General features: G+C 36.5%; 1 protein-coding gene across 1 annotated transcript; it reads left to right on the forward strand.

Moving 5' to 3' along the window:
* Positions 1-30,894: 30,894 nt before the first annotated feature.
* LOC131604305 (uncharacterized) lies at positions 30,895-32,052 on the forward strand. Its single transcript, XM_058876752.1, has one exon. It carries the CDS (start codon positions 30,895-30,897, stop codon positions 32,050-32,052), a length of 1,158 nt encoding a protein of 385 aa, XP_058732735.1.
* The last annotated feature ends 40,037 nt before the right edge of the window (positions 32,053-72,089 follow it).

Here is a 72,089-nt window from a genome sequence, read left to right on the forward strand (position 1 = left end):
GTAAGGATGTAAGAAAGTCAGCTTCGTCGTCGGGAAAGAGATCTGTTGGAAGGGACCCCGATTAGAATCTGATAAAAACCTGTAAATGCAATATGCTATGAGTGCATGGGTGCATGTGTGCATGTTTTATTATTTTCAAGACTTTTTAGCTTTGTCTCAAACCAACAACACAAGATAACGGAGAAGATAGTGAAGCAAAACCAAGATAAGCACAACCGAGATAAGCAAACAGGATAAGGAAACATAATCGATTAATTCCACAACCAAGTTTTTGAAGTACAAAATATTCTGCTCCCATGAGCCAATAAATACAGAAATAGAAATAAGAACCCCATCCAACAAAACTGGTGGTGATTCTACAGCAAAAGTCAAAACTAAGCAGGATCTCCCATGTCCAAATGACGAAGAGGGCTATCTCCAATGTTCTTATCACTCCAAGTCTTCATTTCTTCAAAGAGCTTCTTGGTCTCAGCACGGGTGGGCCTCTTAATGATCTCTTGAATCAGCAGGTCTTTTCTGAAATGCATTGTCTCCATGTTGCGATTCTTCACCTCCCAATACCTAGCTTCCTCTTGAACTTGGACATTACTCTGGTCTTTTTCTCTTATCTGGCCCTTCAGATTTCGGATCTCTTCATAACACTTCTCTATGGTATTCTGGCGATCCAACAAGAGTTTGTCTGCTTTCTTGCGACGAGATTTCTCTGAATTGGCATTTTCAGTCTGAATCTGGAGTCTTTTAGTCAATTCTGCCAACTGAGCCTCGTAATGTTCCTTTATCTTCTTCTCTTGGGTTTCAGTAGTTTTAGAATTCACAGTCATTCTTGGCCTCTTCTGAGAAGTACTTCCTCTAGCATACAATTCTTCAAGCTCTATTTCTCTCATTTTCAACTTATGAAGAGCAGAAAGCTTCTCTTGCCTATCAGTATTCATCTTAACTTGCATTGTTTCCATTTGTTCAGTCAATTTTCGATTCTCTTCCACAGTTTGGTTGTAACGGGGCATGGAAACAATGTTGGGTTGTTTACCAGCAGGAGGGTACAAAGGGTCCTTAGGAGGGAAAGGCATCCCTTGAACAGCAACCACAGACTCGATCCACTTAGTATAATCCTCATAAGTAGCACAGTCTCGCTGACCAAAATGTTTCTTATCTCTCCAACAAATACTCTTCTAGGCTTGTACAGCTTCTGCCATCTGCCCATTATCGGTGGCCACATGATAGAAAATGTTCTCAGCTATCTCTGTTTGCTGAGGTGGACTGATAAAAGCATATCCAAATGTTCTTCTGGCCAAGACGGGGTTATAGTTGATTCCGCCCCTAAGACCCATGAGAGGTACGTTTTTGAACTTTCCGCAACTCATAATAACTTCCCTGTCATCTAAAGCGCTATTATACCAGACAATATCTTTAGCCCTCAGCCCCATAATCCTCTCAGCCCACTTAGATGTGTGCCTATTATCAACGAAAGCGCCACGCTCAGGCAGATGTGACCTGAACCATCGGTATAACAACGGAGCACAGAATCTAACTAGACCTCCCTTACCTCCCTTCTGAATACCCTTGTGATGAATGGAGTGATAAACATCCCCCAAAAGTGTGGGAACCGGATTCTGCAAGATGAATATATGAATTGCATTCATGTCAACAAAATTAGGAACGTCTGAGAACAACACGATGCCATATATACTTAGAGCCAAGAGAGCCCTAAATGTGTCCCATTCTTTTGCTTCAGCAGCCTCACAACCCCTTTTGACCAGAAACTCCATGCAAAAACCAAAACCTCCTCCCTTCTTGGTGAGATTTGCTTCCACGACCGACTTGCTCAAATAAAGAGCCTTAGCAATTTCGATGGAATCGGGGGCCTTCATGGTGCTATAGTATGGCACTTCCTTCTTTATAGGGATGCCAAGAAATAGGGAATACTCTTCCAATGTAGGAACCAAGAGGTAGTCGGTGAACGTGAAGCAGCGGAGGGAAGGATTATAGAACTGAAGCAAAGTATGAACTCCCTCTTGCTCGTACTTGGTGAACGGCATCTTGAGAAGACTCAGAATGTACCCATATTCCTTTCTGAAGTTGGTTGTCTCATCTGGCGTAATCTTCTTTGCTAAACACCCAAGGGAATCCAGATTCGGATTCAGGAAAGAATAAGAGGGGTTGCGTCTAACAGTCTTCACTGGTGTGGCCATGTGTTGGTCGGAGACAAAGCCAAAAGTTCCTGAAAATAAATGAACATGCATGTTAAATGATATGGCGGAATGCATTTCATTGGGAGAATCCTAAAGTCTTTTCATTATTTCTTTTCTTTTTCCTTTTTCTTTTTCTTCCCTTTTTGCAAAAGAGTATGCATCCTTTTTTTTTGGAAATAGACTTTAGGATTCTCCACGAATGAAGTGAGGTGGATGCAATAGCATGATGTGTCATGTGTCATGTGTGTGATGTAGTGAGAGACTGAATGTCCCTCGCAGCTCTGAATAACTGGGTAAGACTGAATGTAGCAGGTTCAAAATTCCGGCTTCAGATTGCAAAATGGAAATCAGGGTATGATGAAGGCTAGTATCCTGTCCCACCCCAAACTCACGGGTATGAATTCTAGACACGGACAGGTGGTCCCTAATGGTCACTAGGGTCTACAGTTCCCATGGGGTACAAAGTGTTTGTGGCAGCAAGGGTGCCAGACACAGTGTTCCATGAAAGAACCTCGCCCAGTTGTGGTACCCCATGTTGAACTCGATCGTAGCAAGGGCCACGGGAGTCAACATGAGCATCCACGCTAATCCTATGTGTCACTTGGCCTTGGTAGTGGGCCTTTTACCTCACAAAACCCCCCACCTGCAAAACAGAACAGAAGACCCCAAGGAACACAGAATATAATCCATATGCATGATGTGCAAACAGAAATAAACATGATATGCAAGCAGAAAATAAACATGCAAACATATATACAAGATATAGACATAAAACAAGTAAACACCCAGTAAATAAACAAACAAACGCAGGCTCGGATCGACTCGCTAAGAATGGACCCGCAATAGGTCTAGAAACATCCCCAGCAGAGTCGCCAGCTGTCGCACGCTCGCGAAAAATGAACAGAGTCGCCACCAATATATTTATCCCATAAGGGAAAGGAATACCAGGAAACCTAACAAAGGAAGGGACAAGGTCTTGCGACCAGAGAATCAAGGTACGGGAGTCGGTTACGCGAGGGGAAGGTATTAGCACCCCTCGCGCCCATCGTACTCGATGGTATCCACCTATGTTTGTTTCTATCTAAAGGGTGTGTACTATGTCTATGTCTAAATGCGAATGCATGCAAAAGAAATACGGGGAAAAGAAGGAAATATTTACAAGTGTGCTCGTTCAAGCCCCGCGACTTGATGCCTACGTATCCTTTTCAGGAATCAGAGCGCCGTAGTTCGGCTCACATGTTTTTGTTTGTTTTGTGTTTTTTAGTTGGGCGGCGTTAACGTTCGCGCTCTTGCATAAGGGATCGACCTAGGATGCAATGGAGCGGAAATAACGGTGCCCTTAAGAAAGCGAGAGGAGAGAGAAAGAGTTTGAGTGTTTCGAGGAAATCCCTAAAGCAAGGGAAACTCGAGTTACTCTTTGGTTTGTGTTTTTTAGAAGTTGGGAACTTACGCCTGAATGGGACCCTAAAGCAAGGGAGATCCAAGCACTCGAACGTTCCCTAAAGCAAGGGACGTTCAAGCTTCCATTCCCTTTTTAATGATTTTCACTTTTTTATTAATGTTTTAAGTGTTTTCTTTGTATTTTTAAAGGGGAATTTATTCAAGTATTTTTAGATGTTTTAATGTTGTAAAAAGAAAAAGAATGCAAAAGGGGAACTAGTCTTAATTTCTACATCTATGTTATTCTAATTCTAATTCCTAATAGAATGGGGAAAAGTTTATTTAAGCAATTCACAATATATCGAAAATATTAAAGTCTATGCTATTCATGAAAAATATGTACAAACGCAATGCCTTTTTTATTCAAGTTTTGAACTATTTTTGAATTAACAAAGGAAGACCATTTATTTATATGGCTTACCAACCAATCACAAATCAAAGAAATCAATCAATTAAAATTCAATTTAAAAGAAAAAATAAAATTTCTAAAAAATTCTAATTGAGTAAAAATGTTTTTGTCATTTTTCACTTAAGGAAAATTCGATTAATAAGCAAAAGAAAATAAAAGGAAAATCACTTTTATTATTTTTTTATTAACAGCAGGGGGAGTGTAGAAGCAAAAACTAAATGAACTGAAATCAACTACAAACAGAAACTGGGCCTTTTTACAGGTGTGTGAAAAGCAAAGGGGCCCAGGCCCAGCTACAAAAGGTGGTGGTGCGTTAGCACCTCAGGGGTGAGATCCAGAAAACACCGGGCTTAGCAGCGCAAAGGCCCAACGCCATTCCATTCTTCATTTTCAATTTTATTTCAACATTTCTTTTATTCAGCATTATTCATATCAGTATGCCTTTTATTTGCATGTGGTTATCAGTATAACGTGACATGGCAGCAATATCAATTGGTCATAGTGGATTAAATGAGAAAAAGACAAGAGAAGAACCCGAGCCACTCATTGCTTGACACATCACGGTTTCAATGATCAGGGTGAAACAAATTTGCCACAGCATGGGAATCATAGCCAGTCCCTGCATGCCATGTGAGCCATCTGGAATAAAAGTGGTTAAGCCACACAGACGCCGGCGACGAGCTCTGGTCGCCTTCTCCGACCACCTCACGGCGGAGATCCACTCAAAATCTCCAGAAATTTACGTGACCGGTACCAATCCACTCGGAATTCAACGCTGAGTTCAGATCTGCGTTTTGTTTTCGTCTACACTCCTTCTGTCATCCTAACCGGAGCCAAACCAAAAACCCTAACCTAAGAAAATCCCTACTAAGACGTACGGCAATGGCTCAAATGTGATTAACATGATAAACAATGCACGAGAAGCAATCAGATCAGCCTAATGGATACACAATCGTATTTAAACAGAATCATACTCAAACGAACACAAACTCCAAGAACAGAATCATATTCAAACGAACACAAACTTCAAGCAAATACCACAATCATTAACCATATTTCAGATGCACGCACAGTCTCTACATGATGCTAGCATACTCAGTAATGATTCGAGAACGTACCTGAGAAGATTCTTAGATGATTGGCCTCGAGAGACTTCACGTTCCGAATCCGGTCCTTGGAGGCAGCGTCAAGGTTCAACTTGCTATGCTTGCGAATACACTCAGAATTTTAGAGCAACCTTCAGAATCTTGCACAGAACCGTGACTCACTCGCCATTGAATGGAACTGTAGCTAGCTGAAGGTGTAACGATGATGATGCATTGGTGGTGGTGCAGTGATGGAAGGTTGGTAGTGGTGGTGGAGAATATGAAGCTTATGGTTGTTGCTGGGGGAGAGTGGAAGGTTGATGAATCGGTTATGGATGAAGGTGGTGGTTACGGTGGCCGGAGTTTGTTACAGTTTGTAACAAACTCAGATGGAGGAGGAGAGTGAACTGAGTGAGGGAGAGTAGTGAAAGCTCAGGGGAAATGAGAGAGAAGGGAGAAAGTGAGAGTGAAATAGAAGTGAAGAGTGAGTGAGAAAGTGAGTGAATCGTGAAATGTGCAAATGAGGAGTGGGCCTTGTTTTATAGTGTTAGTGTATGGAGAATGGAGAGGGTTTCTTGAATGTGGGGCCTTAGTGGGTGAGATTTTGGTAGCAAAGTCATTTTTCTTGGTGTGGGACTTTAGGCATCTTAGTGAGCAAGTTTTGTATTCATGGTAGGTCTCTCCTTTGCTTTTCCAGAATACAGCATGTGCATGGCTATACATGGCATACTTCTACTTTATGCTTGATAGATTTTTATATGCTAAGTCATACATGGGCTCTTTGCAGTAAATGGTGGTGACTGAATACAAGCTACTGCAAACTTATATTTCATGCCAACAATGCTGCAGCAATCCTAACCATGCCAGTGCCTCGAGCCTCAAACCAGACCTCCAACATGCCCTCTTTTCACACGTGTAGCTTCAACCACAAGCCACCAATTGATTAGATTCTTAGTCCCACATGGAGAGGACATGGAGCTGAGGAAGATTGGTGTAGGAAGGTTCTCAAGATATGGCTTGTATATCACACAAAATTGCATTGAAGTCGTGCAATCTTCACCTCTTATCCTTAGTGCGCGTGACCTGACTCTGCTGGCTCATGCCCCTGGCGAAAGTGTAGCTTGGTGGAGGCGTGGCTTTGAAGACTTGCATTTGACTCAATGTGTGTCCAAAATTAGTAAAATTAGATTCATTGGATAGGGGGCATGGCAAGGAACACATCAACATCAAGCTTGTTCAAAATAGTGACTTGTGGAGGAAGAAAAAGGCGTTTACATGTGGCACACCATGTGTTTGTCAAAATGCCTGCGCGTGCCTTAAGAATCTGCCCTGGCTGCATGCAGTGTTTGGCCAGCATTAGGGCACTACTTTGGAGGCTTGCATCTCACTCAATATTTGCTCAATTGTCCCAATTCTTGTTTCAATGGATAGAGGGGATGGCAAGGAAGAGATACATACCAAGTTTGCATTCATGGCACTTCTGTAGAGCTCTAAAAATGGCTGGAGATTTGGCATGCCATGTGTTTGTGAAAATGCCAGGTCATGACCTGACTTGTGACCTGGAATATGACTTGGTTCAAATGAGTTTCCAGCAACTTCACACCCCTTTAACTCTTCATACAAGCTTCAAATGAAAAAGTGTCCAACTACAAAGTTGTTCTCCTCCATGAGAGGAACAACTTTGATGTTGGAGATTTCTCCCAAAAATGCCATCTGCCACGTGTAATTCAGTGCTGAAGTAGACTGTTCAACAAGATTTTAAGGCATCAAAAATTTTCTAAGTGTTGAAGATTTGCCTTTTTGTTATTTTTTGCAACTTTTTGTCGAACTCCCGATTTTATCCGTTCTTCGACTTTTCTTGATTAATTTTCCACCAAAAGTCAATATTTGAATAATTTTCCTGATTTTGACCCGAAAGTCAACCGTTCTGATTTTTCCGACTATTGATGAAATTCCCGATTAAATCTCTTCCAATCAAATCCAATCAAACAAACACCTCCACATAGTCAGCCTGAGAAGTTTTCCACACATAGAAGCCATTCCTGATTAAGTGTTGACCAAAAAGTCAACTGGTTGACTTTGGTCAAAGAAAACCCTGATTTAAAGAACCGGATGATTTGCAAGCTTGCACTCTTCAATCAATGCCCTGATTTGAAGCAGAGAGACACCCTAATCCAGGAGGACTTCAATGAACATAGAGCCACATGATTATACCTCAGTCTTCTCATTCTCTGATCAAACTTCTTTGCAATGGAGCTTTTTCTTGATACCCCTTTGAATAGTGCTAACGATATGAATGCATGGATATGGATTATGACCTAAGTGATGTATGTACATGAATGCAAAGCCTAAGCCAGATAAAAGTTAAAGGGTAGGACAAATATGGGGTATGACATACACCTCCAAGGAACTTGGCTGAAATTCTTAAGGCTCTTGAGACTTCAGAAGCTACACTCCCTGCTCCTGTATATGCTGAAGCTGATGATGCGAATCAAGTTGCTGAGAATCATTCTGCTGAGAATCAAGATGATACTCTCATGATTGATACTACTGTTGAGAATCCTACTCCTCTTCTGGACAATAGCATTATTGCTTCTTCTGCTGGTCCTTCTATTCTGATGAAAACTATGAAGGTTCTTTAATAGAATCAAGCTGATCTTGCTTCACGTCTGGATAAGCATGAGGATACTCACAATGAGTTCAGATCGTTCATGAAGACGCAGACTGAAAGCACTGCCGAGATTCACAACCTTCTGGCCAAGATAGTTTCTAAGCTAGGCTAGTCGTAGTCTGTTGGTCTTAGTTGTTTTCTTGTTTTTTTGCATCTGGTTCTTGCATCTGCCTTCTATCCCTTTGTACTTCTGATTAATTCTCCATGAATGAAATCATTATCTTGTTCACTTTATGTTGTTTTATCATCTGAATCTTTTTAAATGCTTTTTGATGTTAGGACAAAAAGGGGGAGAAACATGATAATTGATTTGGTTTATTATATCAGTTGCTGGGATTAAGTCTTAACATTCCTAACATTATTTGCAAGTTCTATGTCTTTGAGATTTTTTTGCAGGATTGAAGATATTCTGAAAAAGCTCAACATAAGGAGCAAATACATGGGGAAATGCAATTCTATAAAGAAGCATGTCTTGGAAAGTTGAAGCAAGCTTAGTGCTGTGAAGCTTCAAGATCAAAAGCAAGAAGAATGTTCTGATATTCTCGTGGCAGAATATGCTCTATACATACTCTTCTCTCATGTGCTCTGATACTTATTCTTTCTAAGAATCAGTCAAAGTTTGCTCTGATATTTTTTTAAGAATATATCAAAGTGTGTTCTGATACATGTTCTGAATCATTCATGCTCTGATTATTTTTGTCTAGTTTGTTCTGAAACATTTCAAGATGTAAAGATGCTCTGATGATGCTCTGATATATTCAAGAATGTTCTGATACAATCAAGCATGCTATGAATCAAGAAGAAATTCAAAGCTCTGAAGCTATCCTATGGAAGCTAGAAGCAGAAGCTCTGAATGTTCTGAAGTTCTAAGCAAAGTGAACGTCTCTAACGAAATGGAAAATACTCAGGGAAGTCTTTTATTTATAAATTCTTCTAGTATTTATTTCAGGGGGAGATTGTTAATCTCAGGGGGAGACATATTCACACATTCTGATTATATGCTTATGCTATAACTGTGTAATTGTCTTTGGTCATCTGATATTCTGATTGCAAATTCATATCAATTATATATGTTTTTGTCATCATCAAAAAGGGGGAGATTGTTAGAACAAGATTTGTTCTGATCAATATTCTTAGTTTTGATGATAATAATGTATATGAATTTTGTATAAGATAATGTGGTACTCTAATCCTTTACATTTTCCATTTCAGGAATTATATAAGGAGTACGCACAAATCAGCGCTAGAAGCACTGACTCAGAAGGTTCAAGTATGCAACATCAGAACATGCTCTCGCAAGACATCAGAAGATGGTCTAGCAGAATCAGAACATGGTCTATGAAGCATCAGAAGAACATGAGATCAGAAGCAGAAACACTGAAGTTCTTATGGTATCACGCTAAAGCACTTCAAATTAAGTCAGAAGACAAGAAGATGCTCTGTACCAAGCTGTTTGACTCTGATTATTCAAACGTTGTATCTACAAAGATCAGATCAAAAGCAAGTACAAGATGACAGGCTACTCTGACTGACAAAAGGAACGTTAGAAGCTACAAAAGGCAAAGTCAGTAGAAGCAGTAAAAGCAAGGCTCGAGGTAGTTGACAAAAGAGTGAAACATTAAATGCAAAGTTGTACAGAACATGCAACGCATTAAATGCTCCCAACGGTCATCTTCCTTAACGCCTATAAATAGAGGTTCGGATGAAAAGCTGAATACACAACTCTTACGCAAAAATACAGAAACGCTGTCAATTTGAAAAGCTCTCAAACTTCATCTTCAACCTCACTTCACTTGTAATATCTTAGTGAGATTTAAGCTTAGAACTTAAGAGAAATATCACAATTATGATTATAGCTTTTTAAGAAGCATCTGAATACTCTTGTAAACATTTATTTTACATAGATTTGTACAAGGTTCCTAGAGTGATCAAGTTGTGATCAGTAGACTCTAGAAGACTTAGAAGTTTCTAAGTGGTGTATTTCATAGAGTGATCAAGGTGTGATCAGAATACTCTAGAAGACTTAATGGGTATCTAAGTGGAAAACCATTATAATCAAGATTGATTAGTGGATTAAATCCTCAGTTGAGGTAAATCACTCTAAAGGGGTAGACTGGAGTAGTTTCGTTAACAACGAACCAGGATAAAAATAACTGTGTTATTTATTTTTATCTTAAGAGTTTTTAAAGTCACACTTATTCAACCCCCCCCCCCTTCTAAGTGTTTTTCTATCCTTCAAATCAAACCTAAGAAAATCTGATTTTATCTATTTATACAAAAATTGATATCGCGACGCGCCTAAGCTTCTTCCTGAATTATTTCTTTTGCTTCAACAGCGGTAGACGCGCCCTCCAGCGCGCGTAGCGCGCTACACCAGAACTTTATTCGTTTAGTTCAGAACTTACGTTCGCAGTCGTGTCTTCGACACTTTATTCCTCAAGGCTCTGAATACGCAAAAACACCTACAAAAAGATACAAATACTATCAAACGGTACATTTTTACACGGAAACGTACAAAACACAAACTATACAAAATTACACAAAAACGGGGAATTATTCAAACGGTATTAACAAAAAGTATCGATAAGTGCCATTATTTACATACACAAAATAACTACATTTTGGCACTTGTCACACACATGGTTTGTATTCGTGAATAATTGCTAAACAAGGTTTCCCAAGTCTGGATTTTTAGACTTTTGTGGAATGGGCATAGACTCTAAAATAAATCCAATCTTTTTCCTTTCTTAAACAGCTACAAGATCTTCATACAATACTCAACTCTTTTGCTTAAAAGCTTCAAGAGTGAGAACACACGTCGAAGTCAATGTATTAGAAGATACATGAGTGACACAACGAACAAAACACACGAAGAACGTGAAATACTCCCAAAATAACAACCCTTATTTTGCACACACGGTTTGTATTTGTGAATGCTTGCAAAATAAGGTTTCCCAAGTCCGTATTGATAGACTCTTGAAGAATGGGCATAGACTCTAAAGTAAATCCAATCTTTCTCCTTTCTAAAACAGCTACAAGATCTTCACACAAAATAGGGACAAATAAAATCTTATTTTTCTTAAAAAATTCTCAAGTATTCTTTTCCTAAAAACCTAAACAAATTTGTATTTGTCCTACACACTCCTTGATTGTTTGCGCCTATAATGAGTATTCTAATATTCCATATTCTCATATTTTTCAATCAAATCTTTTAAGGATAAAAAACCAGTCTGAACTGTCAGGATGTTCTGGTGTAGGATGTCACAACATCTGGTAGAACATCTGTCAAAACACATAACAACTGAACTTGTTATGAAAGTTGGTCAAGATGTTTCAACATCTTGCTCAACATTAGTTAAGAACCATGTTTTAGAAAAATTAATGCCAATCACAAGACCATGGAACTAACAATCTCCCCCTTTGGTAAATTTTGGATAAAATAACCAAAACACAGTTAAGTCCTGGAGATAAATCACATTTACATGATAGCATGTAAATTTATATCAAACTGCAAATATATATCAGAGATGCACAACAGTTATACAAATATATTCTCCTTCAAAGCTCTTTGGAGCTTATAGAAATAGACAGGTCCATTACTCCTGATGTCATTTAGAACTAGTACTCCCTCTCAAGAGATGCCTGAACATGAATTGTCCAAGTTCACACATCAGAGGCATATGCAGCTAAAGATAATGAAAAGCCTCACATTAGGCAGGATGTCAAAACATCTTGCACACATACTTCAGTTTTCAAACTTCAATTCCAGCCGCCGCACAATCAACCATCATGACAGACTATCATGCTCCCCCTAAATAGCTACAGCAGACCACCCTAATAGCTACTCTTTCCTTAGAAGTAGCACATTCCTATTAGTATGCTAATCAACATATAGGAACATGTCTCTTAACATCAGGACCAACAAAACAACACTTTACTCCCCTTTTTTAGCCAAAAATTGATAAAAATAGAGTAAATGTAAATAAATGAAAGCACAAAAATATTGCAATCAAGCAACACACTTAGATGGAAACACATATCTCTGATGGAAACACACAAACATAATCACTTTCAGGTGGTCTTCCACTACTTTCCCTTGTCAAAGATACTTTTGCACTCCTTATGGATGTCTTGCAAAGACCTTCTGTTTCATCCCATATCCATAGCAATATGAGTAGGAAGTTGATGGAGGTGATATTCCATCTTCTTCGATAATTTGATGAACTTATGTTCTTTCGTTATCAGAAGCTCTACCTTCAGTTCCTGCAAAGTCAACTTCTATATCTACAAGAGATTCACATTGCTTTGACTTTTGAGAGCTAAGCTTATCATCAAATCTTATATTTATAGATTCTTCCACAATAAGTGTTTCGGTGTTATATATCCTATAACCTTTTGAGCATTCAGAATATCCTTACATTAAACAATTTTGTGCCTTAGAATCAATCTTGTTCAGATGATCTTTAGTGTTTAGTATAAAACAGGTACAACTAAATAGATGAAAGTAAGAGATGTTGGGTTTCCTGTTCTTCCACAATTCATAGGGAGTCTTATCCAGAATAGGTCTTATAGAGATTTTATTCTAAATGTATCACGCTATGTTAACTACTTCTGCTCAGAAGTGTTTAGTAATTGATCTCGTTGATCATGGTTCTGGCCATTTCTTGTAGAGATCTGTTCTTGCGTTCTACAGCTCTGTTTTGTTGAGGAGTTCTAGGACAGGAGAAATCATGAGAAATGCCTTGTTCATTGAAGAGTTTTTCAAATCGATGATTTTCAAACTCTCCACCATGATCACTTCTGTCTTTAACAATTCTAAACTTTTTTCATTCTGAACTTGGTTGCAGAAGTTTGAGAACACAGTGTGTGACTCATCCTTGTGTCTTAAGAACTTTACTCATGTCCATCTACTATAATCATCTACGATCACTAATCCATTCTTCTTTTCGCTGATTGAAGCAATTTTTAACGGTCCAAACATATCTATATGAAGAAGTTCTAATGGTCTAGAGGTAGAAAAAACATTTTTAGATTTAAAAGGAGGTTTTGCAAATTTTCCTTTCTGAAATGCTTCACACAGAGCATCTGAGCTGAACTTCAGGTTAGGAAGTCCTCTAACCAGATTGAGTTTGTTAATTTGAGATATTCTTCTCATACTAACATGCCCCAATATTTTGTGCCAGACCCATTGCTCATCCTTAACAAACATTAGACATTTTACATTCTGACTTTTCAGTTCAGAAAGTTTTATCTTGTAAATGTTGTTTTTCCTTTTTCCATTAAATAGAATAGTTCCATCTTTCTGACTAACAGCCTTACAGGACTTCTGATTGAAGATAATGTCATAACAGTTATCACTTAATTCACTTATGGATAATAGGCTATGCATTAATCCATCAACCAATAGGACATAAGATATAGAGGGAAGAGAATCGTTACCCATAGTTTCGGAGCCAATGATTTTCCCTTTCTGGTTGCCTCTGAAAACTACGAAACCGCCAGCTTTAAGTTCCAGGCTTTGGAACATATGCTTTCTTCCCGTCATGTGTCGAGAGCATCTAGAGTCCTGGTACCATGATTGGTGTTTCAACTTTTCCGTTAAGGACATCTGCAACATAGATAATTTTGTTCTTAGGTACCCATAATTTTCTGGGTCCTTGTTTGTTAGTTTTTGCTAACTTCTGATTGAGTTTTGAATTCTCACAAGAATTTTTGATATAAGAACTACTAGTATATTTAATATATTGTGTGTGACCATATGTGAAGTGAGATTCTAAAGGTGTGGTTTTTATGATCATATCGTCAACATTCTTATGTTGATATGGTTCTTTTCCTTTAGGTTTCACATACCCTATACCTTTCCGAGTATTTCAACTAACTCCATATATCATTGAAGCCATCTTGCTTAAATCTATACTTTTAGCTAGAAAATTTTGAAAAATATAGTCATATTTTCTAATAACATTATCAGAACATACAAAAGCTTTTGAGTCAGATTGTTTCTGAGTTAGTTGTAGCTTATCTTTGATAACCAAGTTTTCATTTTTAAGTTTGAAAAGGTGTTCTTTTAACTCAGAATTTTCTGCTTTAAGATTTATTGAATCTTCAAAATCAGATACTCGACCATGTTTTAGGTTTTTATATTTGATTCAAAGTCTCTGATATTTTTCAAGAATTTCTGATAAACATTGTTCCAAATGGGATCTAGAAACTTTAGAGAATACCTCTTCTACTTCTAATTCTGATTCAGATTCAGATGAGCTGGCATTACTTGACGTGTGTGCCATCAAGGCAATGTTGGCACGCTTGTAACACCCCAATTCTACCCAAAGCATTTAGGCAAGAAAATATCAGAGTATTTAAAATTTCATACAACACAATTAGGATGTTACACTAAGTAACCAAAGAAACACCTAGAAAACAAACGGACATCAACGATGCCAAAAGCATACACACCTGCCAATAAAATGATACATAACACACGGAAGATGTGAACATATATATATACATATAGCTCTCACTCTCAAAGAGGAGTTTACCAAAATAAAGTGTTTACAATACACAATGGCACGTCATCACATATACATGTTCAAAAGAGTCATATACAAATAAATAACAACAGACTCCCGACTACCCGGTGTTACGTATCAGAGCGACCGACAATACCAACTGGAGAACTACCTCTTCCAAAGACTCCCAAAGCGGCTAATCTGCAGGATGCCACTCAAGCATCAAATCAGCAGAAGGGTGAGAATATAATTCATAATGAAAGCATGACAATTATAGTAATGCCAACAAGTAACATCAAGAATCATACAACAAAGTAATTCATTCATTCAACCACAATCCATATATAAGTAATGTGACACATGAATGATAACATAACTATAAAGACAGACGATGATGAATGAGACTCAACTATGCATATGCATGTGGTACCAAATCCGGAGTAAAACTCCTCCTTGTCATTATGACAAAAACACCTGCCGAGCATTATGCTGGGACTTTTTTCCACTCAGGAAGCCCGCAGGCTGTCGTCATCGAGCACGCAGCTCCCACTGATGACCTCTTGCCAATAAGGCTCATTCCATTACCGAGCATTAAGCCCCTACTGGTAACCAAGCGCGCACGCTGTCGTCATCGAGCACGCAGCTCCCACTGATGACCTCTTGCCAATAAGGCTCATTCCATTACCGAGCATTAAGCCCCTACTGGTAACCGTGCCCGCAGGCCATCTGTTAACAGCATTCCGCCATTAACGTATTGAAATGTTATGCTGTGCAAATATAAGACTCTATTACACGACAACAACATCATCAACAATATAACACGATCATACACTCACGTTACATCGTTTATATTCTATCCAAAAGGATACATCACCAATTAATAACATCGTTATCAATTACATCACACCATAATTACCACACAGGCATTAATAAGCACACAGCACACATTCACCGTCAAAACATACTAGCCACATCGGCATAAACGATCGCATAATTGCATCACATCAAATTAATATTGGACATTGGCCCACAACTCCATCAATACATCATTCTCATAACAACAATTACTTGCCATAAGGCCACACATCATGTTAACAACAAACAACCAAACATCGTCACATATCAAGAATGAACATTCATTAATACATAACACATATGAACATGATCTCATGTTATCGATAATTAATCACATACCTCGTATCAATACGATAACATTCACACAACACATCATCATGATTTATCATGCACTAGTTCACAAAACCATTTATGAAAATCAACCAACCACTACTACATCCTACATCATCAACAATTGCAACCAAGCACTATGATTATTTACCAATCATATTGCGTATATAAACAATTATGTGTTTTCATCAACAACCCTCATAACCAATTAACAACAAGCTAACCAAGCCTATACTATCATATAGAACATCCAACTAGCTTCCTAACACTTCGAACGGCGTACGAAACGGAGCTACGGATCAAAAGTTACAAGGTTCCAAAGTTTGGATAATTGAACATACTACACAATTCATCACTTGATCCTAATAAAAATAATGGGATACTACATCCTATGAATCATTTAATCAGATAATAATATAGGTTATTGCGTTAGCTTTCCAACGCTTCGAACGGCGACAAAATCGGAGTTACGGTTCATGAGTTACGAAGTTTCAAAGTTTTGGAAAAATGAAATATGCTGTTGGCCGCTCAGCGGGCCGCTTAGGCCGCTAAGCGGAAATTCCAGAAACGGACCAACGAAAACTCCGCTCAGCGGGCCTGAGGCCGCTTAGCGGACCTGAGAAAAACCAGAAAAAACCCAGCACGAACAGAACTGTCTCAAGGCCCTTATACCCACCAAAACCACTCCTAAACATCATTATAACACCAATACAACACATACATACCATATAAACAACATAACATCCAACTTTCATGGTTGATTCATCAATCTTTCTCAAAACCTAACATTTTCTTCAAACTCAATCAAGCCATGGAAGTGGAAAACAAACATGATCAATGAAGACATCTATCATCATACTACACATACACACCACAAAATCTTGTTTATAACTCCTAAACTCACAAAACTCACAATCCACCATTGTTGGCCAAGCATAGAAATGAACAAGAACAAGAACAAAAATAAAACAAAACTATAAGAATCATACATTCAAGATAAATTAGATTCACCCCCTTACCTTGGTTTGATTCTTCATCTTCTCCAAAACCCCCTTCTTCACTTTCTCTCCATCTTTGCTCTTCTTCTTTCTCTCTTCCTTTCTTTCTCTTCTTTTTCTTTCCACCCTTTTTCCTTTCTCACAAATATCTCTTTCTTATAAAGAAAATATCTATCCCGCGGAAATGACCAAAATGCCCCTACGCTCAAATATCGTTCAAACGCCCCAAAACGCGGAATATTACCTTACTAATATTTCTAGTACCAAAAATATGAAAACCTTCAGTTAAATATTAGTCCGCCATCCTGAACTAATACCGACTGAAACGACCCCAAAAACGGTAAAATTCCAATAAACGTCACAAACGTCCAAATCAACTATATACTTATTTTCCGGGCGTTACAACGCTCATCTTCTTATTATTCTTCAGAAGATTCTGAATCATCCCAAGTAGCCATAAGACTTTTCTTCTTTTATTTGTTGGAGTTCTTCTTTGGCTTTTCCCTTTGCAATTTCGGGAAGTCGCTTTTGTAGTGACCAGGTTCATTGCATTCATAATAGATAACTTCCTTGTTTCTGGACTTTCTGTGTCCAGAAGGTGATTCAGAGTAATCGTCAGATCTTCTATGGTTTTTGGGCTTTCTTTTTCTATGCTTCCAAAGTTGTTGAACTCTTCTGGATATGAGAGATAGTCCGTCTTCTTCTGATGAGGAACCTCCAGAGCTTTCTTCTTCTGCCTAAAAAGTGTTAGTTTTAAATTTACTTTTAGATTTAAGGGCGAGAGACTTACCTTTCTTCTAGAGCTCATCTTTTTCTAGTTCTATCTCATGACTCCTCAAGGAGCTGATAAGTTCTTCAAGAGATATAGCATTCATATCTTTTGCAAGCTTCAAGGATGTGGCCATTAGTCTCCACTTCTTTGGTAAGCTTCTGATGATTTTCTTTACATGATCAACAGTGGAGTATCCTTTGTCCAGAACTTTCAGACCAGCCACCAAAATTTGAAACCTTGAAAACATTGTTTCAACAATTTCATCTTCTTCCATCTTGAATGCTTCATACTTCTGAATGAGTGCAAGGGCTTTGGTTTCTTTAACTTGAGTATTGCCTTCATGCGTCATCCTTAGAGAATCAAAAATATTTTTTGCAAAATCTCTTTTGGTGATCTTCTCATATTCTGTATACGAGATAGCACTTAGAAGTATAGTCCTAGCCTTGTGATGATTTCTGAACTCTTTCTTTTGTTGATCATTCATATTTTTTCTTTCAATCTTTTGATCACTTTCATTGACAGGATGTTTGTAACCATTCGTTACCATATCCCAGAGATCAGCATCTTGAGCTAGAAAGAAACTCTCGATTTTGTCTTTCTAGTAATCGAAGTTCTCTCCGTCGAACATTGGTGGTCTACAAATGATTTTGTCTCTACCATCATGATTTTCATTGTTGTTGTTCTTGACTGGTTCCACCATGGTGTTTTTCGTTTAGGATCTTTTTCTGACATGGTTAAGTGTATGCACCCAGAACCAGGCGCTCTGATGCCAATTGAAGGTTCGAAAAACACAATAAGGGGGGTTGGATTGGGTTTTTAATAAAATAAAAACTAAAGACACGTTTGGTTATCCTGGTTTATTTGAACTCGAACTACTCCAGTCCATCCGCCAAGGTGATTTTGCCTCTCTCTTACGAGGATTTAATCCACTAAATCAAACTTGATTACAAAAACTTTCATAATGAAAATCGTCAAAGTTTTCTTGAGATAAACCATAATCTGGTTTCTCAAGGAACAATACAACAAAATTTAATCTTATGTGTTTACAAATATGCTTCTAATAAGTTGTATCACAACTGTGATGTATACACAATATTTAAGAACAACGCATAAAAAGTAATAAAAGAATGAATAGTAGTTTGAGAGCCTTTTTGAGATAGCTTGTGCGTGAGTATCTTTTTAACTTCAATAATGTCTTCAATATATATATATATATATATATATATATATATATATATATATGTATATATATATATATATATATGTATATATGTATATATATATATATATGTATATATATATATATATATATATATATATATATATATATATATATATATATATATATATATATATGTATATATATATATATATATAGTGAAGCTTTTGAACCGTTTGAGAGACACATTTTTCACTTTTGGAATGTTGAAATAATATGATTTAAGACCTTTCCAAAGATAGAAATTTTGTCCATAGAATTGATGATCCAGCCGTTAATAGAAGATCTTGAATTTAATGAATTGTAACGCAACTAAGTACCAGAATATAATGCATCAAAGCATTACGTCAGTGTTTGGTGCAAGAAACATTTTCCTTATCAGAACTTCTGCTTTTGAGAAATCGGAGTCAAAATCTGAGCAGTGGACAACCTTACTACTTTGATCTTGGAGAGCTTGTTGTAGTGACTCAGAACATGGTCTTCTTAAAATGGAGATCAAGTGGCGAATACTTCTTGTTCTTGTAGACTTCCTTCAAAGTCATCAGAACTTCTTATTCTTGTAAACCTCTCTCTTGATGAAGCTTTTTGTTCTTGAGAGACTAAAGTTCAGACTTTCTTCTTCTTATAAGTTTCCCCCAATGCATCCTTCTGCTTCGTTTTATTCTTCAGAACTTCTGAAATACAAATAACCGATTAGGGAGCATATATGTTCTTATTAAAAATATGTGTTTGTTATCATCAAAACTATTTCAAAGATGTAGAACCAAACTTTGTTCTAACAGGTTGCTGTTGTTTTCTCCTCGTAAGCATTCTAACAGGCTTCGTTGTCTCGGGGCTGAATTTGCACGTTGCACGCGGCTTGCTCGTCACGCATGGGTTGATTAGGTCCCTCATATTTGGGTTGATTCTTCCCGTCAGCCTTGGGGTCCTGGAGCAACGGGTTGATGTTGAAAGGGTCGCTGTTTTGGTTGTTGTTGTTATTGCCGGCCATGATGATCGAAGGTTAATTTTTTGCTTTGATCTTTGTTCAGAAAGGATGGGGAAGCAAGGTTCCCACAGACATCGCATTGATCGTACCTGATTAGATGCATCTTCGTGGCCTGCAACGAACTGGATCTTATGAATTGGGGGTGTACCTGCAAGGTACTCCGATGCCAAAGTGAGAAGAGAGAGCAATCAGATTGCAAGTACAAGGTAAATGAGGGAATGAATGATATTACCTGACCCTCTAATGAAAGAGGGTATTTATAGCCCCTAGCGCTGAACCAAGTTCTCACCATTGGACTGGGTGTCCAGGCCGAATTCGAAGACTGTCTGGATTCTATGGGTATAGTGGAGACCAGCACGTGGTCTCCATCCTGGGTCTACCACTCCGAAGTTTAAGGGGAGGCACAGTCTTTTAGGGAGTGCGTGGACTACACCTTATTCGAAGGGTTGGAGAGGAAACCCTACGAGGAGGAGGGTCGTCGGTGGAAGAGGTAGGCAGTGGTGCCCGCATGGAGCACCTACTCGGGAAAAGGCAGGTAGCCTTGCCCGCCATCAGTCTTGTCCGACTGAAGGCTAGCAGCGTCGATCAGCTGAAGGCCATATTACTTACGCCAGCCTGACGGACATGTATTGACGAGGAGGAAACTCCCTTAGGCCAAAAAAGATTTGGGCCTCTAAGTCCGATTGGGCCAGGCGCCGGCCCAATCCAGAACAATATATATATATATATATATATATATATATATATATATATATATATATATATATATATATATATATATATATATATATATATATAATGATTAAAATATAATTTAATTCTTTATATTACTCATATTCAATAATATTTGGTTACCTATTTATTAATTTAGAAAAATATTTAAGTTAAATACTTGTGAAAAAAGACTTATCATATATAATTTCATTTGAATGATATTGTATATAAATTAAATATATTATTAGACCAACAAAATTAAATACATAAATTGTTTTTTATTGTGGCGTAATTTCACTAGAACTTTTCTCCGGTTTTGAATTTTGGATTTCTTTTTGCTTTGCTTTTTATTTTTGGAAAATAAGATTTTTAAGGTTTTTCTTGTTTATGATAGGATAATATGATAGAAAAGGTTAAATTCCATAATATTTTTTTGAATGTGGTCTTTTGGTAAAATAATATAACATGAAAGACTAAAGCGTGTCATTGTTTCTGTTTTCAGTGTATTGGTTATCGCATTGCTAGTTTGTGTGATTTTTCTTTACCGTTTTCGTTTGGTGGTTGTGATTATGGTTTTTTTGTGTTGTTCTTTTTTCTATTATGTTATTGTGGATTTTTTTTTTTTTTTGACAAAATGTTATTGTGGATTATTGTTATTTTGATATTTGTTTTTTGAGTTGATACTCCTTGTGCCTCCGTTCGCATTGTATTTTATTTTTTGTGGCATTTAACTCTTTATATTATATTATTTTATCATTAAAATAAATATTGCAATGAAAAAACAACAAAAATCTTAAAAATCATATTTTCCAAAAAAAATAAAATTGATCAAAAAAGAAATCTGAAAGTTGACAAAAGTTCTAGTGAAATTAGGCCTACAATAAAAGACAATTTATGTATTTAACTTTTTTTTGTCTAATAATATATATTTTTTTGTCTAATAATATATTTAATTCATATACATTATCATTCAAATCAAATCATATACATAGATATGATGAGTCTTTTTTCATGAGTATTTAACTTAAATATTTTTTAAAATTATTAAATATGTTAAAAAATATCATTCAATAAATGTAAAAACTATGCTAAAATTACCAATAGAAAGAAATTTAATCATCTATATATTATTAAACAACGAACCTAGACTTTAAAATCACCCTTTTAGACAAAATAGAGTTTTCCATATAATCAAAAAAAAAATTTCATAGGTTAAATTAATTCAATTTTGAAAATGGATAGGAACGAATTAAAAAGGAAATTCTTTAAAAAATAATAAAAAGGAATTTAAACAAAATTTTCTTTTAAAGATTTATAAGAATGATTTGTCCTTTTTTTAACGATAATTATAGTAGTTAATGTTTTAAAAAATTATACTGACACATTTTCCTTTTGAAAAATAGAATATTTATATAATTGTAATAATTATATTCGTAAAATATTTACAAAATTATATTTTTTCTAAATTTTGATATAATAGTTATATGATCTAGTTAGGTGACATTTATCTCTCTTAATATAAATATTATAAACAAACATTATCCTAATATGAAATTTGGTCAGGGGTATAAATCAAGAAAAATATGATAAATGGAAAAATTTTAAAATATTTTTATTAATTTAGAAAAATAATAATGTGCTTGATATTTTTTTTTTTTTTGTATTTCCCTTAATTATCAAATCGGATATATGTATAGCTTACCAAAAAAAATTCGGATATATATTTTCTTTATTTTTCTTTGACGAATAATTTTTAATATTGTTTTATTTTCAATTGTAAATATTTTTGATTATTTTAATATTAAATATTTTCTAACTTTTAAATTTCCAATCTCATTCTCTATTTAAAGAGTTCCATAATCACTATGCTCACCAATAATTTACTTCGAGGAGAGAACTTTCATACTTTCACAAAAGTATTCTCTACATTTAAAAAAATGAGCAACAACGAAGTAAATGGTTATTATGGCCAAGAACTGGCTTACCTGCTTAGAGACAATATCAATGTAAGTATTAATCAATTTTTTTCATTCTTAATTAATTATTTTGTAAGAAATATGTAAGAGTTTTTGTAGCTAATGCTATGTATTTATCTTGTTATATGACACAGCACAAAGTACAAAGTTTTAGATCTGGATGTCACAAAATGATTAAAACAAATGCTGCAAATGCCTCTGTCTGTGTACGTAATCTCATATCCTTAATTTATTTAGTGTTATGAATTTGAAGAAAAAAGATAGAAGTTCGTGACTAAAAAATAATATTTTTTATTCTATTTAATACATCCCTAGTGAATTATGAAAACAATTGATTAACTGACATTTTTTTTCATTTATATTGTTGCATGATTTTATTTCATCGTCTAGACGTGGCAAGCGTTTGACAACAATACTACTTGAAAGAAAATCCTTTTCCTTTTCATTTCCTACAGACTTTGATGTTACATGCTTTTCTGGTATAGATAATATGTTATCTAATCTTGAGAATTGGGAAGTTGAATGTCGGAAGAGAAAATCTAGAATGTGCGATACGGTAATATATATATATATATATATATATATATATATATATATATATATATATATATATATATATATAGATTTGCTGAGTTTCTTATTGTTTTTTATTTATTTAGATGAGTACTATTGAACTTTGCATTTTTTTTTATCAAGGTTGACTTTAGGTTTTAAGATATTTAGATCATAGTCATAAGTCTATGATATTATAGTTTTATTAAGTAAATATGATAAATAATATATATGTTTGTCAATGAAATAACACAACTCATTTATGTTTTTTTTCTTTCATGAAGTACTATATTCACTCAATCATCACTGGTGATAGAAAATTGCGATCTATTACAGAAGTTGTAAATAACTTACTTCCTGACGGATACGCTAAGTTGGAAACAAGGAAAAGAAAGAAAAAGGTTGAATAAAAACATTATACAATTTTTTTGTTATTTTATTTTTTTATAAATTATGTTAAATAAAAATATTTAAACTTCCTTACTTATATTTGTTCTGATGATTGATGATTGTTAGGATTGCGAGGATTATGATGAGGAAAATAATTCTAAAATTGAGGTTAATGAAAACAACTTACCACCACAAGTAAGGGCTTCCGACTTATTTCCTCCTAGTGTCTTTGTACCTAGGAAGAAAAGCAACTATAAAAGAAAGGTGATATATCATATTATACTTAATGATAATGTTGTTATAGAAAAATATTTAAGTAATTTTAACTTAATATTTTATCAATGTTTATCTTTTACAGATTCAAAAAATAAAATCCGTTGAAGTGAAGGAAATTATTGCTCCCAAATTTTCAACTCGTCCAGAAGAGGTTTATGAGACCAAAGAGACTAATGTTGAAGTTAAAAATTATTTTTATCCTCCTTCAGATATTGATGACAAAAAGACCAATTGTGCAGCTAAAAAGATCTTTTGTACCTCTGAGATTGAGGATAAAGAAAATAATCCTAAAGTTGGTAATGCTTTATGTATTCTAGAAATTAAAGACAAAGGGAACAACCTTGAAGTTGAAAATGTTCCTTGTCCCTTGACTATTAAGAACAAAGAAAACGATTTTGAAGCAGGGAATGATGTGTGTTTTCAAGGGATAATGAAGAGCACAGAAAGCAATTTCGAAGGAGTAAATGCTTGTTGTTATCGAGAAATGAAGAACAAAAAAATCAATATGGACATGGAAGATGTTTCAATAAAAGCACTGTTAAATCCACAAGAAGTGCAACCTATTGTTCCAGTCAATCCAGAAGTATTACAAGATATGTTGAAAGACCATGTTGTTGGAAATGATTGGACATTAGAAAAGAGCACCAATAACTATGAAGTCTTACATGAGATTACAGAAGATTTCTCTGACATTGATGATTTGATTGCAAGCTTCCTAAAATAATTTGCATGTCATAAATAGAGTTGTAAAATAATCAGCAATAAAAAATTAATAATTTTTTTGAAAGAAACAAAACATGTTTTTATTATTGATTATTATTGTTTGGCCCTATATTATATGTGCTTTAATACATATTCAGTCTTTTTATTATTTACTTTGGGCTTGAACATGACTCGATATGTCTTCTAACCAAAATATATCCTCGTTAAGAGAGGCTTCTTTTGCAATTTTATTCACCATTTCGTTATCTCTTCTCCCTACATATTGATCCCTAATTATTCGAAAGAAAATACCTTTCTTCTTCATTTGATTCCAATTAAATCCTTCGTTAATTCAGGACATATCTTTTGAGTTCATAACTTCAACAATGGTTTTGATGTCTAGGTCAAAAATGACGTCAAGGAAACAAAAATATATCGCTATGGTTAGAGCTTGCTGCATAGCTACGACTTTCACCATAAAAAATCTTATTATATATGCTTCACAACAGGATGACATGTGTATTCTAATGGTTGAAAAAATAGTTTAGAAGTTGATGATGATAAGAAATGAGAAGTTAATCGTTTTTTAAAATTATAATTTGATTATCTTTTCTTATGATAAATATCATTCTAATGTTTATCTTCATAATGTCTTTGGATCTAACTCATAAGATTCAAAGATAGAGAAAAAGATGTACTAGCTCATCTGACTCAACTTACACTTTCCAATTAGCTATAGATAATCCCTCTCACAAAATTTACCCTGGACACTAAAGAAACAACTAAATTTATCAACTGAGAGAGAAAGTGAAAAACAACAAATAAAAAAAAAGTTTCATACTGTAAGTCATGTTCAAAATTACATAGTCGTTGATGGTAAGATCTTAAATGTGAATGTCGCTCATAATCATATGTGCATATTAGAAAAATTATGGCAAAATAATATACTCCTCAATTCTCTTTTATAAGCAAATTTTATTTTTAATAGACCTAAAAAGTAATGTTTGCTTTATAAAAGAGAATGGAAGGAGTACACAACTTTACTTAAGTTCTCTCTAAATCATAAATATTAGAGACTTTATATGTTTATAATGTCAATATTAAAAGTGATAATGTCAATAAATCTTTTTCATTTTTCTTTTTATTTCTATTTGTTTTTCTTGAATATAATTAATGTTTTCCAAACTTTTTGTATACTTTTAGGATTTAGGGAATGGTGTTTGTTTCCGGAATGCGGTTTGGAACATCAACAATACGGTATAGAACATAAAGTATTTGGTTTGGAAGTGGTATTTTTGTGGAGAAATTACATACTCCAATTATTTTTTTTCCGATTTATCAAGGATCTGCTTTTTTTCTCTCTCATAATTTAATTGCTTGTAATTTATTTTTTTTGTCGAATTTTTGTGCTTTATCGTCTATTCAGATTGAACGACCCTTAGTTTTCTCATTTATAATATTTTGCTTAAAAAAAACACTTTTAATAACAGCTGTTTTGCTTATACATGAAAAAAAAAAAAATTTTAACAGAAACCTGACTAAGATTCGTATTGTATTAAAAATTAGAAAGAGAATAATGTTATAATATTATATAATCATTAAAATTTATATAAGTATTCTCCTTTTTAAAAAGAAAATGTTTGGAAACCATTAATTACTACCATAATTTTCAACAATAAAAAGTTCACAAACCATTCTTATAAAATCTTAAAAGGAATTTGTTGTAAGAAAAATTTGTTTAAATTTGTTTTTTATTATGTTTTAAATAAGTTACTTTTCATTTCGTTCCTATCCAGTTTCCGAATTGAATTATTTAACATAAGAATTTATTTTCTTTGACTCAGTGGTAAAATTTACTATTTTTGCAAAAGGCGTTTTAAAGCCCGGGTTCATTATACCGGTAATTTGATAATTAAAATATTATTTAATTCAATATACTGGTAATTTAAAAATAAATTTTACCTTTATTCATTGATATTTTATCACATATTTAATAATTTTAAAAATATTTTAAGTTTAATACTCATAAAGAAACACGTAATGTATTCATCATATAAAGTTAATACATATCATCAAATCCATTTAAATAATTGTATTTAAATGATATTTTATATAAATTATATATATTATTAAACCAATTTTTTTTATGGTAGTCGTAATTTTACTAGAACTTTTGTTCGCTCTATAATTTCAGACATCTTTTTTGCTTAATTTATGCTTTTTAGACAATAAGATTTTTTTTAAAGAATCTTCTAGTTTCTTCATTTTAATATTTCTATTGAGATGAAAGATAAAAATATCACTCTTAGTCATATCTACAAACTTCTTTTCTAGAAGAAGTACTTTTCTAGCGATTTCAATGCAAAACAATGGCAAGCCAATTTAAGGAAATTTGGATAGTAGTATAAATCAGGAAAAATATGAAAAATGGAAACAGTTTGAATATTTTTATTAATTTAAGCAAAATGATAATTGCCTAAATATTTTTTGAGTTTTTCTTTAATTGTCAAACCGAATATAAGGAAAAATAATATTATAAATGTTGCTATGTAGATATTTATTCAATTCAATGGCTTCAACCAATGTACATTCATCTTAAAAAAATCTCCCCCGATGATAATTAGTATTTTCCTTACCTTCACCAAAACTTTTAAGTATTATTTTTGTAAGTATTTTTATGAATATTTTAATATTTAATAATTTCCAATTTTAAAATTTTTAATCTCTCATTCTCTATATAATGCTTTACATAATAATCACCAGATAACTTACAAACATTCTTGAGGAGAAAACTTTCATACTTTCACAAAACTATTCTCCCATTTCAAAGAATGGACAAACAATGAAAGAAATATTGATTATGGCCAAGAACTGGCTTACCTGCTTAGAGATAATATCAATGTAAGTGTGAATCATTTTTTTCATTCTTCATTAATTATTTATAAGAAATATATCGTAGTTTTTGTGGCTAATGCTATGTATTTATGATAGGAAGTTGTTCCTATCAAAATTAGGGTTTATAGAATAGGAAAGGAAAACACTAAAAGACTAGAGAAGACAAATAAAAACTAATTAAAAAGATAAAATTCATTTGATTTCTTGATATCTAATGTCTCAATGAGACTACAATATATAATATTCTTAATGGATAATAAACTTAAAGGCCTAAATACTAATAAAAGCCCAATTCAACAACATTCAAAATAAAATACAACTAACATAATTATAATACTAATTAAAATATCTAATTGCACCTCCTATCAATTTATCTTGTTATATGACACAGAACAAAGTACAAAATTTTAGGTCCGAATGTCACAAAATGATTAAAACAAATGCTGCAAATACCTCTGTCTATGTACGTATTCTCATGTCATTAATTTATTTATAATTATTCTTATAAACAAGTCATTTTGTTTAGTGTTATAAAGTTGAAGCAAAAAGATAAAAGTTGGTGACTAAAAAATTATTATTTTTATTCTAGACTTAATCAAAAATCTTTTTTTTTTGTCTTCATTGTCTTTTTGAAGTTCAACTTTTTAATACATCCCAAATGAATTATGAATACAATTGATTAATTGACCAATTTATTTTCTTTTTTATCGTTACATGGTTTTGTTGTATAGGAATTATCATCTAGACGGGGCAAGCGTTTGACAACAATATTACTCGAAAGGAAATCGTTTTCTTTTTCATTTCCTATGGATTTTGATGTTACATGTTTTTCTGGAATAGATACTATGTTGTCTAATCTTAAGGATTGGGAAGTTGAATGTCGAAAGAGAAAATCTGGAATATGTGATACGGTAAAATAAATATATTTTGATTTATATTGTTTCTTATTATTTTGGTGGATTTTAGTTATTTATTTATTTAAACCTGAGTATTATGGAACTTAATGTTTTGCATACTTATTTATTATTTTGATTTTATATATAATTTCAATAACTCTATGATATATTATTTTGGTTTTAATTTTTTATTAACTTTTATATTTTTTATTTATATTTAACTCTAAGTTACATTAGTTCAAGTTATTAGATTTTTATTATGAAATTATATGATAAATAATATATATTTTTCAAAAATAATTACACAACTTATTTATGTTTAATTTTATGCTGAATGCTATTTTTTATTTATTCAAACCTGAACACTATAGAACTTAATGGTTTGCATATTTTCTTATTATTTTAATTTTATATATAATTTTACATATAAAAATTTGCATAAGTTCATGATATATTTTTTTGTTGACTTTAGTTTTTAATATATTTAGATCAGAATTATATTTTTTTAATTATTGTTTTATATATAATTTTAGTTTAGGAATATATATATATATATATATATATATATATATATATATATATATATATATATATATATATATATATATATATATATATATATATATATATATATATATATATATATATATATATCAATGAAATAACACAAGTTTATATTTTTTCTTGAAGTACTATATTCATGCAACCATCACTGGCGATAAAAAACTGCGATCTATTACAGAAGTTGTAAACAACTTACTTCCTCACGGATACACCAAGTTGGAAACAAGGAAAAGAAAGAGAAAGGTTAAATAAAAATATTATATAAATTTTTTGATATTCTAGATAAAAACTTTTTTAAACGTCCTTACTTTTATTTGTTCTAATGATTGTTAGGATTGCAAGAATAATGATGATGAAAATAATTTGGAGATTGAGGTTAATGAAACCAACCTGCCTCAAACAAGGGCTGCTGACTTATTTCCTCCCAGTGTCTTTGTACCTAGGAAGAAACGAAACTATAAGAGAAAGGTGATACATCATGTTATACTGAATGATAATGTTGTTATTGAAAAACATTTAAATATTTTATTAAATTTTAATGTTTTATCTATGTTTATCCGTTTTAGATTCAAAAAACAAAACATGTTGAAGTGGAGGAAAATATTGCTCCCAAATTTTTCACTAATTCAGAAGTGGTTTTTGAGACCAGAGAAACTGATATTGAAGATAGAAATGATTCTTATCCTCCTTCAGAAATTGAGGGCAAAGAGACCAATTGTGCAATTGAAAATATTTTTTGTTCCTTTGAAATTGAGGATATAGAAAACAATCCTAAAGTTGATAATAGTTTATCTCTTCTAGAAACAAAAGACAAAAGGAACAACCTTGAAGCAGAAATTGGTCCTTGTCCCCTGACTATTAAGGATAAAGAAAACAATTTTGAAGCAGAAAATGATGTGTGTTTTTGTTAAGAGTCCCACATTGGACAATATATGGCCCGCCATTTATTTCCACGCTCCAGTTGTCTAGTCCTGGGCGTGAGGGGGTGTGTTAAGAGTCCCACATTGGACAATATATGGCCTGGACATGTCCTTATAAGTGGGGGCAATCCTCACCCTATAAGCCGGTTTTGTAGGGTTGAGTTAGGCCTAACCACATTTCTTAACAGTTTTCAAGGAATGAAGAACACTGAGTGCAATTTTGAAGGAGGAAATGTTTGTTGTTATCAAGAAATGGAGAATAAAAAAATCAATATGGACGTAGAAAATATTTCAACAAAAGCAGTGCTAAATCCACAAGAAGTGCAACCTATTGTTGCAGACAATCAAGGAGTATTAGCAGATATGTTGAAAGACCATGTTGCTGGAAATGATTGGACATTAGGAAAGAGCACCAATAACTATGAAGTCCTACCTGAGATTATAGAAGACTTCTCTGACTATGATGATTTGATTGCAAGCTTCCTAAAATAATTTACATTTTTTTAATAGAGTTGTAAAATAATCAGCAATAACAAATTAACAGTTTTTTTTGAAAGAAACAAAACAAGTTTATTATTAATAAGTATTGTTTGGCCCTATGTTATATGTGCTTTAATACAGATTCAATCTTTTTCTTATTCTATTTGGGCTTGAACATGACCCGTTATGTCTTCTAATAAAAATCTATCTTCGTTAAGAGAGGCTTCTTTTGCAATTTTATGCATTGTTTTGTTATCTCTTCTCCCTACATGTTGATCCCTAATTATCCGAAAGAAAATACCTTTCTTCTTCATGTAATTGCAAATAAATCCTTGATTAATTATGACATATCTTTTGAGTTCATAACTTTAATAATGGTTTTGATGTCTAGCTCAAAAATGACGTCGAGGAAACAAAAATCTATCCAGATGGATAGAGCTTGCTGCATAGCTACGACTTCCACCATAATGGGATTCTCACCACCAACTACTTTTTGAGCACTAATAGCAAGAACTTCTCCATCTTTATCTCTGAAAACTGCTCTCCCAACCTCCAACTTCCTTTACAAGATAAGTTAAGTTATGGTGTTGTTGGAGTGGCCATTCCTTTGTGTTTGCGTTTTTGTGGTCTAATATATAGTTGAAGAAGAGTCGCACCTTTATTTTTTCATGTTTGGAGATTTATATATTTAAGAACTATCTAAGTTGTGGTGTTGTTAACCATTCATAAAGAAAAAACTCACGTGATTTAGAGAGAGAGTCTCCTACCTCTCTCTAGAACTTATCGTGTCCACCCTTCTCTTATCCTCTAGGGTTTGCGAGTTATCTTCAACACTCTTGTGTTTTCTTCCCCAGTTTGATTTCTGGTTTTTCCACCACTCTTGTGGTTTGCTCGATTCTTGTTCTTTCAGGAATCTCTTGTGTGTCTTTCACTGAAGCGAGTTATAGTCGTGTGGGATTACAGCGGAGATCGAAGAAGTATGCGAAGGGGAAATTTTCCAGCGGACACTAGCAGGAAGGTTATGGACGGATAACAATTTCAACTCAAAAGCCTTTATCAGTACCATGCTAGGAGCCTGGAAGCTTAAAAATCCAGTGGAAGTACAAGAACTAAATAAGAACCTATTCCTCTTTCGGTTCTCAACAAGGAGAGAAATGGAGAACATCCTGAAGAACGGGCCGTGGAGCTTCGATAGGAACTTACTTGTACTCAGCAGAATTACAGGCGAAGAACAACCATCGGAATTGAATATGCACTACGGTACGTTCTGGATCCGTGTGTACGAATTACCTTTACTTCTTAGATCTGAGGCAATGGCAAGGAAATTAGGGGGTATACTTGGAGAGTTCGAGGAACTCGACACTAAGGAAGTTCATAGGAATGGTTGCTTTTTGAGGATCAAGGTAAACATTGATCTAAGGAAGCCACTCAAAAGAGGAACTGTTGTGCGATTCAAAGAAAAGAACCTAAGAGTACACTTCAAATACGAACGTTTGCCAACATTCTGTTTTATTTGTGGTAAGGTTGGGCACCAGATCAAAGACTGTGAGGAAGTGGGAGATCTAAGTGAAGAGGGGTTTGAAGATATAGAAGAGCAAGACCTTGCTTTTGGGGCCTGGCTGCGAGCATCCCCACTGCCGAGAATCCAAGAAGAGACAAAAAAAAGGGATACTTCCTCTAGCTCATGTAGCAAGAACCTATTTAACATATCGTCTAGCCAAAGCAGATGCGAGACCGTTGGCAAGAACAAAGAAGTTGAAGAAGAAGAGGTGGAGCAGGAACAAGCTAGAATTCAAATTGAAGCCAAAGCCAAAACTCCTACAAGCAAGTGTCACCAAGTGGTTCAATTGATGGGAAGCAGCATAAATCAGAAAGGAAAGGAGACGGGGAAAGCAATCTTAGAGATTGAAGCAATGGTGGAGTCTTTGGGAGCAGTAGACATTTCTAATGTTGGGAAAGATAGTAAGGAGTTATTGAAGGAAGGCAAAAGCAAGAAAAGCAAGTGGGTTCGACGACAAAATATGAGGAAAACGACTACTGCTAAGGCTGTTGCGAAAGAGATTGAGTGTGGCAAGCGAAATTTGGTAGATGTTATGATCATAGATGGGACGACAGAATCATGTGGAAAAGGAGAGAAGAAGTTGAAAGGCCAAGAGAAGGAGGAACTTACAAAGAATGGACCAGAGGTGGTGTTGGAAAACCAACACCGCCTACAACAATGAAAGTGGTTAGTTGGAACTGCCGGGTTGAAACAATAAGAGGTTCAAAAGGATCAAAAGCTGAAAATGAGAACTGTGTTTGTTGGTAACTCCTCAGAAACGAAAATCCCGACATGGTTTTCTTAATGGAAACCCGTTTGAAACAAAAAGTGGTTCAAAAGCTGAAAATGAGTACTGTGTTTGTTGGTAGTGTAAGCGTGGATTGTACAGGAAACAGAAAGGATAGAGCAGGAGGTCTTTTGCTATGGTGGAAGGAGAATCTAGACGTGGAAATCACCTCTTATTCTCCAAATCATATCAGTGGTAATGTGGCTGACAATATGGATACTCAGGGGTGGGCTTTCAACGAAATTTACGGATACCCAAGTGAGCAGAACAAGAGACACACATGGTCTCTCCTTTAAACTCTCACCAGAAGCGGAGGCAATAGGACAATCAGCTTTGGCAATTTTAACGATATACTATGTGAAAAGGAAAAGAAGAGAGGAAACATCAGATCATCCACCCGAATGTCTTGGGGCAGACACGCTTTAGCAGCAAGTGAACTTTCAGATATTGGTTTCGTTGGATATCCGTTCACCTGGTCCAATGGGAGAAGCGGGGAGGATAATATTCAGTGCCGGCTAGACAGGGCTTTAGCTTCAAACAGCTTCATCAAAAGGTTCAATCCGCTGAGTGTGACACACCTACACAGGTATGGCTCTGATCACTCAGCCATCAGAATCGATCTCGAGGCAGAATCCGCGGTGAGAGAGAGGAAAAAAAGGTACCATTTCAAATTTGAGGAGAATTGGAGTAAAGATCCGAAGGGTGAACAGGTCATCAAAGCAATATGGAAAAATAGATCGAGGCACGCGGTGGGAAAGTTAGCAGCGGTGGAGGAATTGAGTGAACACTTCAAAGAGTACAGAACTGGTGCTGTTAGACAAGAGCTGAAGCGCATTGAAAACTTGCTCAAAGAGGAGTGTAATTGGGATGCTATTGAGGAATCGATTAGATGGTACAAGAACTTGGAAGAGCAACGAGATAACCTTTTAAGGATTGACGAAGTCGCGTGGAGACAGAGAAGTAGGGCTTTATGGCTGAAACATGGTGATAAGAACAATAAGTTCTTCCATAAGAAAGCGGACCAAAGGAAACAAACGAACAAAATTAAAAAATTGCGAGGTGACAATGGTCAATGGTGGAAAGGGGAGGAAAACTGTGAAAGAATTCTGACAGATTACTTTGTGAATCTTTTTACATCTTAAACCACAGCGCGGTGGAAGAGGTGTGTAGTGTTGTGAGAGACAAATTATCGCAAGAACATGTGTCATGGTGTGAAGCCCCCTTTACAATGCAAGAAGTTAAGGAAGCTCTGGCCCAGATGCACCCCTTGAAAGCCCTAGGTCCTGACGGATTGCCGGCTCTGTTCTACCATAAATATTGGCATATTGTTGGAGAGGAAGTAAGTAGGTTCGTCTTGGATGTTCTAAATAACGGCAAGAAACCTAGCAGCATCGTGTCATACCCCAAAATTTTCCCTCCTCTATTCATCTTCAATGGCTCTAGGTTCAAACGACCATTCAAGTCACTTTCTCCTAATCGAGGGTCTCAAAGCTAGGGTTTGCACTTTATCAAAGGATCTTGAATTTCTAAGGCCTCAAATGGATCTCAAGATGTCTCATATGTCTCAATGTATCTCCATGTCAAAATTCAAGCTTATATTCCAAGGATTGCTCATTCAATGGCTCAGATGATCAATAATCGATTATGTTGACCTGAAAGTCAACTATAGCCAAAATACAGTCAAACTTCAACATTTTTGGTCAACATCAAGTATGTGAGATTATATCCATCATTTGATCAAAGTTTGATCATGATCCATTAATAAAAACTCAGAAATGAACAAATGAAAAGGTTCAAATTAGGGTTTTTTATAAAAGAAAGTCAACTCAACTTTGACCGGTCATAACTCTCGCATGGTTTGTCAGAAATTCTCCAACCAAAGCCTATTCTCAAGGAAATTTCATCCTCTACAACTTTGATGTTTTGCCCAAGATCAAGAAATGCTTCATTAAAGAGATATGGTCCAAGAGATTATAGGTCCTCCAAAAAGTCAATAAAATATACCTTTTGGGTCAAAGCTCATAACTTGAGCATGGAAACTCCAATTGAGATGAAACCTAAGGCATCATTTAGAGGACTCTTTAAGATTTCCAAAAAGTCTAAGAACACCTCCATATGTCAAAAATCGAAGGAGTTATAGCTTGTACGAGTTGGGCGATTTTCAGAAATTACATCTAAAACAAAATGGAGAATTTTGATATTTTGAATTCTTGGGCCTATGTTTTGGATCTAAAACACATCCATGGATAATATCAAGACCTAAAAATGTATTATTTTAGTTTTAAGACATTTATTTTATTTACTTGAATTTTATTCATTTAAATATTAAATAAATTAAGTAAAACGTAAAATAATTAGATTAAATCAAAAGATGAGTTTTTAATCTAGTTTCAATAATCCAAATATCAAATAATTGTACAAAATTCATGCAAAAAGATTTGGAAAGAGATAAGAACTATTTGAACCAAGAATAGAAATATTTTATACAAGTTTTAATCAAATGTTTTTCCATTAAAAAGAAGATTTTTTTCCATGGCATTAAACCTAATCTAATTCATATATATACATACTATAAGGGCAGACAGAAGGGGAGGAATTTTTGGCAAAAAGGAGCTAGGGTTTTGACGTTCAAAATTAGACATAAACTTGAGATTTTCAAACCCTAATTTGCAGACCCCTTCAGAGCCATTTAACCATTGGATCGTGTCTTGGAGGTAAGTAAAGGTAGGAGGAATCACTTGTACAGCCCCATGCTCATTACGTAATTGTAAATACGCTCATAGTTTAAAAAACTATTTTGGCCATGGTTGTTTAATTTATAGTGCGTTTCGATTGATACTAATATGACTAATGGGTTTGTATGATGTTCTAGAGTTGTTTTGACTGTTCACTCGCAACTTTTAGTGACCGGGCAAACATTTGCCATTGTTAGGGCAAGAAAGGATAAGTGCTTCGTATTCCTATTTACAGGTTGTTTTGGATTTTGAGACTATCACCATTGGATTCGCAACCTTGTTTTTAGGTAATCTGGGCGATTCTTTTTGTGTTTTCGATCGTTTTTGTAGGTGATGGATGGACCTCCTGCCGGAGAAGATGGTTGAAACCACCGTGTGTGGTGGCTGGGAAGATGGACCGCTGGCGTGGTGTTTTGGTGTGATCTCATTGGTGCGTCAACAGAGAGCGCTTCTCTCTCCGTCCGTGATTTGTTCATCCAACCACGCTGGGACCCATAGTTTGACTTGACTTGAAAATTGTGTTGAAGAATTTAGTTTCTTATTTAATAAATTGGATGGATTAATTTAACAAAGATAGCACAGCAGCGTGGAGGTAGAGGGGTTTTGCTGGTCACCGTAAGGACGCTAGTTCGACTCCCAGGTACGTCACTTTATTTTTTATGTGAATTTCCCATGGGATCCAGCGCATCCTCTCTTTTGTACGCCCACCATGTACCCTCGCTCAGCACCGTTAGATATCACCAAGATCAAATCAAACGCTCCAGATTCACACACAGGGCTGAAGGTATATCATGATACTCAAAGGCCAGCACACGGGACCAATACCCAGGTTTATTTAATCCTTTTATTCTTGTTATTAACTATTTTATCTATAATTCTAGCATTAGATTTAATCAAATTATTCAATTAGGATTAGGATTATAAAATTAGGATTAGGACTATAATTTATTTAGGATTTTTCGATTATTTTCCCGATTAATTCGATTTAATTAATTTTAATCTAACTTAAATTATAAAATCATAAAAACCCTAGAAATGTTATCATGTATTAGGGTTTGCCCCACCCCATTGGCCAGTGGCCAAAGTATTAGGATTAGGGTTTTCTATAGGTTTTAGCCAAACAATAATAGAATTTAATTTATTATTCGCTTCGATTAAATTAATTGATCGCGGTGGGTAATAATTAAATAATTGCTTAATTCTTAAATATAAATTAAAATAAAAATTTATTCTGCTAAATGGTTTTAACCAAAGCTATTGGTTACAATGATTAGCATTTTCCCTTTACTAAATTCGTTATTATTTGTAATTGAATCTATCGATTATGAGGAGTAACGATAATTAAAATACACACATTTGCTATTCGTGATAATTGAATCTATCGATTATAGTGGTTAGCAATCCTCCCTTTAATCCGTTAGCCATGGTAATCAAACCTATTGATTATTGCAACTAATGGTAACATATTAAAATCAGGGTTGTACGCCCAAATCTTAAAACACACTAAACCACGATACTACGGATTTTCATCCCTTCAAACATTGCGATGTTCACAACTACGACAAGGTAATTCAAAATACCTTAGAACTTCGCATTTCAAAACAACTTCAAAATAACTTCAAAACACATCAAATTCAATTCTAAGGCGTACAACCCTGTGCCCGAACTACGCAGACTTTGATCCTCCATAAGGAGGTACGTAGGCACTTGGATAACCAAGGCGAGTCCCCCATTCCTAAAATCTCAATTTTTCCCCTATTCAATTCCTTAGCTATTAACCTTAGCTTTTAGCCATAAAACTTGACCCTTAGATTCAAAGCCAATAGGAAAGGGTTGAGGGTGCCTAACACCTTCCCTCAACCTGATTATAATAACTTGCCCCGAATCTTTAAAACTGCGTAGGGTTTCCTATTCGCCCTTCAGAATAGGTGGAGGCTCTAAGTCTTAATTTTTAGGGCAGGTTGCTACAGCTGGCGACTCTGCTGGGGACACACTATAATGGTGAATTATTATGCCCCTATAGGTTTTGGCAGGGTTTAGGTTATTGGCGAAGCATTTAGGTTTTTGGCAAATTTTTTAGGGTTTGGCTAGTTCGCCAATTTTAGGGTTTAATTATTTTTGTAAATATTTAATTTTTATTTTTATTCATTTATTTATTTATTTCACCTTTTACATCAATTAAGTAAATACATGTTTATTTAAATAATATCTGTTTATTTAAGTATTTGTTGTGTATTGCATTTTAAATTGTAAGCAGCCGGAGTTCAAGGTTAGTTTTTAAAATAATTAAATTTTATTTATTTACTTCCTTTGCAATTCCATTACCGCAATGCTATTTTTTATAGTAGTTTAAATAAATACCTGTTTATTTAAATAATTGCTTTTCATTATAAGCGGCCGGATTTCGAGGTTAGTTTAAATATTTAAATTTTATTTATTTATTTATTTTCCTTTGCAATTTCATTACTGCAATTTAATTAAATATTTATTTAATTGAATATTTTTATTCCTATTACATCTTCTGGGTTATATATAAATTGTTGTTAAAACCTAAGTGTGGGAATTATCTTTAAGACCAGGGGGGACAGGAATCGCCTACGAGTCTTATTGATAATTCCACTCGGAGTGGGTTGAATATTCGGAAATGTCCAAAACGAGGCTTGACTTTGTTGAGGGCAGGACTGGGTATTTGGCTGATCTCTCTGAGAACCTACCCCAAAAATTCGAACCTCATGGATAAAATGAGTTGTTCTAAAATCCAAAGAGACAAAAAGTCTCGGAGGCTACGAACGACCCCATGAGACCTTCTAGAACACTCCCATGGAAAGGGTAGGCTCCCTAAAGCCGCTACGTCGAACCTATGAACCTAGGACTTTTGTGCTTTTGTGCTTGATATATATTTGCGATTTATATGCCACGAATGTATACATTTCAATTTTGCAGGTATCCCTACGTGGTCCTTAGCCTGTAGGGACTCTAATTTCTAAGACCACGTCTTTCCCACGAAGGACATCACCAACTATGCATTCCCTAACAGGTAGGGATTTTATTTTTATCCTTGTATCTACAACTACGCGTCCTTCCCACGAAGGACATCTTCGTTAGCATACGTCAATTGGCCTCTCGGTGGCCATGCGATCTGTCGCGGGCGAAAAACCGTTTTGTTCCTCTTTTTTGTGGGATGAGACACCTGATGCCTTCTTTGGGCTCGAGTGTTCATAAAAAATGATTTTTCTTTTGTATCGACCAAACTTTTTATTATTTCCAAAGGAGGAAAAGGGAAAAAGCTGCAATAACCTAAAAAGTGGGGGAGAGATCTTGGGTAAGAGGGTTGGTTATACGAAGGGAAGGTATTAGCACCCAACGTATCTGTAGTACTCTACAGGGTTCTTTATTGTTTTTTTATTCTATGCTATGGTGAAGGTTCTGTTGTGAAATAGGTGGGACCTAAGGTGTTTGTTTGATTATGCTCGCAAAGATCATCGCGATCCTCTGCATACATATCCCTTAGAGGGAATCAGAGCATCTGTAGCTCGGGGTCTACGGGTGCTAAGGTTTGAATGGTTTTTTTGTTTTGCTTTGCTCGCCAAGGATCGACCTTGTGCCTACGTATTCTCAAAGGGATGTTGAGAAAGTCGGAGCAATCGTAGTTCCCACTTATGCTAGTGGAAGCAAAGGAAAATAGACAAATGTCGTCTAAATGCTAGATGTATCTAATCTATATCATCACATACATCTGTTTGTTTTTGTTTGAAAATCTTTTCATTATAAGCCCGGGGCCATGCCACTTAGGGTGCTTAGAATGATAAAGATGTTTTTGTTGTTTAACCAGCCTTGTGGCAAAAACTTTCAATGAAGTCAGCCTTGTGACAAAAAGTTTTGATTAATCAGCCAGCCTTGTGGCAAAAGTTTCAATGAAGTCAGCCTTGTGACAAAAACTTTGATTAATCATCCAGTACGGTGGTAAAACAGTTTGATTGATTAGCCAGCCTTGTGGCAAAAAGTTTGATTTTGATTGATTGATTGTTTGTGATGATATAGAAGAGATACTCCTAACATAGAGATGAAAAATGTCTAATCTCCTAGGGTATTTGATTTGGATATTGGGGATGCTTATAAGAAGCCCGTGGGTCCTTGTACGAAGCCCAAGAGGAGGCTATCCGAGGGTCCTTGCATTGTAAGCCCAAGAGGAGGCTATGGGAGGGACAATCCAGGGTCCTTGCATTGTAAGCCCAAGAGGAGGCTATGGGAGGGTCACTCGTTTGTACAAAGCCCAAGGGGAGGCATGGTATAGTTGGTTTGAGCTCTTAGAGCGATTTCACCGGGAAACCATACTCTATGTCCTAACCTAAACTAGTGGAGATTCTTTGCACGAAGCCCAATAGGAGGCTATGGGGAACCTAGTGTTGTACTAAGTTGAACAAGCACACATATCACACATATGAACAAACATGAACAAGTATGAACAAACATGAACAGGTATGAACAATTATATATATGTATGACAAAGTGTGTGTATATAATGGAGTTTATGAAGGAAATATACCTGTAAGCATGATCCATTTGTATACACGGGGCTCGGGACTCATACTCGGGGAGAAGTCCACTTGAGTTTATTCAAAGCTATGTAAACAGGTATTTACAAAGGGGCTTGGGACTTATACCTACATGGAGGCCCATGGTATATTTTTGGGAAGATTTAAAGAAACCTTCATTTTTGGTTTGTTATTCAAAGTTAAAAAAAAAACAGATTGATTGAGATATGTACAAAAGGCGTACAATGAAATACCTAATTTCATGTACTGGAGTGGGCATGTACAAAAGGGCTTGGGGCTTATACCTACATGGAGGCCCATGGTATATTGAAAAGTTTGAAGTTTCTTTGGAGTTTTGTTGCTTTGAAAATGATTTGAAAACGGTTTGAAAATTGTTTATTTTGAAGAAGTTTTATTGTTTTGAAGAATGTTTTGAAAACTGTACAAAAAGAAAAGAAATGGGACTTACACTCTCTAATATTCGAGAGGCCCCACTTCGTTTTGAAAATCAATTAATCAATTAAAAAGATTTAATCAATAGTTTCAAAAAGAAATGGTTTATTGTTTTTGAAAAGAATCGCGATCGCTCGTTTTAAAACGATTTGAATTTTGAAAGAAGTCAAATTAATCAAGATAAACAAAAAGATTGTCTTCAATTAACATTTAGATGATTAGGGTTTGCTTCAAAAAGTATTTACAAATGATTAATTTTGAAAATCAAATGAAAAATAACATTTAAAAGTATTAAAATTACTTAAAAACAAGTCATTTTAAAACTATTAAAAAATGTATCAAATAAATATTTTTTGATGATTTTTTTTGATATTCTTAAAATATGTATATTAAATAAGAAGTGTTCAAAAAATGAAGCAAAAATAAATTGATTTGATTGGTTAAATAATTAAGTGAAGTTGTGTAAAAAATGAAAGAAAAATAGTGTCAAAAAATTGGTTTTGGCCCCCATGAGTGTTGAACCCACGACCTCACGCTCACTACTCAAAAACATGACCAACTGGACCACGCGCGTGGTCTGTTTAGTATTTGCAACGAATCCATTATATTTTTGAATCAATTTCTAATTTCAGTTTCAAAATCTGGCGCCAAGAACACATACCCAATTCAAATTTGAAAATTCTGAAAACTGAATTGTTTGGATCGAGTGAATAGCCTATCTTGCTCGATTTTTCACCAGGAACATGATGGTATCATTTAATTGCATTTATTTTATCTCTAAGGCTATCAATTTTCTGATGAACACGAAGAACCCTAATTTTGAGTTTCAATCTGAAATCGTGTGTGTGCATGATAAGTTGCAATTGATTGAGGGTTAATGATCCATACATATGCAGAAACAAGATGGCATGGCAGTTTTTCATTTATGATGCATGTATGATAGAGTTTGAAGTTCAAGTGACTTACCTTCAAAAACGGCCAAACTGGAGATTTGATTTTTCAATATAAGTGTTACAGATGCTTTGTATCAATCTGGATAGCTTCAATGATGATTATGGAAGGTGTCTGGATGTCTGGAACAAGCTGAATTCATCTGAGCATGGCCATGGCACCCGAACTGCAGTTGCTTCAAGTATGAATCGAATTTGAAGATGGAGGTGTTTCAGATTGCTGGTGAGTGTTTGGATCATTCATATGAAGTATATGGATGGTGTTAGGAGTGTTAGTTTGGACAGATATGGCTTGGTATGGATTTTGGCATGATAAGGTTCAATATATGCAATTATGGAAGTGAGGTAGTGATTCTGAGATTTGAGGTGTTTTTGGGTGTATGAGTGATTCAAACACATCACATTTGACATTTAGAAGTTGTGGGAAGCATCACTTTGTTCAGAACTTGCAAGGTTTGGAGGTTGAGTTTTCTACCTCACTTTGAAACACATGACTTGTAATTCAAGAAAGAAGAGAGAAAACCTATAATTGTGAGGTTTTGGTGTGAATTTGAATGAGTTTTGGACCTCTATTTATAGGCCAAGGATTCTGAATGAAGAGCTTTGCAACTTGATCAAAGTTTGATGATTTGGCTTAAGAGATAAAAAGGAATCTTTTACATTTAATGCAAAATGGTTAAAGTGACCAAACCATGGTTAAAACTCAAGCTTCTTATCCTCTTCCATTCTGATCTCAAATCAGAGAAAATATCTTCAATTATTGCCTATTTGCATCATTACTTGGACTATAGGCAATGTAGTCTTGAAACTTAGTGAAAAATGGTGAAAATTCAAGTGAAAATGATCACTAAATGCATAATTCAAAACCATAGCTACACTCCATATTTTTTCATGCTCTTGGACATTTTGGAAAGCTCATGTTACACACTTCAAAACCCTAGTTGAAAGTTTCTTCAAGACCTTTAAGGAAATGGGTGAAAAAGTTCCATGAACTTTGAAGAAAATGAAGTTTTAAGTGAAATTTTCAAAAGATGTCAACTTTGAAGCTCCATATCTCTTAAATGGTTGATCTTATGGAAAAAATTTATATGTGTCAAAGTTGTTTATTGGATCAAAATCTACAACTTTCATGTTGGAAGTTTTTTTCAGTTTGTAGGTGAAATTTTGAGTTATTCCCCTCCAAAGTTTGGGAAAAACCATAAAAAACACTTAGAAAAAAATTTCTAAGTATGAAAGTCAAACTTTTGACTTTTTGATTCTTGATTGATTTTCTTGATTTTTCTTGATCAAATGACTTCATACTTCATATATTGATGATTTTCAACTTCAAAAGTCATGGTTGACCAAAATTCCCCAAAAGTCAATGGTGATCTTGTACAGTTGACTTTTTCAGACGAATCGCATTTCTGGAGATTTCAAATGAAACATGCTATCCTCACCATATGAATGGTATGAATGGATCACATTGAAGCATTAGAGGATATTGAGCCATGTTTTGAGTTGTGGCACCATGTCCTGATTAAAAAGTCAGTTGTTCAGTGAATTAGGTCAAAAACCCTAATTGTCGACCTGATGAGATTGATGACTGTAGGTCTTGAATTGAGATGCAATTTCCATTGGATATTGTCATAGGGATTATTTGAGGATAATTGAGACCTTTGATTGACTTCCTGGGGATTTTTAGGTTTTCCCAAATGTGATCCCTGATTTTAGTCCCTGATAGTTCAAAACCCTGATCTGAGGATTTGTCTGATCAATCTTTGTGTAGGAGATGTTATGAGCCAATGGATTAGGTCAAAATGATGCACTTGGGGTCTTGAGGTCATGTCCCAAGCCATTAGGTCAAATTCTGAGCAAAAGTCAAGAGTATGTTGTCTTCAGTCAAAACCCTAATTCAGTCGATTCAGAGCCTTTGAGCTTGTTGAAATGAATCTCTGAGGACCAAATGTTGATTGTTGATGAAGATGATTCATTTGAAATGAAGGGAGAACAAAACCCTAATTGATTGTTACTTGTACTGATGAGTGATTTCCTGATCAAATCCTGCTGAGTCACAAGTAGCAAACACAAGCTATGCAATTTTGTTAGAGATGCAAATGATGCATATGCTATGATGTGAGGTGGTATCTTAGGTCAAAAATTGGGGTATGACAGATGCCCCTATTTAAGTTTCTTCAACCTGAGACATGAAGATTGAAAATCTTCGTTTTGATAGGGTGGAAGAGACTTAAATATCAGAAGACGCGAATTTTGGACCTAAGATACCAAAATTGCGAATGATGCAAGGATATCTTTACCGAGGGAATATCAAAACTGACTCCGCTGGGGAAAAGAGGTTGAGAAGGATGTCTCAATCCGTTTTAGGAAGAGAATCCGTTTTTCTTTTTGGGAAAGCAAGTGTATGCTTTACCGGGGAATGATAGCTTTGTAAGAAAAGCTTACCTACCGACATTATCGACTATCAGCACGGGGATAGACTTGTTTAATAATGCGAAGGTGAAAGGTATGAAACTGTATTACCGACTATCAGCATGGTGATAGACTTGACAAGGTAAAAAGAGTTTCAAAGGTTTGGTTAATATTACCGACTATCAGCCTTGGGATAGACATGTTTAATAATATAACCAGAACAAAAGGTTACCGACTACCAGCCTCGTGATAGTGGTTTTGAAGACATGATCAGTTATCAGCCGAGTGATAAAATGATCCTGGAGACTTTGTTAGGGGAATTACTGGTTATTCAGCCTTGTGAACAGTAATAAGGCCCTGATTTGTCAAATGGTCTTCATGATTGATTTCCTTGAGAGGAAAAGCTTTTGAAAAAGACATAAGCTACTCGGATGATGAGGCTATTGCTTATTGTCTGTTTTTCACGACTCTGTTTGGGGAATCGGAATTTGAATCTCTGGTAAAGACAAGGTTCTAACCAAGAATGGATTGGAAAGAGACAGTCAAACAAGACTTTGTACCCATAAGGAATGAACTCAACTGGGGATTTTCTCCTTTGTTTTGAGAGAAGAAACTAAAGCAACCTTCTTCCACGAGGAATGATCTCAGTGGGGAACTGGAGAAACAAATGGTATTCTTTCTGCTTATGGGTGACAATCTATTTAGAGAGATGACACGCCCATACCTGTTTCTTTTTCTTTTTCCCCTTTTTTTTTCTTCTTTTTTTTCCTTTTTTCTTTACTTTTTTGGGATAGATATATCCTGAACAAGCGATTATTGAAAAATGCAAGAATGCATGAATGATGCAAATATGTATGAATGATGAATGTCATGAATGTAGCATGCATGCTAATAATACTGACAGACAAAGAAGTATATACTGGAGAAGGACCGACGTCGCAACATAACCAGATACTTGGCGAATGTTCTTCAACACGGTGTAGATAACACGGGTGATGAATGATGCTGTGTGCTTTAAACTTCTCTGGGGAAGATGAGCATCTTTTCTCATTGAGATGGAAGAACCTTCTTCACTGGAGATGGAAAATCTTCTTCACTGGGGATAAAAGATCCTCTTCACTGGGGATAGAAGAGCTTCTTCACTGGGGATAGAAGAGCTTCGTCCTATGGAGATAGCTGTTGATGTTCCTTCTGTTGTTCACAACTCAAAGGAAAATTTCGCTTTTATTTTGAAAAAGAAAAGTGAAGTAAATTCATTTAAAACTTATTTTTTTCTTTTTTGTTTCAAAAGTGAATAACACAATTAAAGCGTCATTTTGCAAGCTGAAAGAAATCAAAGATTGCAAACAAATGGGCACAAGGCTCAAATTTATTTAATAGGATGGAAATCAGCTAAAGGCGTGATTCCATGGAGTATTTACAAAAGTTGGAAATGGTAATTATGCGGAAAAGGCTACATTGAAAGCAATAACCACTATTCCCCCCAACAACTTTGAGTTCCAACTGTGCTTGTCGCTTCAGATTGGCAATGATTCGATCGAAGTTCCTTTGATGAAGAAGACTCCTCAGGTGACGAAGTACGGACTGATGCAGTTACTTTGTCATAAATCCTTAATTTTTGCCTAGATTGCCCTTTCAGGTTTTCAATCTACCAGGATGAATTTTTTTCTGTTTTTTGTCTCTAATTTTTGCCTGGACCGCCCTTTCAGGTTTTCAGTCCACCGAGACGCTCATTTTTGCCTAAGTCGCCCTTTGCGGGTTTTCAACTTACCGAGCTGTTCTTTTGTATTTTTTAGACAAAGTATTTCTTGACTGCATCAGCATTCACAGGATGTGGGAGTTCATCACCATCCATGGTTGTAAGAATCATGGCGCCGCCAGAAAATGTTCTTTTGACAACATACGGGCCTTCGTAATTAGGAGACCATTTGCCCCTAGAATCTGGTTGAAAAGACAAGATCTTTTTAAGCACGAGGTCGCCTTCTTGGAATTCACGAGGTCGAACCTTTTTGTTGAAGGCTTGTTTCATCCTTGCTTGGTATAACTGTCCATGGCATAGAGCAGTCATACGTTTTTCTTCGATTAAGTTCAACTGATCGTATCTGTTTTGACACCATTCAGCCTCTGATAACTTAGTCTCCATGAGGACTCTCATTGATGGGATTTCAACTTCTACGGGGAGCACAGCTTCCATGCCGTATACTAGAGAAAAGGGAGTTGCCCCTGTTGAAGTACGCACTGAAGTACGGTACCCATGTAAAGCAAATGGCAGCATTTCATGCCAGTCTTTGTAAGTGACGACCATTTTCTGGACGATCTTCTTAATGTTCTTGTTGGCAGCTTCAACGGCGCCGTTCATTTTTGGTCTGTAAGGAGAAGAGTTATGATGCTCAATCTTGAATTCCTCACACAGTTCTTTCATCATCTTGTTGTTCAAGTTTGAACCATTGTCAGTAATGATCTTGCTGGGAACACCATATCGGCAAATGATGTTGTTCTTGATAAACCTCACAACCACTTGTCTTGTAACATTGGCGTAAGATGCTGCTTCGACCCATTTGGTGAAGTAATCAATTGCCACTAAGATGAAACGATGACCGTTTGAAGCTTTCGGTTCGATCATTCCGATCATGTCGATACCCCACATGGAGAAAGGCCATGGAGATGAGAGAACGTTGAGTAGAGTCGGTGGCACATGGATCTTATCTGCGTAGATCTGGCACTTGTGACATCTCTTCACGTGTTTGTAACAATCAGATTCCATTGTCAACCAATAGTATCCTGCTCTTAAGATTTTCTTGGACATTGCATGTCCATTTGAATGAGTTCCAAAGGACCCTTCATGCACTTCATGCATTAACATGTCTGCTTCGTGTCTATCCACGCATCTGAGCAAAACCATGTCGAAGTTTCTTTTGTATAGCACATCTCCGTTCAGGAAGAAACTGCCAGAAAGTCTCCTTAGAGTTTTCTTATCTTTGTTTGATGCCCCAAGCGGGTACTCTTGAGTTTGAAGGAAGCGTTTGATGTCGTGGAACCACGGTTTATCATCGATGACTGCTTCAGTTGCAAACACATAGGCGGGCCTTTCAAGGCGCGTGATTCTGACTTTAGGCACATCATTCCAATGATTGACTTTGAACATGGAAGATAGAGTAGCCAAGGCGTCTGCCATTCGATTCTGATCTCGAGGTATATGATGCAATTCAACCTTATTGAAGAAAGTCAAAAGACGTCTTGCATAATCTCTGTAAGGAATCAAGCCAGGGTGGTAAGTTTCCCATTTGTCTTTGATTTGGTTGATCACGAGAGCTGAGTCTCCATATATGTCTAGGATCTTGATCCTTAAATCAATGGCTTCTTCGAGACCCATGATACAAGCTTCATATTCTGCGATGTTGTTGGTGCAATCAAATAGCAATCTGGCGGAGAACGGGATATGAGTACCCTTGGGAGTGATGATGATTGCCCCAATTCCATTGCCAAAAGCGTTTACTGCTCCGTCGAAAATTAGGCCCCATCTTGATCCAGGCTCAGGACCTTCTTCAGGTAACGGTTCGTTACAATCTTTCATCTTCAAGTACATGACATCTTCATCAGGAAAGTCAAACTTGAGAGATTGATATTCATTGATAGGTTGATGCGCCAAGTGATCGGCGAGAATGCTTCCTTTGACCGCTTTTTGAGCACGGTATTCAATGTCATATTCAGATAACAGCATTTGCCATCGGGCAATCCTTCCTGTTAGGGCGGGCTTTTCAAAGACATACTTGATCGGATCCATTTTGGAGATTAACCAAGTAGTATTGTTGATCATGTATTGGCGGAGACGTTTTGAAGCCCAAGCCAAAGCACAACATGTTTTTTCGAGCATGGAGTAACGAGACTCACAGTCTGTGAATTTCTTACTCAAGTAATAGATGGCATGCTCCTTCTTACCGGTTTCATCTTGTTGTCCAAGCATACAACCCATGGATTCTTCTAACACAGTAAGGTACATGATTAATGGTCTTCCTTCAACTGGAGGAATCAATATTGGTGGTTCTAACAGGTACTCTTTGATACTGTCGAACGCTTTCTGGCAATCTTCAGTCCATACAACCCCTTGATCTTTGCGGAGAAGCTTGAAAATTGGCCCACAAGTAGCAGTCATTTGAGAGATGAATCTGGAGATATAGTTCAATCGTCCGAGAAATCCTCTTACTTGTTTTTCAGTCTTTGGTGCAGGCATCTCTTGAATAGCTCTGACTTTGTCGGGATCTACTTCAATACCTCTTTGGCTGACAATGAAACCTAAGAGTTTTCCAGATCTAACCCCAAAAGTACATTTGTTAGGATTCAAGCGAAGCTGATATTTCCTTAGTCGTTGAAACAACTTCAAAAGGTATTCAATATGTTCTTCTTCTGTGCTGGACTTGGCTATCATGTCGTCCACATAAACTTCAATTTCTTTATGCATCATGTCATGGAAGAGAGTAGTCATTGCCCTTTGGTAAGTTGCGCCTGCATTCTTTAATCCAAACGGCATCACTTTGTAGCAAAAGGTACCCCATGGGGTGATGAAAGATGTCTTCTCCATGTCTTCAGGAGCCATCTTGATCTGATTATAACCGGAGAACCCGTCCATGAAGGAAAAGACGTTGAACTTAGCAGTGTTATCAACCAGCATGTCGATATGTGGTAACGGAAAGTCATCTTTTGGACTGGCCTTGTTCAAGTCACGGTAGTCAACACACATTCTGACTTTGCCATCTTTCTTCGGAACTGGCACTATGTTAGCCAACCATTGAGGATACTCAGAGGTGACAAGAAAACCTGCATCGAGCTGCTTTTGAACTTCCACTTTGATCTTGTTAGCCATATCAGGGTGAGTCCTTCGTAATTTCTGCTTAACTGGCGGACATTCTGGCTTCAATGGCAAGTAATGCTGAACAATATTGGTATCCAACCCAGGCATGTCTTGGTAGGACCAGGCAAACACGTCAACATATTCTTTGAGAAGGTCTGTCAACTTACTCTTATATCAGCATCAAGCAGCGATCCAATGGTCACTTCTTTTTTGTCTTCTTCAGAACCCAAGTTGATCTTTTCTAAAGGCTCTTTGTGAGGCAGAATGGCTCTTTCTTCGTGCTTAAGTAATCGAGAGATCTCGTCCGGGATCTCCTCTTCTTCCTCTTCTTCGGCTTCGAACACAGGAAACTCAAAGTTGGGAGAGGGCATAGGGTTATTGCATTCAATGGGTTTATCAATAGTAAATCTGCACATGTGATTTATATTTATTTCAGAAAATTTATGAATGCAAGAGTGTATGCAGATTTTTTTTGAAAAAGTTTTTTTTTTTTTTATTTTGGTTTTTTTAGGATTACCATTTCCAGAAAAAAGCAAAAAATAAAACATATAATGTAGGGAATTCAAAATGACGCTTTATTTATGATTCATTTTTGAAACAAAGCCCTAAACACAAACTCATTTGTCTTGGGCAGGACAAAGAGGGAAACTTTTTAAACAAAGCCCTATACACAAAGTTATTTGGGCGGAACATTAAAAGCAAAGCCCTATAAAACATCTCTCTGCTTTGGGCAAGGCAGGAGGTCAAAATAACAGCGAGGTGATTACTTTGAGCGGCGAACAACATTCGGAACGTCGACAGCTTTCCAGTAGCAACGAACTCCTCTGTGTATTATGTATTCAGGAAAATTCTCCTCAGAATTATCTTCAGTATTGACATTGACCGCTGGTCGGGCAGGATTTGAAGGTCCTGGTTTGTCACCCTTGTTCTTTGTAGAGTTGAAACGGTCTTCTTCTACTTCTTGAAGAGCATAAGATGAGTCACAATCTTCAGAATTTTCAGGATGTATTTCCCAGTCTTCAGGATGAAGAGACTCATTGTCAGCGACACTTTCCGAGTCAGTTGCGGGACCATCTTCCCCTTCATCTTCAAAAATGGCATTTATGTGATAATAACCATCTTCAGGATTGTTAATCTTGGTAGATGCATTGAAGCTGAAATCTTCAGTAATTTCAGGCTGCTGAGAAAATTGACAGGGCTGATAAGCCTCTTCTGGTTGACTATTATATTCAAAGGGATCTCCCCATCCAGTTGGTTGGATGTCTTCAATCGCAATCTTTGAACTTTCAGGTGCAGTGTATTTCACCATGTAATCAAATTTTCCACTTGGTTGTCCCAAAGTGTCCCATATTTCTGCAGGAACAGGCTCAGTTTCTCTGCCTTTGGGTTTCTCTGAAGGAGGATATGGTTCTTCCTGAGATATGTATCCTGAGTCATTGAGATAACATTTCCATTCTTCTTCAGTATCAGGTAGACCTTCTTCGATGCATTCTTCGATAAGGACATTAACCTCTTGAGGAATTGGGTTAAGGAATCCTCCACTAATGAATGTTTCTTTGATCGGACGAAGGGTTTCATCCTTCTTGGTGCAGTTTAAGAATGTTGGTGAACATCCGAGCCCTGCTCTAGTTTCATTCCTGGTAGGGATCACAACTTGCCCCCAGCCAGTGGTAGTTCCATCTTTCACTACTTTCACTGCCTCTTTGTAAGAAGAGATCGATGCTTTCTCCTTGGAAGATTCGTCTTCTAAAGAGAGACCTTGGAACTGAGTTCCTTCCACATCATCAGCACTGATGAAAGAGAAATTGGATAAATGGCTCACCATCAAGGCTTGTTCTCCACTTATTGTTACCAATTTTCCATTTGTTACAAATTTTAACTTTTGATGGAGCGTAGAAGTTACTGCCCCCGCTTCATGGATCCATGGTCGTCCCAACAGACAGCTATAAGCAGCTTGAATGTCCATGACCTGGAAGGTGATTTGAAATGTATGCGGACCAATTGTCATGGGAAGGTTGACTTCACCGATAACAGATTTTCGCGATCCATCAAATGCTTTGACAACTACACCACTGAACTTCATAGGCATTCCTTGGTAAGACAAGCGAGCAAGAGTCGTCTTCGGCATAACATTCAAGGAAGATCCGGTGTCTACCAACACATTGGACAAAGAGTCTGACTGACAGTTCATAGAAATGTGCAAAGCAAGATTGTGATTTCTACCCTCCTCGGGGAGTTCTTCATCACAGAAGCTTAAATTGTTACAAGCTGTTATGTTGGCTATTATCCCATCAAAGTGATCAACAGTCACATCATGATCTACAAAAGCTTGATCTAAGACTTTCATCAGGGCTTCCCTGTGGGCTTCTGAATTCAACAGTAATGAAAGTATTGAGATTTTTGAAGGAGTCTGGATAAGCTGATCCACAATCTTATATTCACTTCTTTTGATAAGCTTCAAAATTTCATCAAAGTCAGGATCGACATTGGTTCCACTGGATTGACCAACATCAATGTTTGTATTACTGACAGGAGTTTCCACAGGATTTCCCACTGGAATATTGACAGGATTTTGCCCGGATGCAGGAGCAACAGGCTGTTTCGGAGGTAGCGGAGTATACACACGTCCACTTCTTGTTACTCGACTCACATCAGCGATGTTCACGACAGATGAAAGAGTAGGTAAAGGAACTTCTTGTCCATTCTTTATCATTGTAGCATTATAGTTGTATGGAACTGCCTTGTCAGAGTTATAAGGAACAGGTCCAGGTAGACAGATGATCAAAGGAGCAACAGGAACCTTTGGCTTGTTGTAAGTAACTTCCATGCGCTCAGGCATGTTGAAATGAGGAACGATGATGTTAACTGTAGGCATTTCCGAGTTGATATCTGAGACTAAAAGCTCATGCGGATAACATCCTATCATGTTAACTTCATTTTCATCCCTATTTCTGTAGATCTCAATAGTACCATTATCTAGCAAAACTTGGAGATCTCTTCTCACAATCGAACACCCGTGAGGATCCACACAACATATTCTACAGGAACCGTATTGATGTTGGCGAAAATTCTGCCCCCGACAAAGAGTGGCGTGCATTTGTACCAAATCTGCTCTTGAGAAGTTGATATTATAGACTCGGTATTGGCCAGGACATCCATATACCATGTTTACAACATGCCCTCCATGATTGGGCAGCGGATTTGCTTGCACATTAGGATTCAAATTTCTGAAAGAGAGGAGATTAGATCTAACCAACCTCTGAACTTCATATTTCAAGGCTATGCAATGCTCAAGATCATGGCCAGGTGCTCCTTGATGATAAAGGCATGATACCTCAGCTTTGTACCACCATGGGAGTCTCTCAGGTACGGGCGGTGGCGCTTTAGTTTGAACAAGACCTCTTTCAATCAAAGCAGGGTACAATTCCGTGTAGGTCATCGGAATCGGATCGAACTGTGGAGCTCTTTGTACTCGATTCTGATTATTGTTTAACTGCTGAGCCTGTTGTCGAGGCTGTTGTTGTTGAAACTGAGGAGTGAATCCTGGATTCGGTGTTGTGTTAACGACTGGTGTGATAGAAGCAACCTGTCGTTGACGATTGACATTTCCTCTTGGCTTTCCTTGGGATACCATGTCAACACTTTGTTCTTTCTTCTTTGGGAAACCACTTCCAAACTTTTTGATTCCACTTGAAGATCCACCTTCTTTAGTCAGACGTCCGGTTCGGACTCCTTCTTCTAGACGCATCCCCATGTTTACCATTTCGGTGAAATCACTTGGAGCACTAGCAATCATGCGTTCATAATAAAACGGACTGAGAGTATTCAAGAAGATCTTTGTCATCTCTTTCTCTTTTAACGGTGGATTAATCTGAGCAGCAGTTTCTCTCCATCGTTGGGCATACTCTTTGAAGGCTTCATGGTCTTTCTGAGCCATGGACCGAAGCTGATCTCTGTCTGGAGCCATATCCGATTTATACTTGTATTGTCGGACAAAGGCCTCGCCTAGGTCATTGAAAGTCCGAATATTAGTGCTATCCAAGCCTGTGTACCACTTTAGTGCGGCACCAGTCAAACTGTCTTGAAAGTAATGGATAAGCAACTGATGATTATCTGCATAAGTAGACATCTTTCTGGCATACATCACAAGATGGCTTTGTGGACAAGAACTACCTTTGTACTTCTCAAAGTCTGGGACCTTGAACTTAGCAGGTATCTGTACACTGGGAACCAAACATAGCTCCTGGGCATTCTTTCCAAACAAATCTTTTCCCCGAATAGCTTTGACTTCCAGCTGAATCTTGTTGAATTGTTCTTGGAGATCTCCTACAAGGCTTCGCTGATTTGTGCTATCACCCTGATCATGATAAACCTCATTGTCTCCGTAAGGAACAGTGTGAACCATAGGAGTCGGAACCGTCATAGTGGGTTGAGAAAGTGCCATAGTGACTTGAGAAAAAGTTACCCCCTGATTTGGAGTGAACTGTGAACTTTGTGCAGCAGGCGCTTCAGTTGTAGCTGTTTGAACCCCAGAAACATTATGGCGGAAACCTGTACCAAAGCTGAAAGGCGTGCCCCAACCTTCTGGCATGGAGAAAGATGGAATGCCGAATGCAACCGTAGAAACTGGAGTAGTGACTTCAGATGTTACTGTTGCTTGACTGTTGGGTGGCGGCGGCTGATTCTGTGCGGCCATTAAGGAGTCAACTAGAGTAGTGAGACTTTCCAATTTTTCCTGAAGAGTGGTCACTGTACCACGAAGCTCAACATTCTCTTGTTCAGAGTGTTCCATTACTCTTCTTCTGCTTGAACGAGTATTGTATCTGTGATCTGATTGCGAGCGCGGTCGAGAAACTTTGAGACGCGACAGCTTGACGATCTAATGGAGAAGGATCCAAAAGATAAGACTCTATACAACAGACTCGATATGCAGAATGATGTATGCAAAAATAAATTTATGATTTTTCCAAATATTTTAAAGATTATTTCCTTGCAAACATTTGAACACAAACAAATCTTTTATTCATTTTTTTTTATTATTATTTTTTTATTGCAATAATGGGAAATGTTACAACATTGGAGCGTAGCTCCCTACAAAAGCAAATGATAAATAAAAATCTAAACAAATCCTAAACATCTTCATCAGACGAAGAACCAAATGCATTGTGCAGCTTGAGCTTCATGATTTCTTTCCCATAGTAAGCTTTCAATTCGGCCTTTTCAGCTCTCAGCTTGTCAACAATATTCTTCCAATCGTCAGGAGTCGGAGCGTTGCTTGTCGAGCCTTCCAGATTTTTCTTGCTTTCTTTGATGTACCTCTTGATTGCAGCGTCTTTCTGACGAATCTTCTCATCTTTACTCATGAGCCATCCATCTTGACAGTAGAGAGTTTCTTCGTGATCTTTCACTTGTTTCTTCAACCTTCTGTTTTCCATATCGGTCCTACGAAACTTGTGCTCCCAAGCATTTTTCTCTAACCTCATCTTGGCTAAAGTGTCTTGGTATTCCTTCATAGTGGGAATGGGAATATTGGGTAGTTGAGATACCACAAGAGACATGGGTTTTTCATAATCATAAGGCATTTGAAACTCCTTTGCTCTTTTCTTTACCCAGCAGGTGTAGGCGTCCGTAGCAATGCAATTCCTTTCCTCACCTTTTTCTTTCCATCGGACGTCGTACCAAGCTCTCATCATTCTTGTCTTCAACCTTTGAGGATCTTCCCTTTCTTGATAGAAGTAGCTTTCTACTGCGAGACCAACAGGTTTAACTGAATTTGCATACCCGAGTTGTCGTCGGGCTAAGATCGGATTGTAGTTAATTCCTCCTTGTGTACCAATGAGAGGTACGTTGGCGAACTCTCCGCAACTATCAATGGTTTTTGTACCACAGCGAGCCAAGGTATACCAACGGATATCATTATTAGTAAGAGACATAAGTCTTCGAGGCCAACGCAAACCTTCTCGGTTTTCTGTGAAAATAGGAGACTCAGGTAAGTGTGAAACAATCCATTTGAACAACAAAGGTGCACAACATACAATGATTCCACCGCCTTGGCGATTCCTATGATGGACAGAGAAATACATGTCACCAAGCAAAGTCGGAACAGGATTTCCAATCAGAAAAATCTTTATGGCATTGATATCAACAAAGTTGTCGACATTGGGAAACAGAACCAACCCATAGATGAGCAAGGCTAGTATAGCTTCAAAAGCTATCATGCTACCAGTTTCGATGAAATCAAAGGCTTTCTTTACCAGGAAGTGTGAAGTTAAACCCGGAAGGTTTCCTTTGGTAGTCCAATTACTCTCTACTTCAGACTTTTTCAAATGGGTACTTGCTGCAATGACGTGTGACTTAGGAATGGCTTCCAAACCATTGAAAGGTATTTTGTCAGACACAGGGATACCCAAAAGATTGGCATATTCTTCCAAGGTCGGTACCAACTGGTAGTCTGGAAAGGTAAAACACCGGTAGACGGGATCATAGAACTGAACCAAAGTTTTGAGAAGTCCTTCATCAACATGAGTGTTCAGGATAGGCAAAAGTTTTCCATAACTTTTCCTAAAATTGGAAGGATTTTGTACAGAAGATGCTAACTCTATCAGTTTTCCCACATCAGGCGCTTTGAAACCGTATTTCTTGGTATGCCTTTTTACTTCTTCCATGACTAAATCCTAAAATGTTTGCAAAGAAAATTTCTCTAAATCTTTGGAAAAATCATGTTTTTTATGAAAAAAATGGGTTTTTTTTTTGAATGTATGAATGCGTGGATGCATGAATGCCACATATTCAAACATGGTAAAACAGACACGGTAATGGTAACGCAAACATGGTACACAAACATGGTAATTCAAACATAGTACACACAGGTTCAAAGGTCCAGCGTCACGAGCATGAGGTCAGAGAACCAAATAGGGATAGATCTAGTTAATCACCTGTACAACATGTTCTACTGATACGTCAGAGTCTACATTTTTCTTTCGGATATTACCGGCTTTCACAACTAAACTGATGAGCCAGAAATATTCTCAAGAAAAACTCGTCTGAGTGTGGTTCTCCGCATGACAACTATCCAAGTCTTCACCTGGATCGTTTCTGCACCACGTCCTAATAAGGCCAGGATGGGTTGGGGTTCTACGGTCTCTCAGCTTCTACAGTTCAATGCGGCAATAATGTCTTCGCTACGAAAGCATGCTAAACATATATTACCAACAAGGAACCTCCACTGAGCGGAAGGATTCTCAAGTGCGCCTGCACATGACTATACCCTCCACCTAATTTCTTATGTGTACTTAATCCGGGTTAGGATTTGTCCATAATGTATCATTTGTAACAGAACCACACAAGTAACAGAACCAAAGAATCACACATGTAACAAAAATAAAAACAATAATTAGAAATAACCCTTCCTTTGGAAACAATAAAAAGATGGTCCCCAGTGAAGTCGCCATTTTTCTGTCGCGGGCGAAAAACCGTTTTGTTCCTCTTTTTTGTGGGATGAGACACCTGATGCCTTCTTTGGGCTCGAGTGTTCATAAAAAATGATTTTTCTTTTGTATCGACCAAACTTTTTATTATTTCCAAAGGAGGAAAAGGGAAAAAGCTGCAATAACCTAAAAAGTGGGGGAGAGATCTTGGGTAAGAGGGTTGGTTATACGAAGGGAAGGTATTAGCACCCAACGTATCTGTAGTACTCTACAGGGTTCTTTATTGTTTTTTTATTCTATGCTATGGTGAAGGTTCTGTTGTGAAATAGGTGGGACCTAAGGTGTTTGTTTGATTATGCTCGCAAAGATCATCGCGATCCTCTGCATACATATCCCTTAGAGGGAATCAGAGCATCTGTAGCTCGGGGTCTACGGGTGCTAAGGTTTGAATGGTTTTTTTGTTTTGCTTTGCTCGCCAAGGATCGACCTTGTGCCTACGTATTCTCAAAGGGATGTTGAGAAAGTCGGAGCAATCGTAGTTCCCACTTATGCTAGTGGAAGCAAAGGAAAATAGACAAATGTCGTCTAAATGCTAGATGTATCTAATCTATATCATCACATACATCTGTTTGTTTTTGTTTGAAAATCTTTTCATTATAAGCCCGGGGCCATGCCACTTAGGGTGCTTAGAATGATAAAGATGTTTTTGTTGTTTAACCAGCCTTGTGGCAAAAACTTTCAATGAAGTCAGCCTTGTGACAAAAAGTTTTGATTAATCAGCCAGCCTTGTGGCAAAAGTTTCAATGAAGTCAGCCTTGTGACAAAAACTTTGATTAATCATCCAGTACGGTGGTAAAACAGTTTGATTGATTAGCCAGCCTTGTGGCAAAAAGTTTGATTTTGATTGATTGATTGTTTGTGATGATATAGAAGAGATACTCCTAACATAGAGATGAAAAATGTCTAATCTCCTAGGGTATTTGATTTGGATATTGGGGATGCTTATAAGAAGCCCGTGGGTCCTTGTACGAAGCCCAAGAGGAGGCTATCCGAGGGTCCTTGCATTGTAAGCCCAAGAGGAGGCTATGGGAGGGACAATCCAGGGTCCTTGCATTGTAAGCCCAAGAGGAGGCTATGGGAGGGTCACTCGTTTGTACAAAGCCCAAGGGGAGGCATGGTATAGTTGGTTTGAGCTCTTAGAGCGATTTCACCGGGAAACCATACTCTATGTCCTAACCTAAACTAGTGGAGATTCTTTGCACGAAGCCCAATAGGAGGCTATGGGGAACCTAGTGTTGTACTAAGTTGAACAAGCACACATATCACACATATGAACAAACATGAACAAGTATGAACAAACATGAACAGGTATGAACAATTATATATATGTATGACAAAGTGTGTGTATATAATGGAGTTTATGAAGGAAATATACCTGTAAGCATGATCCATTTGTATACACGGGGCTCGGGACTCATACTCGGGGAGAAGTCCACTTGAGTTTATTCAAAGCTATGTAAACAGGTATTTACAAAGGGGCTTGGGACTTATACCTACATGGAGGCCCATGGTATATTTTTGGGAAGATTTAAAGAAACCTTCATTTTTGGTTTGTTATTCAAAGTTAAAAAAAAAACAGATTGATTGAGATATGTACAAAAGGCGTACAATGAAATACCTAATTTCATGTACTGGAGTGGGCATGTACAAAAGGGCTTGGGGCTTATACCTACATGGAGGCCCATGGTATATTGAAAAGTTTGAAGTTTCTTTGGAGTTTTGTTGCTTTGAAAATGATTTGAAAACGGTTTGAAAATTGTTTATTTTGAAGAAGTTTTATTGTTTTGAAGAATGTTTTGAAAACTGTACAAAAAGAAAAGAAATGGGACTTACACTCTCTAATATTCGAGAGGCCCCACTTCGTTTTGAAAATCAATTAATCAATTAAAAAGATTTAATCAATAGTTTCAAAAAGAAATGGTTTATTGTTTTTGAAAAGAATCGCGATCGCTCGTTTTAAAACGATTTGAATTTTGAAAGAAGTCAAATTAATCAAGATAAACAAAAAGATTGTCTTCAATTAACATTTAGATGATTAGGGTTTGCTTCAAAAAGTATTTACAAATGATTAATTTTGAAAATCAAATGAAAAATAACATTTAAAAGTATTAAAATTACTTAAAAACAAGTCATTTTAAAACTATTAAAAAATGTATCAAATAAATATTTTTTGATGATTTTTTTTGATATTCTTAAAATATGTATATTAAATAAGAAGTGTTCAAAAAATGAAGCAAAAATAAATTGATTTGATTGGTTAAATAATTAAGTGAAGTTGTGTAAAAAATGAAAGAAAAATAGTGTCAAAAAATTGGTTTTGGCCCCCATGAGTGTTGAACCCACGACCTCACGCTCACTACTCAAAAACATGACCAACTGGACCACGCGCGTGGTCTGTTTAGTATTTGCAACGAATCAATTATATTTTTGAATCAATTTCTAATTTCAGTTTCAAAATCTGGCGCCAAGAACACATACCCAATTCAAATTTGAAAATTCTGAAAACTGAATTGTTTGGATCGAGTGAATAGCCTATCTTGCTCGATTTTTCACCAGGAACATGATGGTATCATTTAATTGCATTTATTTTATCTCTAAGGCTATCAATTTTTTGATGAACACGAAGAACCCTAATTTTGAGTTTCAATCTGAAATCGTGTGTGTGCATGATAAGTTGCAATTGATTGAGGGTTAATGATCCATACATATGCAGAAACAAGATGGCATGGCAGTTTTTCATTTATGATGCATGTATGATAGAGTTTGAAGTTCAAGTGACTTACCTTCAAAAACGGCCAAACTGGAGATTTGATTTTTCAATATAAGTGTTACAGATGCTTTGTATCAATCTGGATAGCTTCAATGATGATTATGGAAGGTGTCTGGATGTCTGGAACAAGCTGAATTCATCTGAGCATGGCCATGGCACCCGAACTGCAGTTGCTTCAAGTATGAATCGAATTTGAAGATGGAGGTGTTTCAGATTGCTGGTGAGTGTTTGGATCATTCATATGAAGTATATGGATGGTGTTAGGAGTGTTAGTTTGGACAGATATGGCTTGGTATGGATTTTGGCATGATAAGGTTCAATATATGCAATTATGGAAGTGAGGTAGTGATTCTGAGATTTGAGGTGTTTTTGGGTGTATGAGTGATTCAAACACATCACATTTGACATTTAGAAGTTGTGGGAAGCATCACTTTGTTCAGAACTTGCAAGGTTTGGAGGTTGAGTTTTCTACCTCACTTTGAAACACATGACTTGTAATTCAAGAAAGAAGAGAGAAAACCTATAATTGTGAGGTTTTGGTGTGAATTTGAATGAGTTTTGGACCTCTATTTATAGGCCAAGGATTCTGAATGAAGAGCTTTGCAACTTGATCAAAGTTTGATGATTTGGCTTAAGAGATAAAAAGGAATCTTTTACATTTAATGCAAAATGGTTAAAGTGACCAAACCATGGTTAAAACTCAAGCTTCTTATCCTCTTCCATTCTGATCTCAAATCAGAGAAAATATCTTCAATTATTGCCTCTTTGCATCATTACTTGGACTATAGGCAATGTAGTCTTGAAACTTAGTGAAAAATGGTGAAAATTCAAGTGAAAATGATCACTAAATGCATAATTCAAAACCATAGCTACACTCCATATTTTTTCATGCTCTTGGACATTTTGGAAAGCTCATGTTACACACTTCAAAACCCTAGTTGAAAGTTTCTTCAAGACCTTTAAGGAAATGGGTGAAAAAGTTCCATGAACTTTGAAGAAAATGAAGTTTTAAGTGAAATTTTCAAAAGATGTCAACTTTGAAGCTCCATATCTCTTAAATGGTTGATCTTATGGAAAAAATTTATATGTGTCAAAGTTGTTTATTGGATCAAAATCTACAACTTTCATGTTGGAAGTTTTTTTCAGTTTGTAGGTGAAATTTTGAGTTATTCCCCTCCAAAGTTTGGGAAAAACCATAAAAAACACTTAGAAAAAAATTTCTAAGTATGAAAGTCAAACTTTTGACTTTTTGATTCTTGATTGATTTTCTTGATTTTTCTTGATCAAATGACTTCATACTTCATATATTGATGATTTTCAACTTCAAAAGTCATGGTTGACCAAAATTCCCCAAAAGTCAATGGTGATCTTGTACAGTTGACTTTTTCAGACGAATCGCATTTCTGGAGATTTCAAATGAAACATGCTATCCTCACCATATGAATGGTATGAATGGATCACATTGAAGCATTAGAGGATATTGAGCCATGTTTTGAGTTGTGGCACCATGTCCTGATTAAAAAGTCAGTTGTTCAGTGAATTAGGTCAAAAACCCTAATTGTCGACCTGATGAGATTGATGACTGTAGGTCTTGAATTGAGATGCAATTTCCATTGGATATTGTCATAGGGATTATTTGAGGATAATTGAGACCTTTGATTGACTTCCTGGGGATTTTTAGGTTTTCCCAAATGTGATCCCTGATTTTAGTCCCTGATAGTTCAAAACCCTGATCTGAGGATTTGTCTGATCAATCTTTGGGTAGGAGATGTTATGAGCCAATGGATTAGGTCAAAATGATGCACTTGGGGTCTTGAGGTCATGTCCCAAGCCATTAGGTCAAATTCTGAGCAAAAGTCAAGAGTATGTTGTCTTCAGTCAAAACCCTAATTCAGTCGATTCAGAGCCTTTGAGCTTGTTGAAATGAATCTCTGAGGACCAAATGTTGATTGTTGATGAAGATGATTCATTTGAAATGAAGGGAGAACAAAACCCTAATTGATTGTTACTTGTACTGATGAGTGATTTCCTGATCAAATCCTGCTGAGTCACAAGTAGCAAACACAAGCTATGCAATTTTGTTAGAGATGCAAATGATGCATATGCTATGATGTGAGGTGGTATCTTAGGTCAAAAATTGGGGTATGACACGATCTAGTGACTGTCTTGAACGGTCACTCCGTGCTTGCCTCTATGAATTCCCTAGCCTATAGGGATTTTCTTTCACGTCCATGTGCTTACATCTACGCATTCCCTAGCCTGTAGGGATTATATTTCTAAAAAAATCACATCCCTCATACGAAGGACAACTTCATTAGCATGCGTTTGATTGACCTTTCGATGGCTATGAAATCTAGTGACTGTCCTGAACGGTCACTCCATGCTTATTCCCGCGCACCCTCTAACGTGTAGGGTTTTGGATTTCCATCGGTACATCTTTCATCCCTAGCCTGTAGGGATTTTACTTCATCCGATATCGTCCTTATATAGGTTGTGTTCCGCATAGAGAACCTTCCCATGAAGGACAACTTCACTGGCACACGTTGATTGGCCTCTCGATGGCCATGAGACTTGGTGACTGTCTTGAACGGTCACCAGCCGCTACCTTCTGCATACTCTCGAACCTAAGGGATTTCCCTTAGCATGTCATAACATTTATCCTACAAAGATTCCACGAGGGTCTAATGTCGCCTCTAAGGTTATCCCTAGGATCATATGTCACACGTCTACATTGCATACAAGGAGTTATAATACAAGGAGTCTTTTGCATACGCACGCATTTGCATTTTCATGTATTCATACATTTACATTTACCTTTGCATCTTCGCCTGCATCCATACTTACCATGCTAGCCGGTTTCCCGAAACTCCTAAAGAAATAAAAAGGATTATAAACTATGGAGAAAGGAAAAAAAAATTCTTGGTCTTGCTAAGGAAAAAGGAGGATGTCTTCCGCCATGCCAGTTACGTGTTCATGCCTTTTCCGAAACAAGATTATAAATACAACAAAGGCTATCGTCGAGCAAGGATTAGTTCAGCAAAAGAGTTCCCTTATAGATACACTCAAGGGGTATCTAGCCATAAAGGAGTTCATCTTAGAACACATAAAATTTACAAAGCCGCTCCATGATAACCTGGGGGCAAGAGTCGGTCCAACTGGGGAAATACCCTGAACAAATATGCATAACTACGATGAAGGGAAGTCGACATATTCCAACTCCCCACCAAGGGACAAAAGGGGCAAAAAGGGTCATAGGTTTCCTTCACTAAACCTACAAATTTCGAAAGTGGCGAATGGTGTAATACTATCCTTAGAAAAAAGCAAAAGCGGTTCAGTCAAAGGAAACTCATGAAGTTCCGATACGACGAAAACCCACGGCTGACAATTTATTCCCGACAGATTTGACGTGACCAAGAAGAATTCGAGGTTACCCTTCACTTCTACAAGTCCACGAACTAAGAAGTAAAACAAAGTCAACAGACTCACAAAGGAGATTGCCCTTAGGATCAATAGGTTTATCATTTCAAGTTGTAACTTCTACGATCACAACATGTTATTTGATGTAAAACGTTGTACCTTTCGAATAGTAATTCAATAAAATAATCATGCATGTTTTGAAATCAATTCATTCGCTTCATTAGCTCACTACTACGACTTCCCGCTCGCACCCTTCTCTTCTATTTCAATTTCGACTTTCAATTGTTAACAAACTTAAGGGAGAATGACGAATACAAATAACTAAGTCTCGCTAAATATATGCTTTCAATGTAAGACCGAACCGATGATGTACAGACATTGTTTCAATTCCCAAATAATGGAGACATAAGGATGTTAATCCCTCGTTACCCCCTCGAGCCAGGAGTTGGAGTTTGTTTCTTTTATTAAAAAAAAACCTTGATTTCAACCAGGGGCAGGGTAGATTTCGATTAATTCAATAGTATGTTTTGGTTGTCAAGAGAATCAGTCAATCCGAGCAAGGATCAAGCAAAAGGCGCAAGCATATCTTCTTCCTCACGTTCATCTAAGATTGAGGAAGCAATAGAGATAACATTCACAACAACTTCCTCCTCAATACATCATCCAAGATCGAGGACGTATCAAATTCGAAGCTTACAAACCAAACCAACATGGCAGTCACAATATTCAATATCCAAGGATCAATATTCCCAAAGGAGTATTAAAAAAAGGAAAAAATGCCCGCTAAGTCAAAATGGAAAAATTCCATGAAAGAAAACAAAAACGACTTAGGCAAAAATTAGGGCATCCCGATGGATCAAATTCAAAGGAATTGGTTCACGCAAAAATAAGGGATAAAAACAAAACAAAGGCGAAACAACAAAGGATAATCTTGTGACTACCGAATCATCGAAGCTCCTCATAAACACTTGGATCTTTACGAAAATTTTCATTGGTGCTTGGATCCCTACTAAAGCTTCTGCTCAACCCAACAACTGAAACGACTCTCTTGCCAACAAAGCACATTCATTGGATTAGGCGAATCTTTAGGATCTGGAGAACATCAAGGAGAAAGGGGTGGGATAAATAAATTTTTGAGCCTTATATCCATTGTTCTTAAAACATAAACCAGGCCAAGTTACAACATTTAAAAGTCCTAATTGAGGCAAGGTTAACTACGAAAGCATATCAAGCAGGATTTTGTTATACTGACTCCTGGGTTTGTTAAAACTATTTCTAACCACTGCGCTTCTTCAAGCATCCATCATTCAGTCCTAATTCATAACGGACTTCGATTTCAAAACTTGCATATGCATCGCATTGGAGTTACTTCTCAAATGGTACAACGTCATATGCGAGTATACACTTAACATCGAGGAGATCTCGAAATGGGTTAATCAAAGGTGATCCTTTTCTAATAAAGACTCTGGAATGGGGGGAACCACATATAGGGGGTTCTCCTAAACAGGGGCAAAATTTCAAGGGTTACAGGGGCATACAATCAAAAATCCTATTTATTAGGGGGCATTCTTCCTAAGGTTCAATCGACTTGGGGGCACTTCTCGAAACAATAACAAACAGGGGCATGTCAAACATGGGAAGAATTTAAATTCAAAAGGATAGAACACTATGGATAACCCTCCATATCTTGGGGATCAAGGGCATACCCTTCAATCTAAACGCTGGATTACATTGGTACGACAAGGTTATTCCTCGGGGCACCTCCCTCATAACTTGGGGATCATAGGCATCTTTTTCCATTAAACATTGGGGCATTGGATATAAAACCCATAAGGTGAATCATTCAAAGGTTAAAGGTGTGGAGAATCCCGGAAGGTTAAAGCTGTGGAAAACCTCGAGAGGTTAAAGGTGTGGAGAACCTCCAAAGGTTAAAAGTGTAGTGATCTCGAAAAGGTTAAAGGTACGAATTGCAAAAAGGTGAAAGACATGGAGGATTTCGAAAATTCAAAGGTGTGGAGTAATTCAAAAGAGCCAAACTGGGGCAAGGCGCACAACAAAAGAAAAAGGTGTTGCCACACTTTACAGATCTTTCTCCTAACTACGATCTTCAAAAACAGGTATCGGGGAATCGCACTAGCATCACACCCCACCTTATCAAACAAACCTATAACTCCAGTGAGCTATATACGCTTAGGTTATCAACAACCTATCATGGGAGTATCATGCAAATACATATAAATCACGCATTACATACATGGGTCGATACATTACACCATACAGTTTCAGGTAGTCTTCTTTAAGACAGTCCTTTTCTAAAAACTTTTCTAAGTAGTCTTCTCTAAGACAATCGTCGTTATTTCCAAGAACCTTTTTAGGTAGTCTTCTTCAGGACATTCTTTTTCTAAGTACCTTTTTAGGTAGCCTTCTTTAAAACAATTTGTCATCCTTTTCAGGAACCTCTTCAGGTGGTCTTCTTTAAGACATTCTACGAACCTTTCTGGGTGGTCTTTTCTAAGACATTCACTGTCCTCTCCAAGAACCTCTTTAGGTAGTCTTTGTAAAACATTTTCAGCCTTTCCAGATGGTCTTATTCAAGGCAAATTTCTATCTATTCTAAGAACCTTTCCAGGTAGTCTTCTTTAAGACAGATTTCTATCCATTCTAAGAACCTCTTCAGGTAGTCTTCTTCAAGACAATTTTTCATATCCATTCCAGAAACCTTTTCGGGTAGTCTTATAGAAGACATTACTTCGTTCCACTCGCTACATCAATCAACATATACATGAGCATAAGCATTATCTACATACATAAACTTTACCAAGCCAACATAAGCATAGTCGTGGTGTAGGTGAAAATATGGTTTAAACAGGCTCAATAAGGAGATAAAATCTTAGGATTGACATCAGCATCAGCATACATACATACGCATTAGCATATGCATATCATCTATTACAAAAGCCTAGTTTCCAACCCTCGTGTTGTGATAGGTGTGTTTTCCGACCCACGTGTCGCGAATTTCCAACCCTCGTGTTGTGATAAACCTAGTTTTCCGGCCCTCGTGTCGTGAGTGTCCAACCCTCGTGTTGTGATAGGTGTATTTTTCGACCCACGTGTCGTAAGTATCCAACCCTCGTGTTGTGATAGGTGTGTTTTCCGACCCTCGAGTCCCGAGCGTCGTCCTCCTATATCTACAGATACCGTCAAGGATTTTATACGGATAAACTTGCTAGTACTATAGCAAGAGAATCTCTTCTCATACAGGTACGCTTGTCAGAACCATGGCAGGTAATTCTTTTCATGCAGGTAAGTTTGCTAGAACTATAGCAAAGAATTCCTATTGGTGCAGGTAAGCCTGTCCGAAGCAGGGCAAGTGACTCCTATTGGTACAGGTAAGTTTGCTAGAACTATAGCAAATAATTCATATTATACAGGTACGCTTGTCAAACCATGGCAGGTAATTCTAAATGGTGCAGGAGAAATTTGTCCGAACCAGGGCAGATGATCCAAATGGTGTAGGTAAAATTTGTCCGAGCCAGGGCAAACGATCCAAATGGTGTAGGAGAAATTTGTCCCAACCAGGGCAAATGATCCAAATGGTGTAGGTGAAATTTGTCCGAACCAGGGCAAATGACCCAAATGGCGTAGGAGAAATTTTTCCGAACCAGGGCAGATGATCCAAATGGTGTAGGTGAAATTTGTCCGAATAAGGGCAGATGATCCAAATGGTGCAGGCGAGCTTGTCAGAACTATGACAAGTAATCCTATTGGTGCAGGCGAGCTTGCTAGAAACTATAGCAAGTGATCCTATTGGGGTTCAAAAAAAAACTACGGAAACTTACTAGAACTATAGTAAGTGGGGTTCACAAACTACGAAAGCTTGCTAGCGCTATAGGAAGTGATCCTTTTGGGTTTATCACGTTAGTCCCTCGGCAGTGATCTTCTTCGAAATTTCAAGCAAGGTTATTTTTTTCTTTTCCAAAGTTACTAACTTCAACTAACAATCATGCATCATCCAACTAACATACTTCATTCATACATAATGCACATACATACATCGCTCTCATTTATTTTGAGAGGCTTACTGCATCATACATCGCATGCATCATACCATTGCATAAAATTCAGGTTGCCTCTTTAGGCTATGCTACAATCAAAGCATATGGTTCCTTCCAGAAAGTACATGCTTCACAAGGAGAAGGGTATTTACCTTGGATGACATCTTTAAAGCCCATCTCCCACATAACTTCTTCCCAACAAATGCAAATTTCGGGGCATTCTCAGTGTCCAATCATCTTCTACCTTTAGATCACGATAAGCAGACGTGCCTATCTGACTCTTCAGGTTTAAGAAGATTGAACAGGGGCAGCTGTCATACCCCAAAATTTTCCCTCCTCTATTCATCTTCAATGGCTCTAGGTTCAAAGGACCATTCAAGTCACTTTCTCTTAATCGAGGGTCTCAAAGCTAGGGTTTGCACTTTATCAAAGGATCTTGAGTTTCTAAGGCCTCAAATGGATCTCAAGATGTCTCATATGTCTCAATGTATCTCCATGTCAAAATTCAAGCTTATATTCCAAGGATTGCTCATCCAATGGCTCTGATGATCAATAATCGATTATGTTGACCTGAAAGTCAACTATAGCCCAAATACAGTCAAACTTCAACATTTTTGGTCAACATCAAGTATGTGAGATTATATCCATCATTTGATCAAAGTTTGATCATGATACATTAATAAAAACTCAGAAATGAACAAATGAAAAGGTTCAAATTAGGGTTTTTTATAAAAGAAAGTCAACTCAACTTTGACCGGTCATAACTCTCGCATGGTTTGTCAAAAATTCTCCAACCAAAGCCTATTCTCAAGGAAATTTCATCCTCTACAACTTTGATGTTTTGCCCAAGATCAAGAAATGCTTCATTAAAGAGATATGGTCCAAGAGATTATAGGTCCTCCAAAAAGTCAATAAAATATACCTTTTGGGTCAAAGCTCATAACTTGAGCATGGAAACTCAAATTGAGATGAAACCAAAGGCATCATTTAGAGGACTCTTTAAGATTTCCAAAAAGTCCAAGAACACCTCCATATGTCAAAAATCGAAGGAGTTATAGCTTGTACGAGTTGGGCAATTTTGAGAAATTACATCTAAAACAAAATGGAGAATTTTGATATTTTGAATTCTTGGCCCTATGTTTTGGATCTAAAACACATCCATGGATAATATCAAGACCTAAAAATCTATTATTTTAGTTTTAAGACATTTATTTTATTTACTTGAATTTTATTCATTTAAATATTAAATAAATTAAGTAAAACGTAAAATAATTAGATTAAATCAAAAGATGGGTTTTTAATCTAGTTTCAATAATCCAAATATCAAATAATGGTACAAAATTCGTGCAAAAAGATTTGGAAAGAGATAAGAACTATTTGAACCAAGAAGAGAAATATTTTATACAAGTTTCAATCAAATCTTTTTCCATTAAAAAGAAGATTTTTTTCCATGGCATTAAACCTAATCTAATTCATATATATACATACTACAAGGGCAGACAGAAGGGGAGGAATTTTTGGCAAAAAGGAGCTAGGGTTTTGAAGTTCAAAATTAACATAAACTTGAGATTTTCAAACCCTAATTTGCAGACCCCTTCAGAGCCATTTAACCATTGGATCGTGTCCTGGAGGTAAGTAAAGGTAGCAGGAATCACTTGTACAGCCCCATGCTCATTACGTAATTGTAAATACGCTCATAGTTTAAAAAACTATTTTGGCCATGGTTGTTTAATTTATAGTGCGTTTCGATCGATACTAATATGACTAATGGGTTTGTATGATGTTCTAGAGTTGTTTTGACTGTTCACTCGCAACTTTTAGTGACCGGGCAAACATTTGCCGTTGTTAGGGCAAGAAAGGATAGGTGCTTCGTATTCCTATTTACAAGCTGTTTTGGATTTTGAGACTATCACCATTGGACTCGCAGCCTTGTTTTTAGGTAATCTGGGCGGTTCTTTTTGTGTTTTCGATCGTTTTTGTAGGTGATGGATGGATCTCCTGCCGGAGAAGATGGTTGAAACCACCGTGTGTGGTGGCTGGGAAGATGGACCGCTGGCGTGGCGTTTTGGTGTGATCTCATTGGTGCGTCAACAGAGAGCACTTCTCTCTCAGTCTGTGATTTGTTCATCCAACAACGCTGGGACCCACAGTTTGACTTGATTTGAAAATTGTGTTGAAGAATTTAGTTTCTTATTTAATAAATTGGATGGATTAATTTAACAAAGATGGCACAGCAGCGTGGAGGTAGAGGGGTTTTGCTGGTGACCGTAAGGACGCTAGTTCGACTCCCAGGTACGTCACTTTATTTTTTATGTGAATTTCCCATGGGATCCAGCGCGTCCTCTCTTTTGTACGCCCACCATGTACCCTCGTTCAGCACCGTTAGATATCACCAAGATCAAATCAAACGCTCCAGATTCACACACAAGGCTGAAGGTATATTATGATACTCAAAGGCCAGCACACAGGACCAATACCCAGGTTTATTTAATCCTTTTATTCTTGTTATTAACTATTTTATCTATAATTCTAGCATTAGATTTAATCAAATTATTCAATTAGGATTAGGATTAAAAAATTAGGATTAGGACTATAATTTATTTAGGATTTTCCGATTATTTTCCCGATTAATTCGATTTAATTAATTTTAATCTAACTTAAATTATAAAATCATAAAAACCCTAGAAATGTTATCATGTATTAGGGTTTGCCCCACCCATTGGCCAGTGGCCAAAGTATTAGGATTAGGGTTTTCTATAGGTTTTAGCCAAACAATAATAGAATTTAATTTATTATTCGCTTCGATTAAATTAATTGATCACGGTGGGTAATAATTAAATAATTACTTAATTCTTAAATATAAATTAAAATAACAATTTATTCTGCTAAATGGTTTTAACCAAGGCTATTGGTTACGATGATTAGCATTTTCCCTTTACTAAATTCGTTATTATTTGTAATTGAATCTATCGATTATGAGGAGTAACGATAATTAAAATACGCACATTTGCTATTCGTGATAATCGAATCTATCGATTATAGTGGTTAGCAATCCTCCCTTTAATCCGTTAGCCATGGTAATCAAACCTATTGATTATTGCAACTAATGGTAACATATTAAAATCAGGGTTGTACGCCCAAATCTTAAAACACATTAAACCACGATACTATGGATTTTCATCCCTTCAAACATTGCGATGTTCACAACTACGACAAGGTAATTCAAAATACCTTTGAACTTCGCATTTCAAAACCACTTCAAAACAACTTCAAAACACATCAAATTCAATTCTAAGGCGTACAACCCTGTGCCCGAACTACGTAGACTCTGATCCTCCATAAGGAGGTACGTAGGCACTTGGATAACCAAGGTGAGTCCCCCTTCCTAAAATCTCAATTTTTCCCCTATTCAATTCCTTAGCTATTAACCTTAACTTTTAGCCATAAAACTTGACCCTTAGATTCAAAGCCAATAGGAAAGGGTTGAGGGTGCCTAACACCTTCCCTCAACCTGATTATAATAACTTGCCCCGAATTTTTAAAACTGCGTAGGGTTTTCCTTTTCGCCCTTCAGAATAGGTGGCGGCTCTAAGTCTTAATTTTTAGGGCAGGTTGCTACACATCAATACCACCAACATTGCGTTAATCCCAAAAGGAAAGAATCCATCCACCCCGAAGGAGTTCCGCCCAATTAGTCTGTGTAATGTCGTGATGAAAATGGTGACGAAGACGATATCGAATAGACTGAAGAGGATTATTCCAGAAGTAGTAGACGAGGAGCAAAGCGCTTTCATCCAAGGCCGTCTCATTACAGATAACGCATTGATAGCGCTCGAATGTTTTCACTGGTTGAAAAAGAAAGTGAAGGGCAAAAGAGGTCATATGGCTTTTAAACTGGATATGTCTAAGGCGTATGATAGGCTGGAATGGAATTTTATCACGTGTGTGCTACCTCTATGGGATTCCCTGGCCGATTAACCGAGCTCATTGAAAGATGCATCTCCATGGTCTCCTATCGTGTTCTTCTCAACGGGCAGTCATGCCGTAGTTTTATACCAACCAGGGGCCTCTGTCAGGGGGACCCTCTCTCACCCTATTTGTTTGTTTTATGTGCAGATATGTTGTCCAGTCTTATTAAACAGGCGGTGGCGGATGGAAGAATCCACAGATTGAGGATTGCTCACAAAGCGCCGAGTATCTCACATCTTTTCTTTGCAGACGATTCTCTTCTTTTTGCTCAGGCAACTCTAAGCGAAGCTTCAAACATTATGGATATTCTGAAGAAATACCAAGACATCTCTGGACAGTTGGTGAACTTAGACAAATCAGAGGCATCCTTTAGTCGAAATGTGAGTGAAGAAGGGAAAGATTTTATCCGGGACAGGATGGGAGTAAAGACAGTGGAGTGCCATGCCAAGTACTTGGGGCTGCCAGTTATCTTCAGGAGATCAAAGAAAGAAGTTTTCGCGTTGGTTGTGGAGAGGGTGTGGAAGAAGATCAAAGGATGGAAGGAGAAGTTTCTTTCGCGTGCCGGGAAGGAGGTCCTAATTAAAGCGGTCGCTCAAGCAATTCCGAGCTATATCATGAGTTGCTATAAACTGCCGGAAGCAATTTGTGTTGAAATTGAGAATCTGATTGCAAAGTACTGGTGGGGAGCGAAGAACGGCGAAAGGAAACTCCATTGGCTAAGCTGGGACAGAATGGCAAGATTAAAACAAGACGGAGGTCTCGGGTTTCGTGGAATAAGTGCCTTTAATACTAGCTTGCTAGGAAAACAGTTCTGGAGATTGCTAAACAACAATAGTTCGCTTGTTCAGAAAGTTTTCAAAGGCAAGTATTACCCTCGATCCCAAGTTGAATTGAGTGTTGTTGGATACTCCCCAAGCTATGCTTGGAGGAGCATTTTAAGTGCAAAGAAATTGGTTCAGAATGGCTCACGGTGGCGCATTGGAAACGGCGAGAAGGTCACGATTAAGGGAGATAGGTGGATTCCGGATAATGCAGGGTTTAAAGCTTTTTCTCAACTGGGATTTCTAGAACCGGACACAAAAGTGTGTGAATTGATTGATAAAGAATTAGGTTGTTGGAAAAGAATTATGGTGGAAACATACTTCAGCCCCCATGAAGCTTCTTCCATCCTCAGTATTCCTATTTCAAGACAGCATATAGACGATGAACTGATTTGGCACTTTGAGAAAAATGGTGAGTATTCGGTCCGATCTGCGTATCACTTATGTATGAAGGAGAAAGCTGACAAAAATCTTGGCCCTTCAAATGCACAAATGAGAAGCTATGGAAACTAATCTGGAACACCCCGATAAATCATAAGGTACGTAATTTTCTATGGAGGGCTGCCAAAAACATTTTGCCTACTCGTGGCAATCTGAGGAAAAAAGGTATGGAAATTGACCCCTCATGTCCATTCTGTAATACTAGTCTAGAACAGGTGGAGCATATCCTGCTGCATTGCGATTTCGTGAAACGATCCTTCTTCTAATCCATCTTGGGGCTGCGTATGCAAGCAGATACTGAATTCACCACTTGGCTGGAAGTCATGCTGTCTAACAAGGATAAATGGGCGGTTCAGCATGTGTGCTCGTTGCTTATTAAAAAAAAAAAACAAAATTGTCTAAATAATAATTTTTCACTCAATGGTAAACTTTCTTTTACAAAGGATAAATCTTTATACAAAGAAAATGCTTTTAGTAGATAAGAATATTAATTATTAAGTATTATTTTACTACTTTTAACTTTTAAACTATTTTATATTTACTCTATTGACTACTACTAGGTGAATATACTTTTTTTATTCTAAAGGTGATTTATAGTATAAATTCCAGGTTCATTGTCTTATAGTAAAAAAAAATATTAATAATTTTTTTTTAAAACTTTACAAATATTTTTTATGCTTAAAAATAATTTAATTGAAACATACTGTTAAATAAAAAAGTTTCTTAACTTTAAATAATATATTGTCATATATTTAATAGTTTAAAAAAAAAACTCAGTCAAATTAACTATTTATTTAAATAAATTATAAAATGGGGGACTAAGTTTTCAAATCATAGAAACAAGGAAACTAAAAAATGAATGTATTATTTAAACAATATATAAAGAATTAGAAATTACAATTAATGAAATATCACCAATACTCATTTTTAAAAAATCTTTTATAGAAAAAAAGTACTTTTCTACCAATTTCATCTCAAAACAACGTTAAGCTTATGTAAGAATATTATGGTTGTGAGATATTGGATCCAACTTTAGTATGG

Source organism: Vicia villosa, linkage group LG5 (genome assembly GCF_029867415.1).
Source record: "Vicia villosa cultivar HV-30 ecotype Madison, WI linkage group LG5, Vvil1.0, whole genome shotgun sequence".
In the NCBI taxonomy this organism is placed as follows: Eukaryota; Viridiplantae; Streptophyta; class Magnoliopsida; order Fabales; family Fabaceae; genus Vicia; species Vicia villosa.

Bases quoted from the DNA above. Each gene is read 5' to 3' on its own strand.
- LOC131604305 (XM_058876752.1), top strand. From the start codon at position 30,895: ATGCTAGGAGCCTGGAAGCTTAAAAATCCAGTGGAAGTACAAGAACTA.